The 71,199-nt window shown below is 49.9% G+C and overlaps 1 protein-coding gene, 4 non-coding genes and 2 pseudogenes across 5 annotated transcripts; 2 read left to right on the top strand and 5 right to left on the bottom strand.

Moving 5' to 3' along the window:
- Nucleotides 1-36,285: 36,285 nt before the first annotated feature.
- TRNAD-GUC (transfer RNA aspartic acid (anticodon GUC)) lies at nt 36,286-36,357 on the bottom strand. Its single transcript has one exon. It is a non-coding gene; the product is annotated as a tRNA-Asp (tRNA).
- A 736-nt stretch (nt 36,358-37,093) lies between these two features.
- Nucleotides 37,094-38,106, bottom strand: LOC144106184 (uncharacterized; annotated as a pseudogene).
- Nucleotides 38,107-40,791: 2,685 nt separating this feature from the next.
- On the bottom strand, nt 40,792-41,982 carry LOC144107281 (uncharacterized). The gene has a single exon (XM_077640281.1). It carries the CDS (start codon nt 41,980-41,982, stop codon nt 40,792-40,794), a length of 1,191 nt encoding a protein of 396 aa, XP_077496407.1.
- Nucleotides 41,983-42,233: 251 nt separating this feature from the next.
- Nucleotides 42,234-42,305, bottom strand: TRNAD-GUC (transfer RNA aspartic acid (anticodon GUC)). The gene has a single exon. It is a non-coding gene; the product is annotated as a tRNA-Asp (tRNA).
- Nucleotides 42,306-47,424: 5,119 nt separating this feature from the next.
- TRNAD-GUC (transfer RNA aspartic acid (anticodon GUC)) lies at nt 47,425-47,496 on the bottom strand. Its single transcript has one exon. It is a non-coding gene; the product is annotated as a tRNA-Asp (tRNA).
- Nucleotides 47,497-64,715: 17,219 nt separating this feature from the next.
- Nucleotides 64,716-64,787, top strand: TRNAD-GUC (transfer RNA aspartic acid (anticodon GUC)). Its single transcript has one exon. It is a non-coding gene; the product is annotated as a tRNA-Asp (tRNA).
- A 484-nt stretch (nt 64,788-65,271) lies between these two features.
- On the top strand, nt 65,272-66,129 carry LOC144107279 (uncharacterized; annotated as a pseudogene).
- The last annotated feature ends 5,070 nt before the right edge of the window (nt 66,130-71,199 follow it).

Below are 71,199 nucleotides of genomic sequence, written 5' to 3'. Positions count from 1 at the left end.
AAGTGAGGACCGTCCGAGTCAGCCGCTGCCTGGTCCACCACCAGTGCAACAGGACCTCGACAAAAGGGGAACGAATATTCAAGCGCTAACCGCCTCGACGACAAGGTGCTCGCAAGCAGCGTCGACGAGCCGCCAGTGAAAGGTCATCGCTGTCTTGGTGTTTGTGACCAGACTTGTACTGGCGTCGAAAGTGTGCTTTTGTAGACGAAGAACCTAACGGCCGCGGCATCCAGGCAAATTTTCAGGGTATACAAACAGTATTATCGCAGTGATCTGCGACGACCGTTGAGTGGCGGCCGTAAAGATAGGGGCGGAATTTTTGAGGTGCCCAAACGGCGGCGAGACATTACTCCTCAGCAATGGTGTTGTTTCGTTCCGCAAGAGTCAGGGCGCGGATAACGAAGGAAATTACTTCATAGCTATAAGTGCTATCGCGCTGCAGAAGGACAGGACCAGTACAGCACCTGGCTGCTAGCGTCGGTGTGTAGAACTATGGGAGTGGAATTGTCGAAGTGGACAAGGACAGGGTCTGAAATGACATCGCGCTTGAAGCTTAGGCAAGCATTTTCACATTGTTCAAATCTAAAACAACACTGCAAGCGCTGAGAATCTGATGCAGTAGCGCGGCAATGGTGGCGGAATTTTTGATAACCGGACAAAACTCGGACGACAGCCCAAGGAAGCACTGCGCACTTCTTTAACCCGCTGGGAACCAGCAATGCTAAGAACAGCGGCAAGACTGTTAGTGTCCACCTGTGATAGCAATGCTGGGAAATACATTCCCTCACATTTTTTCGGGCTTCTGCCTAGCAAAGAGCGACTCGAAAATAAGTAAATGAGCGTCCGGTTGAATGCCCTCTTAGCTAACGAGGAAGCCTAGGATCTTGATTTAATTGCATGCGATATGACACTTCTTTGTATTAAGCTGAAGGCCAGCGGAGGCGAATCACGTGAGCATTTCCTCGAGGCGGAGTAGATACTCACGAAAAGTCGGAGAAAAGGAATGTCGCCCAGGTGGGATAAGCAAGTTTTCTGTTTAATCCAACAAAGGACTGTACCAATCATGCTTTACGAAATAGCGGGATCATTACAGAGTCCAAACGAAATAACATTGAACTCGTAAAGCACGTGGGCAGTAGCGAACGTTGCGTTGTCCTTGCCTGCTTAGTGCATGGAGTCTGCCACTAATAATAATAATAATTGGTTTTTGGGGAAAGGAAATGGCGCAGTATCTGTCTCGTATATCGTTGGACATCTGAACCGCGCCGTAAGGGAAGGGATAAAGGAGAGAGTGAAAGAAGAAAGGAAGAAGAGGTGCCGTAGTGGAGGGCTCCGGAATATTTTCGACCACCTGGGGATCTTTAACGTGCACTGGCATCGCGCAGCACACGGGCGCCTTAGCGTTTTTCCTCCATAAAGACGCAGCCGCCGCGGTCGGGTTCGAACCCGGGAACTCCGGATCAGTAGTCGAGCGCCCTAACCACTGAGCCACCGCGGCGGGGCCGCAAATGAGATCCCAAAAATCAATTTCGCAGAATTTCGCAGTTCAAAGGCGCGTTTACCGCGGTCAACTTTTTTTTAACTGTAGAAGTTGACACAACTTCCAACGCAACTTGCCAACGCAACGCAACGCAACTTCCAACGCAACGCAACTTGCGCAAGTTGCCAACGCAACTTGCTGGCTTTTACTAACTTCGTCACACCGGGCCCAGTGGTTACTGCGTCGGCGCATGTGCGCATACTCCAGCTCTCCGACTGTTGCGCACTGATGCAGCGGGGCGTATAAAAGCTGAACTCCTGACCCTGGACGAAGCATTGCTGAGGACGATTCAGGCACGAACGCATCGGCCCGACGCTCATTCTACTTTTCGTATTACAGGTCTGTAATACTTTTTACTTGTACATACATTTTGTAGTTTGTGCCTGGGTCGTCCTAAAGCAATGAGTGATGATGAAGGGTCCGGTACCGCGTCTAACACGAAAGAAAAGAGAGAAAAGCTATTCGACAAGGCTCCAACTACTGTGAAAGAAGTTGGAAGTTTTCTTGTGAAGCTTAACAGCAAGTTGGAAGCCTTGGGAAGTAACCTGAACCATGAGCTTGGCACCCTGCGGGGATCAGTCGAATTTATGAATGAAAGTTTTGAAGAATTTAAGAAAGAACTGGCCGAGGCTCGTCGGGAGATAAGCGAGCTTAAGGAAGAGCAGAAGTATCTAAAGCATGAAAACAGTGAACTTTCTAAACAACTGCAGCGTACTAGAGCAGAGCTAACTGAACTTCAGCAGTACAGTCGCAGAAATAACCTTGAGTTAAAAGGCATCCCTACTACTGACAGCGAGTCACTGACAGGCATTGTCTCCGCTCTTGCCACGAAGGTGGGAGCGGAAATAACGGTGAACGATATTGACCTCGTGCATCGAGTGCCAACAAAAGACAGGAACAAATCGAATATCATCGTTAAGTTTAGGTCAAGTGATGCCCGTGATAAACTGCTCGAATCGGCAAAAAAACTCGCTTAATCACATCGGACCTTGGCATTTCTGGATCAACATCCGTGTTCGTAAACGAACATCTTTGCCCAGAGTATAAAGTGTTGCTTGCTAGGGCTATAGCGGCGAAGAAACTTCACAACTGGAAGTATGCATGGGTATCTCGTGGCCGGATCTTGGCGCGAAAAGCAGACAACTCGGACGTGATCCGAATTTCTACAGAGGCCGACCTCGGCCTTATAGTCTAGTTCATTCAGAATGCTGACTGTACGAACCACTCATAAATTTCTCACGTTAAATGAATCACGCACCATACTGCATTGCAATGTAAGGAGCATAGCTAGAAATTTTGACGGCCTTTGTACGTTTCTAGCAGAGCACAGCTTTCTTTACGATGTTATAGCCATTACAGAAACCTGGCTGATGCCCGGTGAAAGCTATAACATTCCCAATTATGTATTTCTGTCCCGTCCCCGCATTTCGAACAATTGAGGAGGAGGGGTAGGTTTGTACATTAAAAAGACCCTTGTACACTGCGACTATCCGTATCTTAACGCATCCGTCAGTAGCAGTTCGGAATTTCTATTTGTTGAACTTGAGGGTGTCATGGTTGGTGTTGTTTATAGAGCCCCCCACGCAGATCGTAGTAAGTTTGTGAATGATCTTGAATCTGTTTTTATACACGTAACCGATAAGAACAAAAAAGCAATCATCGTCGGCGATACTAATATTGATACTTTAGGTGCCAAACCACAGCGAATACACTGACCTGTTATTTTCATATGGATTTACGAATCTTATCTCTACTCCCACCCGAATCGCAGGTTCCAGCTCGACATGCCTCGACCATGTGATATGCAATTTCGTGCCACCTAGTTATTTGGCTGGGGCATATGATACAGCAGTGGCAGATCACTTCGCGATTGCCTTCTTATACCGCGTAGACGATAGAGATAGCCGTAGAACTTCTGACAGCACATGCGAGCTTAGGAAGAAAATTGACTATCAAAAATGCGCACTCAGGCTCTCTGAAATTAGCTTTGCAGACCTCGCCGATATGAATGCCAATGAACACTGCTGCAGCCTTGTCGATAGAATCAAAGCTGTGATAAATGATTGTAGTTTTACGCAGAAAAAAACGTACTATACACATCCAGTGTGCCCTTGGATGACAGTAGCTGTGCTAAATATGATAAAAACGCGCGACCACTGGCACACCAAAATGAAACAAAACAGAGGGAACGCATATTACAGTGCTCAGTATAAGATTCATAGAAATAAAGCTGTTGCTACCATGCGTGTACAGAAGAAGCTATATTTTAGTAACCAAATAAACGCATGCGCCGGCAATTCTAAGAAACTCTGGGCTACAGTGAACTCGATAATTCAGCCTACTCCATCAAACCGAATACTTCCTGACCTGGCCCTTTCCCCAGATAAACACCTGCTATCAGATCAGTTTAACGATCATTTCTGCTTAGTGGGTGCTGATTTACGTTTAAGTATGGGTCTCACAGACGAACCTTCTCTGCCTGAGTATCTTGAAAAGACCTTCGGTTTTATAGAAATAAGCAGTGACGAAGTAATGAGTGCACTTAATTCAATGGATGCTACTAAGGCCACGGGTCTCGATGGTATTCCGGTTTCCATAATTAAAAACAACAGTGGCGTCCTAGCTGCCACCTTAGCATTTTTATTTAATAAAGCGTTTCTGTCCGGCATCTATCCTGATATTTTGAAGCTCGCCAAGGTAGTCCCTATCTACAAAAGTGGGAATCCTAATGAACTCGGAAACTATAGGCCGATCTCAATCCTTAGCTGTATCAACACTCTGTTTGAAAAACTATTGGCTAAAAGAATTACGCAATTCCTGACTAAAAATGCAATTCTGTCAACGTCCCAACATGGTTTTCAGAAATTTAGATCGACCACCACGGCTGTGCTTTCTATAACTGACTCAATCAATGAAGCACTCAATAATAACAATATTTCTGTTGGTGTATTCCTGGATATTAAGAAGGCATTCGACACTGTGGATCTCGATATTTTATGCAAGAAACTAGAACGATATGGGTTCAGAGGTGTATCACTCGATTTCTTAAGAAGCTATTTAACTGGGCGACGGCAGTGTGTTATCATTGACGAACACGCGTCAAGTTCGCGTTCTATTTCCGTAGGTGTTTCGCAGGGCTCAGTACTGGGGCCTATACTTTTTACAATTTACATAAACAACTTACCCGATTGCCTAATAAATACCCGTGCCATTATGTACGCCGACGACACCTCATTGTTGGTGACCGCTAATTCCGTTGAAACAGCCAAGCATACTTTAAACTCAGAACTTCAGAGAGTCAGTAAATGGTTTTTAACAAATAGACTCACTTTGAACGTAGGCAAGACTAAATATATTATATTTGCATCCCCTTATAAAAAATACCAGAATACCTGCTCCGCAATAACGATAGGAGATAAAGAAATTGAAGAAGTTAAGACTATTCAGTACTTGGGTGTAACCTTAGACGCTGCATTAAACTGGAAACCGCATATCGAAAAATTGCGTAGCAAACTATCTTATGCATGTTTCGTTCTGGCCAAAGCTCGGCGACATTTCGAAATACACACACTAAAAACAATATACTTTAGCTTCTTTCAGTCCCAATTAACTTACTGTATAGAATCATGGGGGTTCACTTACATCACTTACATTGAACCTGTTTTACGCCTGCAGAAGCGGGCACTGAGAATATTGACTTGCACAACACCATATACGCCTTCTCGCCCTTTGTTTTTTAGACTCCAAATAATGCCGGCATTGCAGCTTCGAGATTTTCGCGTTGCACTACTCGTACTAAGAGTCCTCTCCGGCACCTCCCCCTTTCCTTTGAACACATTCCATAGAGCCCCAACTAACAGCCGTTCAGCAGCACAGGGAAGATTTCTGGTTCCTGCATCTCGCAATGACTATGGCCAGCGCCGCTTCGAGTATCAAGGGGTAAAAACTTGGAATAAAATCCCCTGTGCAGTCTTTGCAACGTCCAATCCTTATATTTCACTAAAGACCTTTTTTCTGTCACAAATAGTTACCTGATTTACAATGCAAATCGCTTAGTGATTGTCTCTTATTATTCTCTGTAGTGTCTATGTTGGGTTTGCCATTCATATGTCATTGAATAATCACTTCTAAGGCAACTGCGTTTATTTTGTGTAAAAAATGCTGTTCCTGTCTTCATATGTTTTTCTGTCATGAGCCCTCTTGTATTTCTGTAATTTGAACCATCTTGCTTGTACGCTTTGCATTTTTCCCCCCTTTTTATGTGTATTATTTTGGCATGCAGTAGAAATCATTTGTCCTCACTAATCTCTTTGCTTTTATTGCATGGATCCATAACTAGCCTTTGGCTAAGGATCCAGACAGTGATGTTATGTACTGTGCTGAAGAAATGATAATAAAAAGAATTGAATTGAATTGAATTGAATTGAATTGAACTTAAACTTCAAAAAGAATGAGCTGGAGGCTCGAATACCTGGGGTTCCAAATTGACGACAATGATTCTTTCTGATACAGAAGGGATTACAGAACATGCCTTCATGCCGCGACACCTGCGCAGCGATAGCGTCGGGGTGCCGCAGAGCCTTGATAGCCTTGCAGAATTCGGCTACAACAAGCGATAACATCTCGCAGAATAAGCGAAAACAAGAAGTCGCCAGAGACACGTAAGACTGCTCACGCCTGACAAGGCGTAAGCCCGCCAGCTCACTTCGTGAAAGGGTCGTCGTGCGTTGCGGCGTGATGATACCCGATGTGCTCGCAGCTGACGATTAAATCTCTACAAGTTCTACGTAGCCGCCGCCGAGACGCCGCCGCATCTCCTCTGATCTGCGCGCTAACATTAGCTAAAGCGGTCCGCCCTGCTACCCCGCCAGCTGGCGCATCAGGATGCATTCGGATGCGCCGACAGTGTGCATGGGATCATTCAGAACTTTTACCTTCGTATATCCTCGGGAGTTCTGATACCACTCCTGGCGCAGTGGTGCAACAGTTAAGTGGTGCTGCATTGCCCTGGGATGGCAGGTGGTGCTACCAGACCTCGCGTTACCACCGCCAGCCGGTGCTCTGCGACTGATGCTTCTGCCCCATTTAGGACTTGTACCATCCACGTCGCTCTTCCCAAGCAACCTTCCCAAGCATGCGCCGCATCGTTAGACCTTACCCGACCAAATCGGGTAATTTCAGGTCGTAACTCGGTTTGTTAGGCAACGGCACAAGTTCGAGAGAGCGCACGTACACGCACGGTGACAAGGTTCTTATCGCTGTTGGCGAGCGGCGGCCGCGTTGAAGGCAAACCGCCCGGGTGCTGTGCACCCGTGTACAGTGCGATGTCAGTGCACGTTGAAGATCCTCAGTCACTCAAAATTATTCCGGAGACCACTACGGCACCACTTTCTTCCTTTCTTCTATATATATATATAGCTGGAGTTCGGTGCAATATGCTTGGGTCATCTCGCTGAAGAAGCGCATGCGCTCCCGGTAAGAGCCAGGCTCCGATATTCCCGCCGCCCGGTTGACGAGACCTCCGGCATGGTCACTGCGGCTTCGTTGCCGGGGCTAACAAAGTGTGTAGGCACACACATCAGCTCCACATGGCGAGGCGGCTATAAGGGGGGCGAGCTGGGGATGCAGAAAGCGGTCTCAAGGACTGGCCCCGTGGGAAATTTAAGAGTGCAGTTTTTGAGTCTGTAAGCAGGTACCGGGAATTAGTGTGTGTAAGGGCAAGAGCGACTAGCACGTCTTCCGAGGATTCCGGGGTTGATGCGGCAGGAAGGTGGAGAGTGGCGATGGGTCAAAGTGCGTGGTCAACGAATGCGATTGCCGCGTCATCGCTCGTGCAGGCTGCGTCTACTCATACGGCGTCGGCTTTGTAGTATTTGTGGAGAGCGTTTGCATGCGCTATGTGGTGGGCCGAGTAATATGTGCCGCTGGTGTTCTGAGGGACGGGTTTTACTACGAAGTGTGTGTGTTTGAGGCGGAAAGTGGTAATAGTGTCGGCTCGGCTGTCGGTATGCGAATTTGGAGGGTGTCAAGTATGTGACGTCATGTGAAGTATAGAGCTAGGCCAGTGGATTGTGCTTGTTTTATGGAGGAAAAACGCCAAGGCGCCCGTGTGCTGTGCGATGTCAGTGCACGTTAAAGATCCCCAGGTGGTCGAAATTATTCCGGAGCCCTCCACTACGGACCTATTCGTTTTTATCTTCTTTCACTCCCTACTTTATCCCTTCCCTTACTGCGCGGTTCAGGTGTCCAACGATATATGAGACAGATACTGCGCCATTTCCATTCCACCAAAAACCAATTATTGTGCTTGTCTGTGGGCGCCTGTGAGTTCGTGTGTAGTGTTGTGAACGTAAAGGTAGCAAATTTTGGTGATTTTGGTGCTGGGGGAAGGTGTAGGGCTATTTTTTAAGATTTACGGAGCAGATATCTAGTGTGTGATTTGTTCTTGGCGGAGTTCGGCGTATTTGACTGTGCAGGGGAAACGACAGAGTATCTAAAGCATGAATAATGCGACCCGAATCGTCCTCCTTCATCCCGTAGTGTTTGCCGGAAACTCTGCGGATGAGGGGCGAGAGCACTTCTGTCACCCACTGGATTTTCCTGATAGCGAAAGTGTTAGGCCATTGTTCTGGGTGTGAAGGCTATGCTGAAATATATACTACCAAGATGTTTGAACTCTTCTCTTTATAACAATATAAACACAATGTCTTTTCGTGCACTTCGTGAAACTTTTATTGATTAGGTTGTATTAGTACTGAAATACATATGTCGACCGTTTTTTTTCTTTCCTTGTCATTGTTTAATATATCTAACCCCCTACCTGCATTATAGCACAATCTGTTTTGTTTGAGATGTGAATTGTTATTTGTATGCCGCAAGAACTGCCGCTGCTGTCATAGTCGAGTGAGTGAGTGAGTAAGAACTTTATTTTCCACCGATGTAGGAGACCCCCTACTCCCCATCCCCGGCACGCAGGCCTGGAGAACGGGGGCCGGGGTCTCCGCGACTAAAGACAGGCGAAGCGACAGTGTTTCTTCGCGGCTTTAGCCGCCAGGCGGATAGCTTGCTGCTGGTGGGCGAGGGACTCGCTTCGCAGCATCAGTTCCCAGGCTTCTCTACTTCTTATGTTCTCCTTGGCGCCCGGGGAACCAGGGCATTGCCAGATTATGTGGTCTAAAGTACCCCTCTCTCCACATGTCGCGCATTTATTGTCGGCTCTTTCCTCCACTTGCGTGTGGTAGAGCCAGACGGGGTTCGGGAAGTTCCCAGCTTGCAGGCGCCGCCATGCGACTGCCTCCCTGTTTGTTAGCGCTCGGTCCGGTGGTGGCAGGGACCGTCTACCAAGTCTATAGTGCTCTATGATCTCTTTGTATGTCTGCAGCCTCTCGTCCATCCCTTCGCAACCAGGCGGCTCTGCGGCTGCCCGGAAGTAGAGTGCTCGGGCTAGCTCGTGCGCCGCCTCGTTGCCGGGGATGGATTCGTGCGCGGGGGTCCAAATTATTCGAACTCGTCTATCGAGTTTTCCCTTTTCCAAGATTTTGACTGCCTCCTTCGAGACCCTCCCTTTTCCAAAGTTCCAGACAGCTGTTTTGCTGTCGCTAATGATCGTACTGGCTTCCGTGCCAACGCAAGCGAGCGCTATTGCAACTTCTTCGGCCGTGTCTATGTTTCGACTTCTAACGGAAGCGGCGGCGACGGGTACGCCGCGGCCGTCAACGACCGCAGCCACCGCCGCCCCCAACTTTCCGTTAGCCGCGTCCACGTAGGCGACTCCCTTCGGCCCTATTTTGTCCGCGTTTTTTGCGAGAGTCTCGGCCCTCTTCCGTCTCCTCTCCCCGTTGTATGTGGGGTGCATGTTTTTAGGTAGCGGGGGCACTGTTATGTGTTCGCGGCATCCTCGTGGAATGTCCGCGTGTTGGCATGTCCCCCTGTCTGACTGCAGCCCCACCCAGCCAAGGATGGTTCTGCCCGTGGTAGATTTGCTTAATCTTTCCAGTTGTGCCATGCGCACAGCCTCCGCTAGCTCCGTCCAATTATTGTGCACACCCATTTCGAGGAGGCGTTCAGTAGAGGTCGAGATGGGGAGTCCCAGAGCCCTCTTCACGCATCGTCTGATGAGTGCGTCTATTTTCTGCTTTTCGTCCGATCTGATGTTTAGGAATGGTGTGGCGTAGCATATGCGGCTAGTGATGTAAGCCTGCATTAGTTTCAGGAGGCTTCGTTCTTTAAGGCCTCGACCCTTGAGTGCGATTCTCCTGAACAGACCCATGACTTGCGTGGCGTACGCACTCAATTTCTTTACTGTTGTATCATTGTACCCGTCCGCTTGTAGACATAGCCCCAAGATCCTAATCTGCTCGACTTTTGGCACTGTTTGACCCTCTACTGTTATGTTGATGTTTATCTGGCGTTTGTGCCTGAGTGCCTTCGGATTGTAGATAAAGAGCTCCGATTTTCGGGGAGCGCATGAGAGGCCCCTTTCAGCCGCATAGGACACTACGGTGTCTGCTGCCGTTTGTAAGCGCTCCTCGATGTTCGCGTCGCTGCCCTGGGTGACCCATAGGTTGACGTCGTCCGCGTACATGCTGAATTTCAAGTTTTCCACTTTTCTCAATTCTGCCGGGAGATTTCGCATGGCAACATTAAAGAGGAATGGGGACAGCACTGAACCCTGCGGCCTACCCCTACTACCTAGTTTGACGGTGGGGGATTCAATGTCCTGAAACCTTATTTTTATCGTTCTACCCGACAGGAAGTCCTTTATGTAGCCGTACGTTTTGTTTCCGACCCCCAGCTCTCGGAGGCCAGAGAGGATTGCCGCGTGTTTTACGTTATCGAAGGCCTTCGTCAGGTCGAGACCTAATATTACCCTCGCGTCCTTGGTGCTATTTTCTATGACGTCGTGTCTCAAGCGGAGCATTACATCTTGTGTGCACAGGCCGGGTCGGAACCCTACCATTTCGTGCTGCCACAGATCGTTGAGCTCCATGAAACGCGTTAGGCGCGTTTGGACTACCCGTTCCATCAATTTCCCAATACAGGATGTTAGAGAGATTGGCCGTAAGTTTTCTAGCTTAGGGGGTTTGCCCGACTTCGGTATTAAAATCACGTTTGCCGTCTTCCACTGTTGTGGGAGGCGGCCTCTGTCCCATACGATGTTCATGTATTTGGTGAGCATGCGGATGGAATTATCGTCCAAGTTTCGGAGGACCTTGTTTGTAATGCCATCTGGACCAGGGGCCGACTTTGTTTTTAGGCCTAATATTTCGGCGCGAACCTCCGCTTCCGTGATCGGCGCGTCTAGGGCCTCGTTTGGGGGTCCTTCGTACTCTGGCAGGAGTGAGGTTTTTGTATCTCCTATGTACATATTAATTAATTTTGCCATGAGTTCTCTGTCCGAGCCCTCAAACGTGTGCCTGGCTTTCGTAAGTCTTATGCCCGATTGGGTTTTCGAATTATCAGGGTCAAGCAGGTGTCTCAGTAGACTCCACGTATTAGCTAGACTCATGTTCCCTTCCATCTCGTCACATCTATTGCACCAATTTTGTTCGCAGAGTTTTGCTGCGTAATCCTCAATCTCTTTGTTGTGCCTTGCTATCCTTCTCCTAAGGTTCCTGTTCCATCTTTGTGACCGGAGGCGTTTCTCCATGCCGCATTTCGCTTCCCACATGTGAAGGAGTTTGCTATCAACCGTCGCTGGCGCATCGTCTTCTCGCAGGGTCGTGGTTGCCCTCTCGACTTGTTGCTTAAGTTCCTTCGCCCAGTGATCTTGGGTTTTTTGAGGCGACGTGTTTTGACGCCCTTGCTGAGGGTGAGAGCCAGAATAAAGTGGTCGCTGCCTAAATTTTGAGCTGTGTTTTTCCAGGCCGCGTCTCTCGTGTTTTTCCCAAGGGTGAGATCCGGGGTGGTGTCTGCACAGACGCTGTTTCCCACTCTGGACGGGCAGTTAGGATCCGTCAGGAGGGTGAGGCCAAGTTCGTGTATGTCCTCCCATAGTTGTCTGCCCTTGGGATCGTGTCTATTGTAGCCCCATTCTTGGTGGGCGGCATTGAAGTCCCCTAAGATTATGAGTGTGTTGTTTCCAGCTGCTCTAATCGCCTTGCGGAAGAGGGCGCGGAAACGTGCCTTTCTTTGCTGGGGGGTGCTGTACACGTTTAAGATGAAGAGACTAGCCTTGTCTTTGCGACCGGTGATAATTTCTACTAATACGGCTTCGATATCCCGTGAGTTGACCTCATGCTCGACTACCGCTATATGTCTTTTAACTAGCGTGGAGACGCGAGATTTTTCTCCTCGGTCACTGTGGAACGCTTGATATCTCGATAATTTTGGTGGTCCCTTTCCCGTTTCCTGAAGGGCTATAGCTAAAGGTTTTTCTTCAATCTGCTCTAAGTGCTGCTGCAAGAGCGCTCGCTTTCGTTGGAAACCGCGGCAGTTCCACTGCCACACCAGAGTGTTTTCATTTTTGCTGCGCCTGTCCATTTTGCTGTATTTGAGTAACCGTATTTCCTAATGTAGTTAGCCTCTCGTTGAAGGCGTTCTGCACGGCAGTGAATTGCGCGAGTTGCGTCTGTATTTGATTTATTGCACCTATTAGTTGGGTGAGGAGGGTCTCGATTCTTTCGAATCTTGCTTCGTACTTAGCATCTCTAGCCTCTAGTTTCTTTTCTACTCTACTTTCGAGTGCCACCAGCGGGTCCGTCTCATCCCCTTTGCGTTTTTGCGGGGGTGGCCTGATTGTTTCAGTAGTCATTTTCTTCCCTTCGTTGTCCCTCGGCTCGGGGCGCGCGATTACTGCCTTCGCAGGCGGGAGAGAGGGCGTCTGTTTCTGTGCCTGTTTTTGGGGTACCGATTGGTTCCTCGGTGGAGAAGGAGGGGTACTCTTTCTCATTTTTAGATTTTGGATCTCTGCAGTGAGCGTGCGGAGCATGCTCTTGAGTTCTTGATTCTCTTTTTCTAGCTTTTCGATTCTCTCATCTGCCTCTCTATTTGCCTGGGGACTGCTGGCTGTGAAGCTTACCGATTTTCGATCTCCACTCGAACCGCGTCTGCTTGCAGGTGGCCCCCATGGCGCCTTGGGGTCCCGTGTGAAGCGCCCGGGACTGCTGGCCGTGGAGGAGGAGTCAGCCGAGGTTCTCGAGCTAGAGCGCCTTCGCCCTGAGCTGGATCGGCTCCTGGTACCAGAGCTCGAGCGGCGGCGCATGGAGTTGGCGGTTGCTCTTTCCTCCAGCCTTGGGAAGTCTCCCTCCTTGGCTGTGAAATGGTTGTAGTCCTTGCTATTGGATCTGGATCTTCTTCCCGGTGTTCGGGATTCTTCGTCACCCTTCTTGGCTCTCGAGCGGCCCTCGCGTTCGCCGGCCCGTGGTGTATCGGTCATTTTTTGTTGGTCCTGCTGGTCCAGCTTCCTCTCCCATTGTCTCTTTTTGGAGATATATGGGGCCCTATATATTTCCCGGCAGCGTTTGTCGCCGAGAAGGTGTCCTTTTCCGCAGAGCTGACATTTCGGCTCGCATTGGTGGTCATCTTTAGGGTTTTCTATGCCGCACCCCCGGCACTTACTATGCGTCGGGTCCGGGCAGACGTCTTCTCGATGTCCCATGCGGCCGCACGCGAGGCAGACCTCATACTTCTTCTTGTATAAGACGCATCTTTGTGCGAAGGGAGATAGATATACCCAGCGCGGCACCTTCTGGTCCTCGAATAGGATCAGTATTGACTTAGAGGCCGCTCCCAGTCTTCAAACGACAAGTACTGTAGGGTTTTTCTTTCTCCTGCTTATACGCTCCAGGAGCTCTTCATTGGAGTAGTGCAGTGGGACGTCGTGCACAACTCCCTTGCCACAGTCTTCAGGCATGGTGGGGTACGCCGTTACCTCGATGTTTTCGTTGTCGTAAAGGACGGTGCGTAAAATCGAGTATCTTCTTCCACGCTCTTCGCTGGTTGTGGCGGTTAGTATGGATTGTTGTTTTACGTTTGCCGAGAAGATGTCGTCCTCAGCGTCCTTAGGCTCGATGCCGGCGGCGTGGGCAATTGATTCTGCGAGCTCGATCATTCCTCCTTTTATAAGGCGGTTGACTCCGCCTCGGGGGCGTATTATTATTTTCTCGGCGTCCTTGGGCATCCGCACTGCTTGTCTTTCCACTGACTTTTCCGCCAGTCTCCTTCCGATGGCGGCCTTATGTCCTGTAGTCTGCCGTTCCTCCCCATCCCTGGTAGCGGCCCGGGTTTCATCTCCGAGGGGCACCACGCGGCCCTTTTTCTTGGTGAACCACGCCCCTGTCTTCAGTTCTACAGGGTCGATGGTTTCCCCCTCCACACATTCCATCGAGCTATTCATGTTCCTTTGCGGCAAACGCCGCCGAGAATGTCTCTCCTCTGCTGGGCCTACGAGTAGGCCTAGCGATTAGGCCTAACAATCCCGCGTGGCCGCCGAGAAATAGGCAGATCGCGTGCCTACCTTCGAGAGTTGCGGTCCCCCTAGACTCCTTGTCACGCTGATAGTTGATTCCAACGATGATTTGTGCACTGACGGTCCAAACTTGGGCTAGAGCGGCCGTGTTCGACGGAGCTCATCGAACATGCGTCCGCTCGCTCCGGCTGCCTGGCGTCCGAATCCCTGTCATAGTCGACTTTTTTTGGGTGACGAAGCCCGTCAAGCGGTTATTGTGAACCGCTTTTATTTCGTCACCCACGCTTTCTGTAATGGCAAAAAGCGAAATAAACAAAGTGCAAAGTGCAAAGGCCCTGGATCCGGAGTGTCTTAAGTTCCAGGACAAGGCGTCCGGTGATGGGGCCGTGGGGAGAGTACGTGGGGAGAATTATATGTTATCATGCTCAGAGTGCACAAAACAACCATACCCACGTAAGCTATGCACACTATAGTAGCGTGTGTGTGTGTGTGTGTGATTAAACTGTGTCGAGAACCTCACACCAATCACAAAACGACTGCGAATGCACCCGCTACACACTGGGTCCACTAAATAGGATGTACTTTTCTAACGCCATTTAGTACCCTAGTTTTCCTCTTTTAGAGTGTTGAAAATCTCCTCATCAAATAATAGAACACCCCGTATTTACACCCGGCAAGACATCTTCGGCATGTAGCTGATAGGTTTTATATGATGTTTTCTATTGGCATGGCTAAAGTGAGCTCTATCCGTCTCCAAAAGCACGTTGTTTGTCGAGCGAGCAAGCATATGCGACCCTTGTAGATAATTGGCCTTGCTGAAAGCACGTCAGAGAACCAAGAAAGAAGGAAAAAAATTGGTTTTTGAGAAAAGTAAATTGCCCATTAATTCTCTCGCATCTCTGTGCACACACCGACCGCGCCGTAAGGAACGGGAGGAAGGCGTAAGCCAAAGAAGAAACCGAGAAGGAGGTGCTGTGGTAGATGGCTCCGGAATAATTTCGACTACCAGCGGATCTCTAGCGTACATTGATATCGCACAATACACCGGAACCTTTGCGTGTAAGATGGAATTGAAAATTGAAAAACTGGTACTTGAGGACAGGAAATGGCACGGTGTCTGCCTCAGCATCTCGATGGACATCTGAACCGCACCGTAAAGGGAGCCATAATGGAGGGAGTGAGAGAAGAAAGGAGGAAAGAGGAGCCGCAGTGGAGGTCTCCGGAATATGTTCGACCAAGTGGGGATCTTTAACGTGCACTGACACCGCGCAGCACACGGGCGCCCTTTGCGTTTGTTCAGCTTACATCGAAATACGGCTCCCGCGGTCGGGTTTCTTCTCGGGGACACTCCCGATTAGCCGAGCCACCTATCCAGTGAGCTCCCGCGACTCTAACCGCTACGGGTGACTGAAAATTAAAAGCTTAACTTTGGTTTTAGGAATTGAAAATCGTTATGAGAAAGATACTGCGCCACTTCCTTTCCCCAAAAACCAAAGATAATATAATGGATATGAAAATGGCGCAGTAACTGTCTCACATATCTCGGTGGACACCCGAACCGTGCCGTAAGGGAAGGGTTAAAGAATGGAGTGAAAGAAGAAAGGAAGAGGTGCCGTAGTGGAAGTCTCCGGAATAATTTTATCAACGTGGGGATGTGAAACGTTCCGGGTTCGAACCCGACCGCGGCGGCTGCGTTTTTATGGAGGAAAAACGCTAAGGCGCCCGTGCTGTGCGATGTCAGTGCACGTTAAAGATCCCCAGGTGGTCCAAATTATTCCGGAGCCCTCCACTACGGTACCCTTTCTTCCTTTCGTCTTTCACTCCCTCCCTTATCCCTTCCCTTACGGCGCGGTTCAGGTGTCCAACGATATATGAGACAGATACTGCGCCATTTCCTTTCCCCCAAAACCAATTATTATTATTATATTATGTGAAACGTGCACTGACATCGCACAGCACTCGGGCGCCTTTTGCATTTGGTTTTTGGGTAAAGGAAATGGCACAGTGGTGGTGGCGGAAACTTCTATTGCCACGGATATAAATGGTGGGGGCGAATCCCCCTAGATGGCGAGAGCGTGGTGGATTCCTGGCTCTGCGGTGCTTGGTTCTACGAGCTCTCACCAATGTGGTGAGGGCTCCTTTCACAGGGGGTATATGTTGCTAAACCGTCGCTGTCGCCTCAAATTACGCGGTTGTTGCGACACGCGTCCTTTCTTCTGAATCTTTTCTCTCTTATCTCTTTTAAGCCTCCTACTGTCTGCTTGTGGCAGGGATTGTGGCTCAGCTAGAGCCAGTGGGCCGGCCAGTGCTCTTTCTCTTGTTGCAAAAGCAACACTACGCCAACCAGCAAGACATTTCGGCACTTCATCCGATGGCCAATGAACGACCTTGAGCCGCCGTTTCCTAGCAACACAGCAGCCAACCTCCAACAGATGCGCCGTCGTCGCCGCTCTCTGCACCAGACCAGATGTGCTGCGCTGGGGTAGCGGGAGAGGAGGTGTCGCCTCGCGGGGGCTATGTTCTTCGCCTCATACCCCTATCACACGTGCACTTGTAAGGCCTTAGAAATTAAGGTCCTTTGCCCCAAAGGCGCGTGACGCGCATCTAAACGGCAAAGTGTCGAGACCTTTGCGATAAAGTTCCGTAGCAATAAAGGCGGCCGTCAGCGGCCTTAAAGTTGCTTAAAGAAGCAACCCAGACGGCAGCGCCAGCTAGCGAGCTCGACGAATAAAAAATTGACGCAATTTTTAGCTTTGAAACCGTAAAAAATATCTAATTTATCTTATTCAATGGTTAATTTTGCGTTACAGTGCACTTAACCGTAGATGAGGCTATGACTAAAGACATCCACACTGCTAAGAAAGGACTTGAACGCTTTTCAGCAGCCGCATCGACACACACGTGTTTGCGCATCTCGCTTTGCTGTTTTTTATTCGTTTGCTTTGTTGTGTGAGTGTTTTGAGTTTGCTTGTGTGCACAAAGACACAAGCAACAAAGCACGCTTCTCGAACACAACGAGGAGCCGAACGGAAAAGTGCGCCTACCGTGGTCGGACCGAGAACGATGAAAAAAAAAAGGAAATTTTGTTTCAAAATATCCGTTTCTCACCGTCAGAACGCTCGTCTATTATCGTGATAGCTACTTTTTCCAACATAAACGAATGCACTCTTAGCTGAAGTGCTACCGTCTGCTTTAATTTCATGATGTTATTAGCGCCGCTTCACACACAGCGGTGACTTTTGGCATTCACGAAAGCCGCGTTCTAGCTCCTTTGGTTTTTCCGTGTAGCAGCGTCGCTGCTCCTTTTCGGTTTTTCTCCTTTATTGCAATAATACAACTTTACGGCAAAGGCCGAGAAGAAGTCCCGTGTGACAGGGGTATCAGCATGCGTGGCTCGGCTTGAGCCAGTAGGCAGGCCCATGCACTTTCCTTTTCTTTTTTCCTGTCAGTAACAGCAGCTGTCAGTGTATTGTAGTCGTTATGAAGGCCGCGAAAGAGACGTAACAACCACAGAACGAAGCGAGGAAGAGACAACGCGCTCAAGAGATGCCAGAAGAACTCGCCGCACGAATCGATAAATGTCTAACGAAGATGAGGCTAGAAGTCCTGCCACGTCGCGGAGTGACTCTTCAATTAAACGAAGAAACAGCGCGATGAAACATGGACACACGAAGAAACGACACACGTGTGCCCGTGTTTCTTCGCGGTGTTTCTTAGTTTAAATGCATCACCAATACGCCCGGAAGCTTGCTCTTTTGGGCTCTTCATCTTCGGAAGAAACAGCTTCGAGTGCTCGGGAGCGCCGGAATGAGACGCTGCGTAGACGACATGCCGAGGAAACGGAGGAAGAACGTGCAAGGAGACTCGAGCTATACGAGCTCGCTTGCACTCTTCGGCAACCGAAGAACCCTTAGGCTCAGAGCACCGTATTTGATGTTGCGTAGGTTACGTCCCTAGGAAACGAAGCTTTCGCAATTCATCAAGGGTTAACCAGAGCCAAATTTGCTCATTATTCTTTCAGCCGCAACAACAACAACATACATGGAACTTGGATGCTTCCTCACTGTGAGGAGGCACCCTTACAAAGCGAAGGATAGCCCTTGGAGCGCAATCCTTCTCAGCGCTGGAGATGATCCGGCGTTGGTCCTTGAGAAATTTTGGTCAAAAGAGTCTTCCAGTAAGACTCCGCCGCAGTCGGTAATAGGGGATGAGGGTAAGGTGGGGCATGTGAGCCAGGGTGTGTAGAAAGTCTCCTGGTTTTCCGAAAAGTTTGCATGGGGAGGGGAATTGGTCTGGGTATCGGGCATGTAGTAGCTTCGGGTGTGGACAAGTCCGAGTTTGTAGTCGTCGCCAGTGTGTGGCCTGCGCTATGGTGATAGATGGGGATGGGGCGGCGGACTCCATTCGTTGTTGCCGGTAGCACGAGAAAATAGCATCGAAGGAGAGCAGGTGCACCCCGGCCCGTAGAGGAGGCTCGACTCAAGCAGGAAATTTGAGACATGGGTCTAGGGATTGAGGATTCTCGTGGCCAGGGAGGCCGGCATGTGCTGCCGCCCAGATGAGGATTATGGCGCGGCGGGGGTGCCAGAATTGTAGTTAACGAGCAGCGGTGCGTGATATGTAGCCATTGTCATAGTTGAGAATGGCAGGTTTGGAGTCTGAGATAATTTTTTGGCAGATGTAGAAATGAGAGTAGGCGCGTTGGCTGCCTTTTCTGCCTCCGTGGTAGAATTGGTGATGATTGAGCTGGAGCTAAGAAGCTTTGCTTGATTGTTGGCTACCACCAGGGCCACACGAGAGCCTAACGTATATTCCGCTGCGTCCACGTAGACAGCCTCATGGTCATTTCCATACTGTTTGGGGAGCGCCCGAACCCTTGCTACTGTGCGACCCTGTCTCGCTCAAGGTACCTGCTCTTGGGGACGAGGGGCACCTTGTGTTTAGAATAGAAGATAGGAGAGAGGGGGACCTCCTTGGTAGTGTGTGCAGTTGCGGCGAGGTTAAATTGGGATAATAAACTGCAGCCAGCCTCTCAGTTTGATAGAAGGGATATTTGTGGCGTAAAGGTAGCTTTTGTGAGTTCCTCAAATGGTTTGTGGACACCTAGTTTGAATAGTCGGTCGTTGGATGTGCTGGGGGAAGACGTAGAGTCGTTTTCGTGCCACTTCGCAGGAGCACATTTACCAAGTCTCTCTCTTGTTTGAGGGGTAGGTATTGAAGGGCATATGTGGTGCGGCTTATAACGTAAGTCTGGGTGAGGCGAGTCGTGTGTCGCTCGCGGAGGCGAGCCCAGCGGTTCGATATGCGGCGAATCAGTCGGATGGTCTGTTGAGCGTGTGTTTAGAGAATCTTTACGACTTCCTCGCGCCCGCCAAGGGAGTGGAGAATATGCTCTAGCACGCGGATTTCTTATCTATAAAGAATGGGCACCTAGAGTGAGGGAGATCGGCTAGTTGACTGAATCGTGTTGTTTGGGCCTGTAGAAAAAAACCCCGAATTTTGAAGGGAAGCAGGTGAGGCCACGCTACCGTACATATGTCTCGATGGTGGTTAGTGTCAATTGCAGGCGTTCTTCTAATAGTATCGCTGCCGCGGTTCCCCCATATAGTGATGTTACCCGCGTGGAGGCTGAAATGGATCTCGGGGACATGAGCTGGCTGTCGGGGTAGGTAAAGGAGTGCTATGTTGAATAGAATAACGGAGAGAGGGCGGTTGAAAATTGGTTGCTGGGGAAAGGAAACGGCGCAGTACCTGTCGTACATTTCGGCGGACATCTGAACCGCGCCGTAAGGAAAGGGATAAAGGAGGGACATAGAGAATAAGGGAGAAAGAGGTGTAGTAGTGAAGGGCTCCAGAGTAATTTCACCCACCTGGGGATCTTTAACGTGCAGTGACATCGCGTGGCACACGGGCGCCTTTGCACTTTGCCTCCATCGAAACACGGCCGCCGTGCTCGAGGTGGGACCAGGGTACTACAGATTAGTAGCCGAGGAAGGCTAACTGGAGCGTACCTCATGCTTCCAGCGTGATCCCTGGGAGGCGGTGGTCGCCGAAGTTAAGCGTGGTTGTGCGGTGGCTGAGGAAGTCTCGGATGTAGTTGTAACTCCTGGTGCAGACTCCCAGGGTGGTAAGGGTTTGTAGAATAGCTGAGTGTCTAACGTTATGAAAGGCCTCAATGAGATCCACCCCAAAATTAGCTTTGGTGTCGGAGGTTTGTGAGTCGAAAATGTAATGTTTTAGTTGCTGCAAAACGTCCTGTGTGGAAAGCCCAGAACGAAATCCAAACTTGTTAGTGAGCATGAGATTGTAGGCTTATAGGTATTGGCAAAGCGTTGTCTGGAGTACATGATCCATGAGTTTGCCAACAGAATATGTGAGATAGATTGTGTCTGATGCTTGAGGTGAGCAGAGGTTTGCCTGGATTGGGTATGCAGACGACTTTGACCGCTTTCCATTGCGGTGGGAGGGTACCCATTTACCAGCACACATTAAGCTATTCGGCAAGTACGGCAATATATAGTGCGTCGAGATTCCTGAGTGCTTTGTTATGTACCTCGTCTGAGCCCGAGGCTGAGGACGTGTTAGGTCTTTGGAGTTCGGTGTGAACCTCTGCTTGTGAAATGGGTTGGTCAAGGTGGTCGTTGGGGTGCCTGCATACTCAATGTGTTTTACCGGAGGACATATGGGGGAGGGTACATGGGGAAGTATTCACTGCGAAGTTCTTGGAAGAGCTCCACTGGAGCTGTATCGGAAGTATGTATGATTTTGGTGACGTTGTGTCTTGGGGTAGCCTTATAGTGAGTGGAGTGTATTAAGTGCCTAAAGAGGTTCCAGGTCTGGGGTATACTCATATTGCCATCCAGCTTGTTGCATAGTGATTCCGAGCTCTATGTCTGGGGTAAACTGATATTGCCATCTAGCCAGCTGCATGGTGATTCCCAGTTTTGACGTGAAAGATTACTTGCATGCATCTCTATTTCTGTTAAGAGGGGCGAGGCGGCCCGTAACTTCCGGAGCACAGACTGTTGGGCGAGTTGGTGCATTGCAAACACGTACAAGCGCACAAAAAAGAAACACTCGAAGAAAGAGACTGAGACACCACGAGCGCTTTCAACGCTGCCAGCGTCGCTCTACGCTTGCTTTAAGTTCCCATAAATGGAGGAGGCTGGAGTCAGTTGTGTTGCTTGGACGGTCTTCTGGTAAGGGGAATAAACGACTGACTGAAAAACATTATTTTCGAAATATATACAGGGAGCGAGTAGAGCAGTCCTTAAGGGGCCGTTCCTTACAAACGCCTTTATACTAAAACACTGCTGGGCCCGCCTGCCATCAAACATTTCGACCCTGCGTGCACGGGGGAGTGCCCGCATTGTAGGGAAAAGCCTTCGGACATTTACCACATGGTGGGGGCATGCCAATCAACCACGCATCTTCCCCCTATCCCCAACCCTACCCGGGAGAACTGCGAGGAGGCCCTGCTCGGCTGCGCTGACCTGAAGAGCCAAAAGGAACTGGTCGGTTTCATCCGAGCAGCAGCTACCGCCAATGGGCTGCTGTAATTGAGCAGCCCACCTAGCGTTTATAAGGTGGAGGTGTACTTTTTTTTATTCGAGAAGTGTGCCATGAGGCATAAGTTGAAAAAAAAGGAAGCGGGGGAAGGAATGCACGGGATTGAAACTTAAAAGGAGTGGAGACCAGTGGCGCTGAGGTAGTTGCAGAGGTTGCTGATGAAACTGTTGTCCATTGTCCACTTCACGTAGTCAATTTCGCGGTTCCACCGCAGGCCCACCTCCCTGAGGAGCCGTTTTCTGATAGGAGCCGTCGCTGGGAACGTCCACAACCAGTGCCGCACATCACAAACGTCCGGTGCAGCGCTACAGTGAGGGCACCTTTCAGGTACTGGCAGATCTTTGGCACGCCACCGATGACGGACAGATGGTGTCAGAGCCGCCCCTGCCCGAATCCGGCGCACGGATACCTCCTCCTGCCGAGCAAGATTACGGGGGAGAGGGTGCGAACACGGAGGAATTAGAGCGCGTGTTCGCTGGCGCAGAACTGCGGAATCGCAAACATGGGACAGGAACGAATCGGAGTGAAGAGGGGAAGGTGGCGGATCGTCTGATGTATGAAGGTGGGTCGTAGCATCCACTTGAATGTTATGTGGATCCCGGGCATGACCGCGAATCCAGTCTATGTGCACAGGACACGGATACTTTGCGCAGAGCACATGGATTCAGTGTGAAATCTGGAATGTCCGTCGAACAGCCTTAAGCTGTTTAAGGGCGGCGCCGGAGTCGGTGTAAAAATGAACTGTATTGAATGTTGGAACGGGCGGAAGGTAAGCAATGACATTGTAAATGGCTTGAAGTTCCAATGCCAGGGGAGTGCACGTATCCGCAGTATACGTCGCGCGAGAGTTGAGATGCGAAGGGGATGGACTGTACACAGCAGTAACTACCCTCTCTAAAGAATGTGATACATCCGTGTATAATATGCACCCTTCAGGCAGATACGCTGCTGATACCGATGGGGAAACAGTGGGTCGATTGTCAGTGAGCTGGCAATAGGACCACGGAGGAAGTGTCTTTAAACGATGAAGTTGGAGAGACTGTTTTCGAGCTCTATTTGCCACCCGTTGGTCGATGAGTTCACTGAGTGTATTAAGTTGGACGAACTCCTGTAGCACAGGTATGGGTGTTAAACAAGGCAGACAAGTTATGACGCGCATAGCGTCACGATTGATAGCTTCAAGGGAGTCCCACTGTCTGCGGGTGAGACGTTGAAATTGTGCCTGATATACTATCCGTGGCTGAAGGATAGAGCGCACAAGTTGGCGGGCCGTATGAGCACGTGCGCCACCAGAGCGCATAGCTATGCGACGAATCAGACCTAGAGTAGCGTGAGCCGATTTACGGGTGCAAGTCCCAGATGTATGGAGGAGAAGACCAAGATTACGAACAGTTTCTTCCTGAGGAATCGGAGAATTATGTACCATAAAATTTAAAGGGGGAGCTTTCCGTAAGCCGGCTTTATTTCCAATGCGAATGAAACATGATTTAGTAGGAGAGAGTGTTAGACCCAGAGGTGGGAGGCGAGATGTCAATACATCCAGCGCGTGCTGAAGGACCGACTGATGAATAGATGCATCTGGATGAAAGCACCACAAGGTTAAAACATCGGCATACGCATGCACGCGGATAGAAGGCGCGGTCTCTAGGGCTCGAACAAACGGAATTAAAGCAACATTAAATAATGTGGGGGGCGAGAACGGAGCCCTGCGGCACTCCTCTATTGGAAGTGAAGTTACCAAAGGGCTTTGCGTGAAAAAGGCGTGAGTGGAGATGAGGAAGCGGTGAGGGAGACCAAGAGTTTGAAGGGAGGCAGGAATGGCAGAGTAAAGGATGCTATCATATGCCTTTGTTATGTCTGTAGCGATTACGGTTCGTACAAGGTGACTCTGCGGAGAGTGGTCAAGCACGTCACCAGCCAAAGTAGCAAGGCCGTCCTCCGTTCCAATTTGTGGGCGGAAACCAATTTGGGAATCTGGGCAACAATCATGGGATTCCAGCCACCACGACAAGCGTGCGGCTAGAATGTTTTCATGAAGCTTGCAGATGGTAGGCGTAAGGAAAATTGGACGAAGGGCCGAGAGAGATACTGGAGGCTGACCTGACTTGGGTATTGGAACCACAATAGAATGCTTCCAGTCTCCCGGCATGACGCCAGAAAGCCACACTTCGTTAAAAGTATCAAGTAGGGTTTGCAAAGCCCTCCCTTCCAAGTTACGGAATAAGGAGTTAGGTATGCCGTCGTGCCCGGGAGCAGTAATAGTTTTTAAACGTTCAATGGAGGCCAGCAGCTCTGCCATGGTGAGGTCAGAAGTAATCCCATCGGAAGGCTCTGTAACCGATAAGTCAAGTGGAGACGTAGCGGTGCAGTCATGGTTTGGAAAAAATTGACGGGCCGCTTGTTGTGCAAATGTGTCCTCATCCACATTTAGCGCAAGACGAATGCTCTCTGTGTAATCTTCAACCTGAGAAGGGCGCTCCATGGCGTGAAACACTCTCGAAAGATGTCGATTGCCCTGCGTAGAGGACAGGCGGGCACACCATGCAGCCCAGCGTTGCCTGTCTAGCCGTTCTGCATAGCGCCGCGCCCGTGTGGCAGCGCGGTGAAGAGTATAAAGAGCCGATGGGTCATCGGGGTGACGAGTAGCGTAAAGATCCGCCTGGCGACGAAGAGGCCACAGATTCAAGAGATGTATGTCCGGGTTTGGGTCGTCTTTATTCACAGTAGTGCTAATAGTGTGAGTAGCGAGAACAGCAGAAAGAGTAGACAGTGCTGAAGAGGGGTTGGATGTAGATAAATGATTGCCTGCGCGTACAGAGTCCCATGATGTTATTCGTACAGTGCGGCGTATTTTCCGTAGACGCGTACGCTTGAGGGAGATAAAAATATGGCTGTGATCGCTACCCCAAGTATCAGAATCAACAGCCCAACGAGGGTTACCGGGGCCTAACCACCAAGTCAAATCAGGTTAATACGGGCCACCTCGTGGGCGAGTAGAAGTATTCGGGTGGTTTAAAAGTTGAAAGAAATGATCCGAAAAGCTCTCTAGGAGGTGTGCACCCCTTGAGGTATCCGATGGGTAACCCCACGCAGTGTGTGCGCCGTTGAAGTCACCACCAACTAGAATAGGGATACCCGAGTTGGTAGAACGTAGAAAACGAACCCATCCCAGATTGGGAGATGCGGAGCCAGGACTATAAAAAGAAACTAGGACAAGGGGTGTGCGTGCAGGTTTTACCAGAAGGGCGACAACCTCTTGACGTGTGTTGCACCACCGTGAAAGGTCGAGCTGTGTGTGCGGAACTGAACTGTGAATATAAATTGCAGGTTTACCTGGGCTGAGGGAGGAGGCGGTGCAACGGCGATCAGGGATAGAGGGTGAATGGTATGCGCAGAGACCTGAAAGGCGTGGGAGTGCATTATGCTCTTACAGGAGGAACGCCCATGCCCTCAGCTTTGCGTCGCGAAGGCGGATGTTCACTTCAGAGGCCTTATTAGCGAATCCTCGACAGTTCCACTGCACCGCCACCGGTGATGATGCGCTATCCATGACGAGGCTGAAGAGCTTCCACGATGAGGGATGTCGCCTGCTTCATCAGCGCTAATATCTTATCCACTGTCGGGGTGGTCACGGCTAACAGGTGTTCTGCACCTGATTGTGGCCCAGTGCTTACTCGAGGTGATTCCTCTGATGATTGCTTTCTAGTTATTAGAATTCTTCGAGAGGATTGAGAACGCCGCTGTCCCCGGCTCTGGGCGAGTTCCTCTAGTCGGCGGCGAGCCTCCGCGATTGCATTGTCTAAAGCTGTGTCTTCATCTGTGGTATCCACATGTGATGGATGCAGGGATGTACTTACGGATCGTACATCGCCTTGTAGTTGCTTGGAGCATTCGCTGATGTCCGTGATGGGGGCGAAGGTGCAAGCTGCTCTACATGAGTGGAAAGAGTCCCACTTTTTCAAAGTGGATCCTCTCGGAGGCTTGCGGTGTTAGTTGAATGTTTAAGAGAATCTCGATGATGCAGTGATCGCTACCTAGATTCTCTTGTGTGTTGCACCATGTGGTGTGAGGAAGGCGATGTGCGAACGTGAGGTCTGGTGTAGAATCTTTACAGACACTAGTTTCCATGCGTGTAGGAACAGTATCGGTCGGTGAGCAGGGAGAGAACGGCTTGTTGCGTGAAATGGCGCACTATCTGTCTCACATATCGGCGCATAACTGAAGCGCGCCATAAGGTAAGGGATAAAGGAGGCACTGAGAGAAGAGACGACGAAAGAGGTGCCGCAGAGGAGGGCTCCGGAATAATTTCGACCACCTGGGGATCTATAAGTGCACAGACATCGCACAACACAAGAGCGGGCGGCTATGCGTCTCGCCTCCATCGAAACACTGCCGCCGCCGTCGGGTTCGAACCCCAAACTCATGATCAGTACCCCAGTGCCCTAACCACTGGTCCAACGGTTAATAATATTAATAATATTTAAACCCAAATTTTTTTCGCGTCATTACACAGACGCAGTAATTTCACCTCTTCTCGGTGGAGACCTCAACTGTGGCGTAAAAGAATAGTAGAACGAGAGAGTGACAGAAGGAAGACCGACACATCGCTGCGGTGGTCACGGGAGAAATGTTGACAACCTGGGGTTATTGCATGCACTAAAATCGCGCAGTACACGAGCCACTTTTATATCGTGTCCATCTCCATCGAGACCAAGCCATCGCGGCCCGGAAGAAACCAGAAACCTTGAGGTCAACAGCCGTGCGGTCTAGACACTATGGCGCCCTGGAGAGTCAAATATATTTTTCTAGCTACCTGCCGCGGTGGATCAGTGGTTACAGCTCTCGGCTACTGATCCGGATTTCGCGGCTTCGAACCCGACTGCGGCGGCTGCGTTTTTATAGAGGCAAAACGCTAAGGCGCCCGTGTGCTGTGCGGTGTCAGTGCACATTAAAGATCCCCAGGCGGTCGAAATTATTCCGGAGTGCTCCACTACGGCACCTCTTTCTTTCTTCTTTCACTGCCTCCTTTATTCCTTCCCTTACGGCGCGGTTTAGGTGTCCGCCTATATATGATACAGATGCTGCGCCATTTCCTTCCCCCAGAAACCAATCATTATTATTATTATTATTATTGATATTACTATTATTATTATTAGTTTCCTGGCTTTGGATCTGGTTTCTTTCAAATAGGAATGCACAGTGGCTGTCTAACTGCAAAAAAGATTGTAAGGATACCAATAATATAAAATAAAGAGTGATGGACAAGTAACTCAAGACGCCCGTGCACTGTGCAATGTCAGTGCACGTTAATAAACCTTAGGTAGTCGAAATCTATGAACCACAGCGGGGTTTTCTCGCGGCGGAGTGGTAGCGTCTCCACCTCAAATGCCATAGACCCTGGTTCGATTCCGATCCTCGGCACATACATTTTTTCAGTCAGTGTGCGGGGGCTTTTCAGTCGCTCGCATAGATGCCGCTATCGAATAGGTTAGTATTAGCTGTTAAGCGCAGGCTCTGTTTAGGCGCGTTTATACTCCAGTGTAACGCGTGCGCGCGCGCTTCACGGTGACGTCACGTCGGCCAAGGCGAGACCTTCCATACTCCAAATGCGCTTGACCGCCGACGGGTTCGCCGGCTTCGGCGCAATCTAACCACACTGGCACAGACTTGGAGCATGTCTCTATTTCGGGCAGAGTGCGCCAGCCGCCGCCGTTCCGGCCAGACCGGTTCGGCTCCGCGGCGAGGGGCGGGTTGTGACGTCATGTGCTCCTCGGAGGACCGCCAGGCCGAAATCGCAAGTTCGCGGCCAGTAAAGCTGTCGCTTTAACAAAAAAATGAAAACGAAAATTGGTTATTGGAGAAGGAAATGGCGAGTATCGGTCTCACATATCGGCCGACACCTGAACCGCGCCGTAAGGGAAGGGATGAAGGAAGGAGCAAAAGAAGTAAGGAAGAGGTGCCGTAGTGCAGGGCTCAGGAATAGTTTCGACCACCTGATGATCTTTAAGGGCACTGACAAAAACATAAAATAGAAAATTTGTTTTTGAAGAAAGGGAACGGCGCAGTTATTGTCTCGAATCTCGGTGGCCACCCGAACCGAGCTGTATCAAAATAATTGACTTTGGGGGAAAACAAATAGCGCAGTATCTGTCTCATATACCGTTGGACACCTGAACCGCGCCGTATGGGAAGGGATAAAGGAGAGAGTGAAAGAAGAAAGGAAGAATGAGGTTCTGTAGCGGAGGGCTCCGGAATAATTTCGACCACCTGGGGATCTTTAACGTGCACTGACACCGCAAAGCACACGTGCGCCTCAGCGTTTTGCCTCCATAAAAAGGCTGCCGCCGCGGTCGGGTTCGAACCCGGGAACTCCGGACCAGTAGCCGAGCGCACTAATCACTGAGACACCGCGGCGGGGTCATATAAATTATAAAAACTGGCAGTCGCTTAACTTGACTGACCCTAGAATTCAGCAAAAAAGCAACCACGCTTGCTAAGCGACTGAGGATCGTCCATGGCAGCTGCGTTACACGCTCGCGAGAGCCGTTCTATATATATCCACAAATACCATGCCGTTATGACGTGGTACCATATGGTCTTATGACACCCTCATTGGATGTCATCACATGGCTTCACATCATCCCATCGGATGTTCTTAAGGTCAATGGTCGAGCCAAATGTCACATAATGCCAAAGGTCAACTAAAGCTCATGGGTCAAAGGATAGGGGTCGAGACCATAACTGTGCCCCATACGGCCATACACGCCTATCCTTGGCGGGGCTGAAGGTAGTTCAAAGTCATTGTGCTTCGTACCCAAAGACTGCTTTATCTAGCGTAGTCAAGCTTTTCCCTTCAAGATAGTCAATCAAGATCAGGGGTTCGACAACACATCTTGACCACACAGGGTCATACACGGCTACCCTAGGTTCGGCAGAAGGTCGTTCGAGGTCATGATGCTGTCTACCCGAAGACTTCTTTACCTAGCGTAGTGAACCTTTTACATTCAAAAGAGTGTCGGTACCCCCGTGACCACGCGACATGATAGCGTGCGATGATATTCATCACCGCTGCACCTAGTCAAAAACAGGGGAGGGAGCGGCTTCATGGCCGCTTGGCTTTACCTTCCTTCCTGTTTTTTTTTCCTTCTTTCTCGCAGCCTCTGAGCTGGTCGAGGCACTAAGTCGCTGTACGTAGTGCACTCTGTGTCAAGCAGAGTTAAGTACAGCTTAGACAGTCTGCTAAACATCGAATTTGTGGTATTCCGGGCACGCAGTGGAGCTAAAACGCCGCGGGAACACAGACAATGCGAGGAAGCCCAGTTGCCGGGCTGTGATAGCCGAGGCGCAACTAAGATCCCGAAAATCAATTTCGCAGAAAGTCGCGTTACAAAGGCGCGTTTACAGTCGGTCAATTTTGTTTACTGGAGAAGTTGGCACAAGTTGACACAACTTAAACTTCAAAAAAAATGAGCCGGAGGTTCGAATGCCTGTGACTCCAAATTGACGACAATGATTCTTTCAGATACAGAAGGGATTACAGAACATGTCTTCATGCCGCGATACTTGCGCAGCGATTGAGTCGGGCTGCCGCAGAGCCTTGATAGCCTTGCAGAATTCGGTTACAACAAGCGGAAACATCTCGCTAAACAAGCGAAAACAAGAAGTCGGCAGCGACACGTAAGACTGCTCACGCTTGACAAGGCGTAAGCCCGCCTGCTCTCTTCGTGAAAGAGTCGTCGTGCGTTGCGGCGTGATTATACCCGATGTGCTCGCAGCTGACGAAAAAGCGCATATCCGGACCCCGTAGAGTATCTGTTACGTGTCCAATTGGACTTATTTCTGGAAATGTGGCGGATAGTTTGAAGGATGCTTCACTACCGCCACCGGTTGGCCTGGCATTGCACTGCCTCCGGGATCGGCCTTGTCTTTAGCGCGTCTTTACTATCCTGTCTTTCTCTCCTGCTATCTGCACGTGGTAGCGATTCTGGCTCGTCTTGATCCAGTGAGCACGCCTGTGCACTTTCTTTTTCTTTCTTCCTGTCAACAACTGAGAGAGGGATTCAATCTCTACAAGTTCTACGTAGCCGCCCTCGCGACGCCTCCGCACCTCTTCCGATCTGCGTGCTAACATTGCTAAAGCAGTCGCTGCCTTACCGCGGCTTACGCCCTGCTATTCCACCAGCTGGTGCATCAGGATGCATTCAGATGTGCCGACCGTCTGCATGAGATCATTCAGAACTTTTACCTTCATATATCTTTGGGAATTCTCGTACCACTCCTGGCGAGAGCACTTCTGTCACCCGCTGGAGTTTCCTGATAGCTAAAGTGTTAGGCCATTGTTCTGGGTGTGAAGGCCCAGATCCGGAGTGTGTTAAGCTCCAGGACAAGGCATCCGGTGATGGGCCCGTGGGGAGAGTACGTGGGGAGTATTATATGTTATCATGCTCAGAGTGCGGAAAACAACCATACCCACGTAAACTATGCACACTATAGTAGCGTGTGTGTGTGATTAAACTGTGTCGAGAACCTTACACCACTTACAAAACAACTGCGAATGGACCCGCTCCACACGGGGTCCACTAAATAGGAGGTACTTTTCTAACGTTATTTAGTAACCTAGTTTTCCTCTTCTAGAGTATTGAAAATCTCCTCATCAAATAATAGAACACCCCGAATTTACACCCGGCAAAACATCTTCGGCATGCAGCTGATAGGTTTTATATGATGTTTTCTATTGGCACGGCTACAGTGAACTCTGTACGTCTCCAAAAGCACGTTGTTTGTCGAGCGAGCAAGCATATGCGACCCTTGTAGAAAATTGGCCTTGCTGCTGCGTTTTTATGGAGGAAAAACGCTAAGGCGCCCGTGTACTGTGCGATGTCAGTGCACTTTAAGAAGCCAGCCTGATCACTTGGTTGATTAGTCTAAGGTTTCCCTGACTGCATTGACGATTGCCTTAGAAAATACCTTGTAGGCAACGGATAGTAAGCTGATCGGTCTGTAATTTTTCAAGTCCTTGGCGTCTGCCTTGTTATGATTTAAGATAGTATTTGCATTCTTCCAAGCTTCAGGTACGGACGAGGTTATTAGGTTACAAGGTGGCTAGTTTTTCTAGCACGATCTCACCCCCCCCCCTCCCCATACTTCAACAGATCTGCTGTTACCTGATCCTCCCCAGCTCCTTTTCGCATTTACATTGCTCCTAAGGCCGTCTTTACTTCCTCTTTCGTTACTGGCGGGATGACGCATTGCTGTGCGCTACTCTCTCTCATTAACGTTCTGATTACATTGGATACTGTACAGATTTGTGTAGAACCCTTCGGCTACGTTAACTATCTTATCCATATTGCAAATGACATTGGCCTTCTTGCCTCTTAACGCAGACATCTGGTTTTTACTTATGCCTAGTTTGCTCTTCACCGCTTTTAGGCTACCTCCGTTCTTTAGAGCATGCTCGATTCTCTCCATGTTAAACTTCCTTATGTCGGCTACCTTGCGCTTATTTAATAACTCTGATAGCTCTGTCAGTTCTATTCTGTCGGTAGGATTAGACGCCATCATGCTTTTGCGTTTTTTAATCAGATCTTTCGTCACCTGAGATAGCTTTCCGGTATCCTGTCGAACTGTCCTACCGCCTACTTCTATTGCGCACTCCGTAATGATGGCTGTCAGATTATCGTTTATTCTATGAACATCAAGATCGTCTTCCTCAGTTAAAGCCGAATATCTGTTTTGCAGCGATATCCTAAACTCCTGTACTTACCTCTTACGGCTAACTCGTTAATGGTATTCTTCTTCACTAGCTTCTTCCGTTCCCTCTTCAAGTCTAAGCTAATTCGAGACCTTACCGCTGTGGTTGCTACAGCGCACCTTTCCGAGGACGGCCACATCCTGAACGATGCCAGGTTGAGCGCATAGTATGAAGTCAATTTCATTTTTATTCACACTAATGGGGCTCTTCCAGGCCCAATTCCTGTTCTCTCGTTTGCGGAAGAAAGTATTCATGAACCGTAAATTACTTCTATCTGCAAATTCGACTAATAGCTCTTCCTGCTATTTCTAGAACCCATAGTCGCCTACCGCGTGGTCGCCAGCCTGCTTCTTGCCCACCTTCGCATTGAAGTCGCCCATCACTACAGTGTACTGTGATTTTACTTTATTCATTGCCGATTCCAAGTCTTCATAGAAACTATCAACGGCCTGGTCATCATTGCTGATGTTATCGTAATCGGTCGGAAGTATTTTGTGTTTGTCTTACTGCCTTCCCCTTTATAAATTTAATTGATTTTACTCTTTTTCCAGATGTGCGGAAATTGCATATTTGATATGAATGCCTCCAATTCTTTTATCAGCGTTTCCTTGCTTCTTGGGACAAGTTCATTAGTTAGCTTGATTGGAATTTCGTCAATCCCTGCGGACGTGCATTTTGGAATATTTGCTTCCGCCTTTTTCCAGTTATGATTAGTTAATTCTAAGCTGCTTTCTATTGAGCTGCCCTGTGTGGCTCCCTCATTTGGGGCGATTACCATATCGTCTTTACTAAATGACTCATCTATAACTGATGCAATGTAGTTCACAGCGTCACCTCCTTCTAAACATTTTCCCTCGGCATAGTGAATCTGTTCTTGCTTACTGTGACTCACTTTGCCCAGCCAGCTTATATGATGAAGGTATTGGTTTCCTACAACTTCGTACGCTTTTTGGTTAGCCTAATATTCTCATCTTCAAACACAATATTTCGGCAAAACAAAATATTAGTTATTTTGATCGCTGCGTATTTGTTCAGTCTTTTCTTTTATAACAATTCAGCAAAAGGTCCTTCGGCGTGCAGAGGGGCGGCGCCCTGCAGTAATTGGCTGATTCCTCGCTGCGTCAAGCGGTGACGTCACTGTCAATAACGTTTCATCGGAATTGTGATCGTTCCGTAATACGGACCCTGGCCGCTATAATAACGAGGAGAGGGAAGAGCTGGCTCACCGATGTTTAGTTAGTGGCACAGAGGGCCGCAGCGAGAAAAAAAAGAAAGCTCCCCGTCGGGGAATCGAACCCCGGCCTCCCGTGTGACAGGCGGGGATACTGGACACTATACTAACGAGGAGACGGAACCACTGGCTTACCGATGCTTAGTTAGTGGCACAGAGGCCCACAGCGAGAAAAAAAAAGCGGAACCTCTTTTTTTCATTATTGCCTGGCTTTGACCCATAACATTTACACAAAAAAACACTCAACAAAAAACACACAAAACGCTATGTACATACGACACTGTCGTGGTCAGCCATCATGAGTCTGGCTTCGTCATACTAAAATTCACGAAGCATACAGAGCGGCTCTAGCCTCGAGAGCCACTCGGGAGGCTCCGCAGCTGCTTTCTGGATGGCCAGAAAGCAGTCCATACTTTCCCAAAAATAAATTCGGGCAGGTCGCGCGTGTTTGTCACAATAATAGCCTGCTATTCTGGAGCGCCATATACTGTGGAGGCCCAAGAGCATTATGAGATCAAATGGTACCCCATCCTCATTGTCTGTGCTTAAATAACGAATTCCCTGCGCGTCAAGTGGTAGCTTTTTCTTTATTGTCCTTTGTAACACATCCCAAAAATAAACCCCTTCCCAGCAATGCAAAAAAACATGGTCTATTGTTTCGGGCTGTTTACAAATTAAGCAGTTCGATCCCCACGGTAAAAAGAAATCCTTTCCTTCCAAAAACTTTTTAACTGTGAGTGTCCCTGCGTGTAATTTAAAAAAGAAGGTCTTTACTCCTGGTGGCACCTGCATTTTCTTTACCCTTTTTAAAACATCAGCTCCAGGACCTCCACTGTACAAGGCCCTGTACACAGGCTCTGGGAAAACAATATCACAAAGATCATGGTACAACTTTTTTCTTTTAGTTTTATACAAATAATCGCTAGAAAAACGCGCTGAAAGAAACCTAACACTTGCTACAATCTCTTTGTAGTAACCAAAAATTCCACCCGAGAGCTCTTCTGTGGTAACAACAAACTCGGGCAGCAATCGCCGCAGCCTCACCTGGCACACGGTGCGCAAGAACGGGTCTGAGACGTCGCGAAAAAACAAAAAACGGTTCACCAGCTGCCTTAAAAAGAGGTGCCCTAGCCCCAACCCCCCGTCTTTTACCCGCCGGAACAGGTTCGTTCGGCTGCAACGTTCCCATTCGGAAGCCCATTCGGAAGGCAGCACTCAACTAAACAGTGGTCTGAGAAGGACACTCCCACAACTTTGTACTGGCTGCATACAGGGGCAAGGTCAACTGATGTATAAATGCGGTCCAGCCGTGCATGGCTTGAGCCCTGAAAATGGGTGAACTTTACTGCCCGCGCACCCTCAAGCCATTCAACCACATCACCCGCCGCGGTGGCTGAGTGGTTATGGCGCTCGGCTGCTGGCCCGAAAGACGCGGGTTCGATCCCGGCCGCGGCGGTCGAATTTCGATGGAGGCAAAATTCTAGAGGCCCGTGTACTGTGCGATGTCAGTGCACGTTAAAGAACCCCAGGTGGTCGAAATTTCCGGAGCCCTTCACTACGGCGTCTCTCATAGCCTGAGTTGCTTTGGGACGTTAAACCCCCATAAACCAAACCAAACCATTCAACCACATCCTCGAGGTTCCCGTTATCAATAATTCTGAACAACACTTCAGTGCTCCTGTCTCGGAACCCACGGATGCTTGACTTATTGCGCGCATTTAGGACACAATTGAAGTCGCCTAAGACGATGAGCTGCCTCTCCGTGCGAACGCGCTCTTGGAGGCTTTGGAAAAAAAAGCAACTCTTTCCTCTACCACATTCGGTGCATACACGACAACAATGCGCCACTCAATGCTATTCAGTGAAAAGTCAAGGACAATACACCGGCCAGACACACACGAAAAATAAGCTTGCACCTCTAGCCCCGGGATCTTCTTTACAAAGAGCACGCAACCAGCCGATGTCCCCACTGCATGACTGACGACAGCAAAAAATCTAGCCGTGAAACGTCGCACCATGCTGTCGGTTCCTTCGTTGCCGTCCACTTTCGTCTCTTGCACGGCCAATACATCTATCTCGCGCGCCGTAATAAGTCGATACACCTGGCCTTGTTTTTTCCTGGTCGCCAGGCCCCGGACATTTAGCGTAGCGACTTTAAAGGCGGAGGCAGGAGCCATTTTAACTCAAAAGGAAGGACCCAACAGCATGGTGCTTACCTCCCACGTCTAGCGCGCGGCTAGACGCCACTGTTGCCGCCGGTATCATCCGGCGGAAGAACATCGGCCTGCTCGAGGAGTACCTTGTCGCCGGCCCGCTTGTCATCCGAAAGGTTCGGGCGCGGCCGGAACTTCGGACGCCGGGATTGAGAGGTCTTCGCAGGGGGTTCCTCGACGCCGGGCGCTACCACCTTGTCCCCTTCGGGGCTGGTCTGGTCGTGGGGACTCTTCGCCGGGGTGGTGACAGGGGGCGTGACGCTAGTTGTGCGGGCGCCGCTCTTCCCGTGGTCGTCCTTGTTCGGGTCGTTTGACTGGACGGCCTCGGGCTCTGTTGGGCTAGCCCCGTTCCCAGCTGTCACGTTATCGGGACCGAGGGAGTCTGCCGTCGGCGGTTGGCTCGCTGGTTCGTCGGCCGCCTTGCTGCTATCCCCGAAGCTCACACACGTGGCAAGCGTCGAAGCCGACTTGCCCGCCTCGTCCGTGCCAGTTGCTGCTTCCTCCGCCTCGGCGACGTCCATGAGTTCCGCTGTGTCGTTCGCCTTTCCGAGACCGGTAGCCTACTTCCGGCAACCGTTCGGTGCGGACGCAGAATCATGAGCTCCGGCGGAGCGGCGATAGCGGCCCTTGCTGGCCGCGGAAACAGGCTTGCTGCCGACGCAGATAAGGAATACGAGATTGTTCTGCCTACTCTGCCAACAGGACGTGTTGTGCTTAACACGGTGTTTCTGCACGGGGACGTGCGAGCGAGGCCCTACAGGGTGGAAGATTTTTGGGACGCCCTCGCCAACGCTGGTGCGCTCCCCGACGTCGTGGCGTTGGGGGCGTATCAGATAAATCATGTGTGGGCGGTGACGCTCAGCAGTGCTGAAGCCACGAAAAAGCTTGCTGCGTTGAAGGAGCTACAAGTGAAAGGACGCCGGTGCATCATTTTCGACCCGGAGGATCAACAGGTAAAGCTTCGCCTGCATTGGATGCTGCACGGTGTGGCCGACGAAGACATCCGGACTGCTTTCGCGGCGTTCGGAAACGTGACGGAGGTGACGCGGGAGCGTTGGCGCGTCCAAGGGATGAAGGAGAAAGGCTCAACCACCAGGATCGTGCTACTCAAGTTGAAGCCGGGAATGAAGGTGGATGATTTGCCACACCAGTTGCGAGTAGCCGGTGAGCTGGCCCTCGTGGTTGTGCCCGGGCGACCGATGCAGTGCTTGCGTTGTCACGGCACGGGCCACGTTCGCCGCGACTGCAAGGTGCCCAGGTGTCCCCAGTGCCGGCGCTATGGACACGCGGACGCGGACTGCGTCCGTACCTACGCGTCGGCTACCGGTCTCGGATACTGGCCACTATACTAACGAGGAGACGGAAGCTCTGGCTCACCGATGCTTAGTTAGTGGCACAGAGGCCCACAGCGAGAACAAAGAGCGGAACCTCCCCGTCTGGGAATCGAACCCCGGTCTCCCGCGTGACAGGCGGGGATACTGGCCACTATACTAACGAGGAGACGGAAGCTCTGACTCACCGATGCTTACTTAGTGGCGCAGAGGGCCACAGCGAGAAAAAAAAAAGCGGAACCTCCCCATCGGGGAATCGAACCCCGGTGTCCCGCGTGACAGGCGGGGATACTGGCCACTATACTAACGAGGAGACGGAACCACTGGCTTACCGATGCTTAGTTAGTGGCACAGAGGCCCACAGCGAGAAAAAAAGAGCGGAACCTCCCCGTCGGGGAATCGAGTTTTTGGAGGGAAAGGGTTTATTTTTTTACCGTGGGGATCGAGCTGCTTAATTTGTAAACAGCCTGAAACAATAGACCACGTTTTTTTGCATTGCTGGGAAGGGGATTATTTTTGGGACGTATTACAAAGGACAATAAAGAAAGAGCTACCACTTGACGCACAGGGAATTCGTTATTTAAGCACTGACAATGAGGACGGGTACCATATGACCTCATAACGCTCTTGGGCCTCCACTGTATATGGCGCTCCAGAATGGCAGGCTATTATTGCGACAAAGACGCACGACCTGCGCGAATTTATTTTCGGGAAAGAATAGACTGCTTTCTGACCACCCAGAAAGCCGCTGCGGAGCCTCCCGTTTGGCTCTCGAGGCTAGAGCCGCTCTGTATGCTTCGTGAATTTTAGTATGACGAAGCCAGACTCATAGTGGCTGACCACGACAGTGTCGTATGTACATAGCGTTTTGTGTGTTTTTTGTTGAGTTTTTTTTGGTTAAATGTTATGAGCCAAAGCCAGGCAATAAAGAAAAAAAAACAGGCGGGGATACTGGCCAATTTTTTTTCTTTATTGCCGATTCTTACATGCTAAAACAAAAGTAGAAATGATAAAAACAGCAGCAGCCTACTTGGCTGACACGGGAGAGGTTAAAATCTTCTCAAGACAACTAAGTCGTCCAGGACAGAGGTCCATTCGGGCGGTTCAGCTTGCACACGATACACTTCTCTCACGCTCACAACACTTTCAATAAAGTTTTCTCGCACGGAACGGACATTAACATCGGCATGTCGCACTTGCAATCGTGTCCTCCAAAGGCTGTGGAGGCCCAAGAGCATGATTAAATCATATGGCACTCCTCCTTCGTTTGTGATTGGCAAAAACCTGATGCCGTATGGATGCAGGGGAAAATCTTTTTTCGCGGTTCGTTGGAGGACATCCCAATGAAAAATTGGGTCCCAACATTCAAGAAACACGTGCTCCACCGTTTCAGGCTTTTTGCATAGTAGGCAGTTGGTCGTCCATGGGACGAAAATCTCCTTTTCATGCAGCCACGTCTTAACAGGAAGTGTATTACAATGTAAACTAAAGAAGAATGTTTTTACGGTTGGTTTAACCGGCATTCTTTTAATTCGTTTTAAGACGTCTTGTCCTGGGCCTCCACGGTGCGGTGAACGATAAATGGGAATCGGCAGCATTGTTTCCACAAGATTCTTGTACAACTCTTTTTTGGAAACATTACACAAGTACTCAAGTGAAAAACGCGCGTACAGTAGTCGAAAAGAAAGTACAACTTCTCGCATGTACCCATTGACAGCACCGCACATAACTTCACAGCATGAGACAACGATTTCTGGGAGGAGACTCGACTCTGCAGCCTTACTTGGATAACAGTCCGGAGAAAAGGATCCCTTTGATCTCGGAGAAAGATAAAACGCGACACAACTTGGCGCAAGAATAGGTGCACGAGGCCGAGCCCTCCTCATTTAACCGAAAGAAACAAATTGGTACGGCTAGTTCTCTCCCAGCTTGACGCCCAAATGAACACAGCAAACACGCGATGCATCTTTTGAATGCTGGCCCGACTCGCACACAGAACATTCATCATGTACCACATTTTCGAAACAAGGAAAAGGTTGCAGATGGAGGGGCGTGAAAACATTGATAACGGCCTCCCTTGCCATGCATCTGCTTTCTCCCTCGCCCTTGAGCATTGCTCGTTCCAACTTTCACTTGGGTCTCGATAACAGTTAAGGGGGACGCCGAGATATTGCGTTGGCAGGCAAGGCGGGAGAAGTGATCAGGCCTCGTTTCCCAGTCACCGTGCCAAAATCCAGAGCTCTTGTTCGTGGTGTCCTTCTATCTTTGTCCGTGTCTCTAGCGCAGTTACCATGTGCATTGAATCTAAAAATTACCATACACCCTGTTTGCTTACAAAATTTATCAACGATACTGATCACTTCAGTAATACTGTCTCGATTGGAACAGAATACTGCGATATCATCCGCATAAGCGAGGATTTTGACATGAGCCGACTGCAATCGAAAGCCCGAGATGCGGTCACTTTTGGCAATAGCTAAACATAGTGGCTCTAGGTAAGCCGCAAACAAAAGGGGCGACAGAGGGCATCCCTGCCTTACTGACGAACGCACTGCCAGCCTATCTGTGAGGTCACCATTTAGAACAATGCGCGTGGTACAGTTTGCATATGCCATTCTGACGCCTTCTATGATAATGCGGTTAACGTTACCATGCTCTAATATGTGAAAAAGTACATCATGTGACACGCGATCAAAGGCTTTTGCCAAATCCAGCTGCATCATAGAAATGCGGTCCCCTATCGCATCACAGCATTCCAATACAGTACGTGCGACGTGTACATTCGTCGCAATTCTGCGTCCTTTGATTCCGCAAGTCTGGTGCGGTCCAACCAATTTTGTTATTACGCTCTGGAATCTCCTAGCGAGGACCTTCATGAATATTTTGTAGTCAACGTTGGTGAGGCTTATCGGGCGATAGGACCCCACCAACAATCGCTTCTGTGGGTCATCTGATTTTGGGATCAACACAATGTGCGATGTGGTGAATGACAGCGGTACTTGCCCACGTTCATACGCCTCATCCAGCACTCTTAGCAGTATCTGAGCGACTATGGGTTTAAATGTTTTGTAAAACTCGGCGCCCAGCCCATCAGGTCCTGGAGCGAGCTTTACCGGTCTGTAAGTCGTCAATTGCAGATTCTATTTCATTCTCAGTAATGGGTACCTCAAGGCTCTCATTTACATCATCCTCAAGTCTTGGCATGAACGACAAAAAGTCTGAAGAGAAAGCATCACCAATCTCTCTTACTTGGCCAAGAAGGTCGTTGAAATACTTTTGAAATGACTGCTGGATTACATTGGCATCACAGGAAATTTCAGCACCATTTCTTATCTGCCCGATTTCTTTCTGTCTAGCGTACCGCTTTTCATCTGTTAAGGCTCGCTTTGTCGGTGTTTCACCGACCCACAGTTTTTGTGCCCTTGCGCGTACAACTGCTGCTTTATACCTTTCACTGTCAAGTCTTTCAAGCTGGCTTTTCACATCCCTTATATCTTTTGCATATCTCCCGGGCTCGGAGCTTTCCATGCTTAATAAAAACTGCAGTTGCTCGCGCGCTGCTTTTTCTTCTTGTTTTTCTCTGTGTCGGTTGGAGCAACTCTTTTTTAAGGCTTTACTTTTTAGCCACTCTTTGAAGTCTTCCCACTGAACGGCAAAAAGACTGGGCCGCTCCTCGAGCAGCCTCTGCATTTCATTTACGATGGCTTTTAAAAATCCCTCGTCCTCCAAGAGTTTGGCATTGAATTTCCAGAGATTCCAGTTGAAGCGCGTACACCTTTCTTTCACACCGAAACTTCCTATCACAAGACAATGATCACTAAACGCCACAGGTTCAACTTTGTAACCTGTGCAAAGGGGCACAAGTTCAACAGATGCATAAATTCTATCCAATCTGGCATGGCTATCACGTTGAAAGCGTGTGTATAGCGGTCTATTACCGCAGGTAAATATGCCGCCAATATCCTCTAAGCTGTTGTCATTAACCAAAGCGTTTAATAATTGTGCACTGCTATCACGCACAGGCGGACGCTTCACCCGATCGGCAGCGGCACACACACAGTTGAAATCGCCCAAAAGCAACAGCACTTTATCACAAACAATGTAAGACTTCAATCTGTTAAAAAAATTCTTGTCGTTCCGAGTCAACGTTCGGTGAAGACACGCATATAATGCGCCAGTATAACTTCGAAAAAGAAAAGTCAACTACAAGAAGGCGTCCACTTGGACAAGAAAAAATCGACTCCACACTGATGCCTAAATTATTGCGCAGAAAAAGGGCGCACCCACCCGAGGTGCCAACAGAATGGCAAGCACAGACATTAAAGAACGCACTGAAGGTGGACACCATACGCCCAGTAAACTCCTCACTTTCAATCTTCGTCTCCTGTATAGCTACGATGTCCAGCGCATTGTCAGCAAGAAGACGATTAAGTTGGCATTGGCGCCTACGAGCACCAAGACCCCTCACATTCAATGTTGCTATGCGCAAAGCTGTGTCAAGTTTCATCCGCATGTGTGAGGAATAGCTGACATATGATGTGCAGTGCCCACAATAACAGACAAAACACTTCTGGACTCATAGTGTGCTCTGTGCGGCGTCGCCAATCCATTAGTCCATTTGCAGGCACCGGGAAAACCGCTAGGCAGTCCTCCGTCGGCCTTGCCAGACCTTGGAACTACCTCTGCTTGGTGCTTCCACCCACAGCCGCGGAAAACAGGAACACACTTACACAAACACATTCCTGCGCTAGGGCGGCGGCTTCCCTGCCTGCCGTGTCTCGGCCGCAATGTTGGGCCGTGGTTTCAAAGACGAGCGACGAACACCCGGGGATTTCGACGGCGGCTCGTCAGCGCCAGCGCCTACCTGTGACTTTTCACCGACGCTTTCCTCGTGGGAGCGCTTCCCAGCTATGAGGCCGGCAGCCTCCTGGCTGGAATCCATGGCCTCGCTGTTGTCTGGTCCTACGTTATCGGGATTTTCAGCAACAGCTCCCGCCGCTTCCTTCTGCGTGCTCACGGGTTCTGTTGGAAGGTCACGCTGCACTGGTACGTCCGCCGCAACTGCGGTGGACGTCTTCGCCCCTTGCTTCGTCAGGCGCGTCAACGTAGGTCCATCCCGTGTCGCTGGCTGCCCAGTTTCACGGGCCGCGTCCTCCGCGTCTGCCTCGTCCATTAGCAGCTCAGCCGTGTCTTCACTGGTCCCGGGGCCAGCAATGCTCGCATAAGTGCGGGCACATTGGCCGTCTTCGTGGCCGAACCGTCGGCAGGCTCCGCAACGTGGGACTCGGCACTCTTTTCGGATGTGGCCCGTATTGCGACAGCGTAGGCACAACGGGGGACGGCCTGGTACGACGACCAGCGCCAACTCACCGCTAACGTTCAGCTGGTGCGGCAAGTCGTCACGCTTAGCTCCGGCTTTCAATTTTAGTGTGACGAGCCTCGTTGTCGAGCCCTTTTCTAGCACACCCCGCACTCGCCAACGTTCTCGAGCGATTTCCGTGACTTTCCCGTACGGCGCAAAGGCAGCACGTACGTCTTCGTCCGGTACGTTGTGCAGCAGCCAGTGCAGCTTCAGTCGCACATCCTGATTGGTCTTGTCAATAACCAGGCAGCGGCTTTCTTTCACAAGCATTTCACCGACGCTCAACATCTTCGTTACGGCTTCGGAATCCTTGAGAGTGACTGCCCAGACGTGGCTCCTCCGATACGCCCCCAGGGCGATAACATCGGGGAGCAGCGCGTGCTGAGCTAGGGCATCCCGGAAATCCTCAACCCGGTACGGGCGGGCTCTGATATCGGCGTGCAAAAAAACTGTATTTACAACGAAATGCCCTGTAGGCAATCGTGGCAGAACAACCTGGTAAGCATTTTCCTCATGAGTAAGCCTGTTACCGCGGCCAGACATGGCCGCTGAAGCCGCTCCTACGGAGCCTGTCATCACACGTCCGTCACACTCGGTGGCCGGAAGTAGAATCCCGACCACGAGGAGACGGAACCACTGGCTTACCGATGCTTAGTTATTGGCACAGAGGGCTAGAGCGAGAAAAAAGAAGCTATCGTCGGGGAATCGAACCCCGGTCTCCCGCGTGACAGGCGGGGATACTGGCCACTATACTAACGACGAGACGGAATCACTGGCTTACCGATGCTTAGTTATTGGCACAGAGGGCTAGAGCGAGAAAAAAGAAGCTCCCCGTCGGGGAATCGAACCCCGGTCTCCCGCGTGACAGGCGGGGATACTGGCCACTATACTAACGAGGAGGCGGAACCACTGGCTTACCGATGCTTAGTTAGTGGCACAGAGGGCTAGAGCGAGAAAAAAAAGCTCCCCGTTGGGGAATCGAACCCCGGTCTCCCGCGTGACAGGCGGGGATACTGGCCACTATACTAACGAAGATTTTTTTTTCTTTATTGCCGGTAAACAATACATACGCAGAAATAAAAATCTCTAGCCACACTTTGGCCGAGACAATGGGTTAAAACTTTTTCATATCAATCAGTTCATCCATAACTGCCACCCAGTCCGGCGGCTGGGGTTGACTGCGGAGAACATCTCTCAGGAAAACTGCACTTTCTATAAAGTTTTCTCTCACTGGTCGCACATTTGCGTCGGCGTGTCTAGCCGCGATTCTCGTTTTCCAGATGCTGTGGAGGCCCAAAAGCATAAACATGTCGTAAGGAACTTCCTCACTTTCTATAGGTAGAAACCGGATGCCCTAAGGAGTTACAGGAAGTTCTTTCTTTAATGTTCCTTGCAAGATGTCCCAGTGGAAAACCGGGTCCCAGCAGTCGATAAACACATGTTCGATGGTCTCGGGTTTTTTGCAGAGTATGCAGTCGGTGGTCCAGGGCACAAAAATGCCTTTATCGCTTAGCCATGTTTTCACCGGAAGGTTACCAGTATGAAGTTTAAAGAAAAAGGATTTGACAGTCGGTCTTACCGGCATCTTCGTAACTCGCTTTAGCACATCTTTGCCTGGGCCTCCGCAGTAAAAGGAACGGTATAAGGGAGCAGGTATAAATATATCTAGCAAATCTTTGTACAGTTTTTTCCTGGGGACAGCACATAGATACTGTGTAGAAAAGTGAGCGCTCAAAGTGCGAAAGGCTGCCACAACTTCACGCAAAAAACCTGTTACAGCACGATTCGCGGCCGGGTAACTGGGCACAACAAATTCTGGCAACACGTTGCCTAAGCGCACCTGCAACATTGTGCGCAACAAAGGATCGGTTTGGTCACGTAGAAACAAAAATCTTGAGACAACTTGTTTCAGAAACAAATTAGAAAGACCAAGGCCGCCCCTTTTGACTGGAAGGAACAGATTAACTCGACTTGTTCGCTCCCAATTTGAGCTCCAAATAAAGACAGCAAACATTCTATGCAGCTTCTGCAGGTTTGCTCGTGTAATGAGCACGAACTGCAATAAATACCAAATTCTGGCTATTAAAAATACATTGCACACACTTGCGCGCGCGAAAACAGAAAGGTCACGTCCTTTCCAGCCATCCGCTTTTTTCCTTGCACTCTGCGTTATCTCACCCCACAACTCCGTACTGCTTTTATAGTGCTCCAAGGGTACCCCCAAGTACTTCGCAGGGGAGGTCGTCTACTTTATGTTAGCAAACACGGCAGGTGTGCTGTCCCAATCACCGTGCCAAAAACCTATGCACTTATCCCAGTTAATTTCGGACCCAGTCTTTTTGCAATATTCCCCCGCAACTTTCACAACTTCTTTAACGCTTTCTTGATCCGCGCAAAAAACAGCATATCATCAGCGTAAGCAAGCACTTTTACTTGCGCCGACAGAAGAGTGAAACCGCAGATTCTATCATTGTGTAACAGTGATAACAGAAACGGGTCAAGGTAGATCGCAAAGAGCAGAGGCGAGAGCGGGCAACCGTGCCTGACCGAAGAACACACAGGTACAGGTTCAGTCAGCTGTTTGTTCACTATAATTCGGGTAACACAGTTGTCGTACGCCATCTGTACACCTTGTATTATCACAGAGCCGACGTTGGCATATTCTAGAATGGCGAAAAGAATGTCGTGCGACACTCGATCGAAGGCCTCTGCAAGGTTAAGCTGTATCATGGCAACTCGGCCCCCGAAGGCATCGCAGCATTCAAGAACAGTTCTAGCAATGTGCACATTTGTTCCAATGGTGCGACCTTTAATACCGCACGTTTGGTGGGGCCCTACAGGGTCCTTTATGACCTTTTGCAGTCTGTTGGCAAGAATCTTCATAAACACTTTATAGTCAACGTTGGTTAGGCTTATCGGCCGATAAGCCCCAACGGACAGAAGATCAGCCTGGTCCTCACTCTTGGGTATTAAAACAACGTGTGCTGTTTTAAATGATGGTGGCATTTTCTTTGTCTCATAAATTTCGGTGAAGACGCAGTGGAGAGCTTGGGTGAGTTCGGCTTTGAACTTCTTATAAAATTCACTACCTAGGCCGTCAGGACAGGGAGATTTTCCGGCACTCAGCTCTTCGATTGCTCTTCCCACTTCGCTTACGCTGATTGGTACCTCCAGAACTTGTTTTATATCGTCTCCTAGTTATGGCATACGGGACAAGAACGTGTTTGCAAACCCCTCTTCTTCAAGCCGTCGCCGCCCAAGAAATTCCCGATACTGCTCAACAAACGCCAACTGAATCACTTTGCTATCATTTGTTAACTCGTTTCTCTACCTGATTTGTCTTACTTCATTCTGAGTCGCGTACTTCTTTTCGTCACTAAGCGAGCGTTTAGTAGCTACTTGGTCAGGCCCGAGACGCTCAGCACGGGCCCGTATCATGGCAGCTGTATACTGGTCTTTTTCGGTAATCTCAAGTTTACTTTTTGTATCTCTTATTTCTTTCTTATATCTTCCCGGCTGGGAACTTTTCAGGCTTACGAGCAAGTCAAGTTGGCAATGTAGTTCGTTTTCTTTAACACGTTTATCGTGGCATATAATGCTTGCCCTTTCAATCGCGTTTATTTTCACTTGCTGTTTGAAATCTTCCCACCTAATTACCCAGTTCCCAGGCTCTGCTGATAGCAATGCTTTAATGCATTCATTAACTTTAATGTCGAAGCGTTCATCCTCGAGTAACTGTGCGTTAAACTTCCACAGGTCCCACGAGAAACGAGATTTCTTGTCTTTTTTTCCCCAGGGTAAACGTAACTAAGCTGTGGTCGGTAAATGACATGTGTTTCACCTCGTAGCTATTGCACAAAGGAATCAGATCAAGCGACGCATACGCTCTGTCAAGTCTCGCGTGACTTTCACCCTGGAAGTGAGTAAAATGCGGCGCTACCGAAAGAACTTCAGCAACATCATCTAAACCATTTTCTTTCACAATCGAATTCAACAATTCCGCACTTTTGTCACGAAGGAGTCTTTTTGTAATTCTATCCTCTGCTTTACAAACGCAGTTAAAGTCGCCCAAAAGCACAATTAACCGCTCACAGCACGCATATTGTTCAAGGCGCTCAAAAAATGCCTTGCGCTCGTTCTCCCTGTTAGGGGCATACACGCATATGACTCTCCATAGCAAATAGCAATAACAAAAATCCACTACAACCAAACGGCCAGTTTGACACACAGTTAAATTCTGCTCGACAATCCCCAGAGAATTCCTAATAAATACAGCACAACCGCCCGATGTGCCAGAAGAATGGCACACACAAACATTGTAGCGTGCCGTAAAAGGCTGCACCATAAGGTCCGCCTGTTCCTGTTTTTCGACTTTCGTCTCCTGTAGGGCTATTATGTCGAGGTCATTATCAACGAACAGCCGGCTTAGTTGGTACTGACGCTTCTTGGAAGCAAGTCCCGTGACATTAATTGTTGCAATGCGCAACGCTCTGAGAGGTGTAGAAGCCATCTAGTTTTGGTACAGGAGACATATGGTGCATACCTCGGGACACAAGGCGACGGTGCGGGTGACTTGCCCAGTCTAAGGTGTTCGATGGGTGCGGTGGCGGTAATCCAACGTCCTTTACACAAGTGCCTCGTGCGTATGGACTGGAAAATCAGCCCATGCAGTCCGTCACCGAAAACGGCCATCTCACGCCCACAGAAAACGCTCACAGGGCACTCACTCCAACTAAGGCGGCGGCTTAGCCGCCGCTCGTTGATCGGCCTGTACATTCGGCCGCGGTTTCAACGTCGGTCGCCTGACACCAACAGTCTTCTGCGGTGGCTCGTCGCCTTCGCTCACTTTGGGCTCTCCATTCGCACTGTGCTCGTGCGGTCGCTTCCCTGCTTGGTTGCTGGTTGATGCGCGTGACACTTCCATGCTGTCACCATGCTGGGGAACGACGGGAGCTGACGCCCCACCGCTCAAGACTTCGTCCGTTGGCGCCTTGACTTCTGCAGGCTGCGCTACCTGTTGCTGCCGCTTACTGCTGGGCTCCTCTACGCTTGTGGATATTTCCGTAGGGGGCACAGCAGGGGCCTTCTCCACGCTGTCCCCTGCCTCTGCTGCAGCATCTTCCGCGTCAGCCTCGTCCATGACAAGTTCGGACGAGATGTCAGTGTTGACTGGGACGGTAGCACTCGCGTACGTGCGTACGCAGCTGCTTTCTTCGTGCCCGTAGCGACGACAGGCGCCACATCGCGGAACCTTGCCCTCACGGCGAATGTGCCCAGTACCGTGGCAGCGCAGACACAGCGGAGCTCTGCCCGGTAAAACCACGAGAGCCAGCTCACCGCCAACCCTGACTTCGTGAGGGAGGTCTTCCAGCTTCACGCTAGGATTCATTTTCAATGAAACCAAGCGTGTCGTCGACCCCTTGCTGGCGACACCCTGGACGCGCCACCGCTCATTGGTGACTTCGCTCACCTTGCCGTACGGAGCAAAGGCTACCCTCACGTCTTTGTCGGGCACGTTGTGCAGCAGCCAGTGCAGCTTGACGCGGACGTCCTGGTTTGCCGGGTCGATGACGAGACAGCGGTGGTCCTTGACTTTCAGTTCACCGGCAGAAAGAATTTTCGTCACCGCCTCAGCACTCGCGAAAGTAACAGCCCATACATGGCTCATGCGATACACCCCCAAGGCGATAACCTCGGAAAGCAGCATCAGCTGAGCCAGCGCATCCCTGAAATCTTCGACCCGATAACGACGGGCCCGCACGTCCGCGTGCAAAAAAACTGTGCTTAACACAACACGTCCTGTAAGAAGGGTGGGCAGAATCACCTGATACTCTTCATCCGAGGCAGAAGCCCTGTTTCCGCGGCAAGACATGGCCGCTGTAGCTGCTCCAACGGAGCCGTCATCGCACGTCCGTCACGCTCGGTGGCCGGAAGTCCACTATACTAACGAGGAGACGGAACCACTGGCTTACCGATGCTTAGTTATTGGCACAGAGGGCTAGTGCGAGAAAAAAGAAGCTCCCCGTCGGGGAATCGAACCCCGGTCTCCCGCGTGACAGGCGGGGATACTGGCCACTATACTAACGAGGAGACGGAATCACTGGCTTACCGATGCTTAGTTATTGGCACAGAGGGCTAGAACGAGAAAAAAAGAAGCTCCCCGTCGGGGAATCGAATCCCGGTCTCCCGCGTGACAGGCGGGGATACTGGCCACTATACTATTTTTTTTCTTTATTGCCGGTCTCCGACAGTTCGCAGTAACACATGATGGTACACAGAAATAGAAACAAAAAATAAGGCAGACAAAAATGCCGCAGCAGTCAGCTTTGTACTGACGTTGTCATATTAAAATTCTTTCAGCGCGGTCAAGGCTTCTACTCTCGGCAGCCACTGTGGTACAGGCTCAAGCGACTTCTGCACTTCAACAAATCTCGCTATGCTCTCGCGAAAATACATCCGTGCGGGCCTCGCATCCGGATCACAATGGAAACCGGCCATGCGGGAGCGCCATACAGAGTGGAGTCCGGCCAGCATTATGAGGTCGAATGGAATTCCGTCTTGTTTATTGCTAGGTATCTAATGCCGTGTGGGTCCAGTGGAAAATCTTTTTTGACCGTTCGCTGCAGAACATCCCAAAAGTACACACCTTCCCAGCAATGCAGAAAAACATGATCTATAGTTTCGGGCTGTTTGCATATCATACAGTCAGCTCCCCACGGTAAGAAAAAGCCCCGTTGCTCTAGGAATTTCTTTACTGGCAGTGTTTCAGTGTGTAGCTTGAAGAAAAAGGATTTCATTCCAGGCGTCACCTGCATTCTCTTTACCCTTTTCAAAACATTCTGACCGGGTTCTCCACTATGCAAGGCTCTGTACAAATGTTCCGGAAAAATGCTGTCACACACATCTTTATACAGTGTTGTTATTTTCACTGAAGAAACATAATCAACCGATAAAACGCGCCGACAAGAATCGTACACTAGTCACGACCTCCTTGAAAAAACCTGAAATGGATCCAAGCATCACATTTGTTCCAACAAGAAAACTAGGCAACGCACCTCTTAATCTGACTTCGCACACTGTGCGTAAAAAAGGATCGCTCGTGTCACGAAAAAACATAAACCTATTAACGAGCTGTCGCACAAAGAGATGCGACAGGCTAAAACCGCCGTCTTTCACCCTTCTGAACAAGTTCGTTCGACTACATCTTTCCCATTGCGATGCCCCATATAAAGGTGGCGAACACTCTGTGTAGCCTTTGCACATTCAGCCGCGAGCAGTGCAGTACCTGCATCAAATACCACAACTTACTTACAAAAAAAAGATTGCACACTGTGGCCCTGGCGAAGAAAGAAAGGGGAACCCCCTTCCACCTGTCTGCTTTTTCTCGCGTTTCGTGCAGCTGGCTTAGCCAGAGGTCGTCATTGTTTTTGTAGCATTCCAGAGGGACACCTAGGTACTTCGCTGGGGTGTTCACCCACGTCACGCCAGCAAATGTGTCTGGGGTTGTCGGCCATTCTTCATGCCAGAATCCCAGGCATTTACCTCAGTTAATTAAACTGCCCGTGAGATCCCGGAAACACTTCACTACTTCAACCGTTGCTGTAATACTTCCTTGGTCGATGCAGCATACGGCGACATCATCGGCATATGCTAAGAGCTTTACTTCAGAAGCTTGCAGTTGAAACCCGCGAATCGAATCATTCTGAATAATAGCCAAGCACAGTGTTTCAGTGTAAAGACAAAATAAAAGTGGGCTGAGTGGGCAACCCTGGCGTACAGAACGCTGCACGACAATGGGGGCCCCCAGACTCTTGTTTATGATAAGGTGCGTGGTGCAATTCCTGTACGCCATGCCCACTCCATCTTTGATAATCGAACCGACATTAATATGATCGAGAATAGCGAACAAAATAACATGTGGGACACAGCCAAAGGCCTTCTGTAGGTCGAGCTGCAGCACAGCGACACAAGCTTTCATGATGTCACGGCACTCAAGCACGCACCGCATCTTATGTATGTTAGTCACTATAGACCTGCCCCTGATTCCACATGTCTGGTGGCAGCCTACTAGGTCTTTAATCACTGTTTGGAGTCTTCTCGCTAAAACTTTCATAAAAATTTTGTAGTCAACATTAGTTAAAGAGCTTGGTCTGTAATATGACACCAGTCTAAGTTTTTCTGCGGCATCAGTCTTAGGTATAAGAACAGTGTGTGATGTACTATAAGACTGTGGTAAAACTTTCATGTGGTACGCCTCATTGAACACTATACCGTGAGCACTGCAGCCAGCTTTTCTTTGAAAAACTTATAAAACGAGGCGGATAAGCCATCGGGCCCAGGCGACTTTCCGTCGTTTAAGTTTTCAATTGCTAGGCACACTTCACTTTCACTTATTGGTCGCTCCAAGAATTCTTTTATCTTATCGTCCAGTCGCGGCATATGGCCAAGAAATGTCTTTTTAAATCCGTCCAAGTCTGCATGATGAAACGCAAATAGCGCCTGATAATGCTCAGAAAACTGGTGCCGAATGCCCTCGTTATCATTCACCACGACGCATTCCGCTCTATCTCGGCTATGTGGTTTCGTCGGGCGTTTGTCTTTTCAATCCCTAAAGCCCGCTTCGTAGGTACCTCGCCTGCTTTCAGTGAATTTGTTCGTGCACGCACCAGCGCACCGCGATAGCGCTCTTCTTCGATCAACTGCAGTTTCTGCTTTACATTCCTGATATCATCTTTGAAAATGCCGGGCGTTTTGCACTCCTCTGCTATCAGTTTCTCCAATATTGTGCGCAGCTCGGTTTCCTTCATTTTTCCTTCGAAACGAATCGCACTGGCCCTGTCAATCGCTGTGACTTTAATCTGCTGCTTGCATAGTTCCCACTGCTGACCCAGATTAAGGCTAGTGTTCGGTTTTATTCTGTTAATTTCTTCTAATGTTTTGTTACAAATTGTTCGTCGCCAAGTAGCATAGAGTTAATTTTCCACATGTCCCATACAAAGTGTTTCAGTTGTGTCTTTGTTCCTATTGCGCATATAACGAGGTAGTGATCAGTAAAACATATTGGTACAACATCGTAGCTACGGCACATAGGGATCATATCCAGAGCAACGTATATGCGATCCAGGCGTGCGTGGCTAGAACCCTGGAAATGAGTACTTTACCGCGCAGGCGCTCTGTACGCATTCAGCCACATCTGCTAATTCCGCTTCGGCAACGACCTCAGCTAATAACTCCGTACTTCTGTCTCGAAAAGCTGTGCAGCTGGTTTTGTCCGCAGAACTCAGTACGCAGTTAAAGTCCCCCATAATAATGAGGCGTTTCTCAGGCATCATGTACTGCCTAACATAAGCAAAAAAATTATGTCTTTCCTCCAATGTGTTCGGCGCGTACACACAAATCACTCGATATTCCGCGTTACACAAAAGGAAATCACACACTATTAATCTCCCAGACGGGCATGACATGATGCTTTGAACATTAAGACTGGGCAACTTTTTCAAAAAGAGTGCACATCCTGCTGACAGTCCTACAGCGTGGCTAACTACGGCGTAGTACGTTGCTGTGAAACGCTGCACCATGCTCCGGGTCTCCCCCTCTCCCTCGACTTTGGTCTCCTGGACGGCGAGAATGTCAATGTCATTTTCTGTTACCAGCCGATACAAATGAATTTGTTTTCTTTTCTGTCCTAAACCTCTGACATTCAACCTAGCTACACAGAGGGCTGGTTCAGGAGCCAGTTCGGTTCTCAGTAGGAGGGAGGCCCGGAGCATGGTGCTCACCTTTAGCATCTAGCGTACCGCTAGACGCCTCCGGGGCCGTCTGGTTGTCTGCTCTCGCTTCTCGATGGCGGTGGCTTGTCGGCAGGCTTTCTTTCCGCGTTGACGTTTGGCCGTGGCTTGAAGGTAGCCCGCCGTCCTTGCACCGCTTTCACTGGCGGCTCGTCAACGCTGCTTGCGAGTTCCTGGTCGTCGTGGTCTCCGGAGACTTCGTGGGGGCGTTTCGTTGCAGTCCCAGTACGGAAGCGTCACTGGCTGGCGGTTCCTGGCCCTTAGACGATAGAGACGGGAATGCATGAGTACTCGCTCCGCTTTTGTCGACACTCTGTTGCACCAGTGGTGGACCAGGCGACGGTTCACTCGGACGTTCCGCGCTTGTGTCCTGCGGTTCACCAGCGAGGGCTGCTTGCTCTGCCACAGCGGTAGGCAGCGGCTCGCCAGTTCCCTTCGCCGCGTCCTCTGCCTCGGTCGCGTCCATTAAGTGCTCGGCTTCATCCCTGTCCCCCGGGCCCATTGCTGAGGCATACGTGCGGACGCACTGGGAGTCCTCGTGTCCGAAACGCCGGCAATTCGAGCAGCGCGGCACCTTGCACTCTCTCCGGACGTGGCCAGTGCCGTGACAGCGCAAGCACTGCATCGGACGACCGGGTGCCACGACTAAGGCCAGTTCTCCTCCCACCCGTATTTGATGCGGCAAATCTTCAACTGTCATGCCCTTCCTGAGCTTAAGGACGGCCGTCGTCGTTATGGAACCCTTGTCTCTCATACCTTGCACACGCCACCGCCCTGTGCTAACGTCCATGACAGTCCCAAACGCCGCTAGTGCGCTCAGCACATCCTCGTCGGCCACTCCGTGCAGCAGCCAGTGAAGCCTAAGCCTCACCTGATGATCCTGCGGGTCGATGATGACGCAGCGACGGTTCTTCACCTTCAGTTCCTTAAAGGCCAGCAGTCGCCTTGTAGCCTCCGCGCCGTTCAGGGTGCTGCCCACACGTGGTTGTCCTGGTAGGCTCCCAGGGCGACCACACCCGGCAGCAAACCGGTAGGCACGAGAGCATCCCTAAAATCTTCGACCCGGTAGGGCCTCGCTCGCAGGTCGCCGTGCACAAACACGGTGTTCAAAACGATGCTTCCTGTTGGCAGTTGGGGCAGTATCAGCTGATAATCCGTGTCGTCGCTATCGGTGATCCTGTTTCCGCGGCCAGCAAGGGCCGCCGTCGCCGCTCCGCCGGAGCTCATGATTCTGCGTCCGTCACGCTCGGTGGCCAGAAGTAGAATGCTGGCCACTATACTAACGAGGAGACGGAAGCTCTGGCTCACCGATGCTTAGCTAACGGCACAGGGGACGAAAGCGAGAAAAAAAAAGGCGAAGCTCCCCGTCAGGGAATCGAACACCGGTCTCCCGCGTGACAGGCGGGGATACTGGCCACTATACTAACTTTCTTTATTACCTGGCTTTGGCTCATAACATTTAACCAAGAAACACTCAACAAAAACCACACAAAACACTATGTACATAAGACACTGTCGTGGTCAGCCAGCATGAGCCTGGCTTCGTCATTCTAAAATGCATGAAGCATACAGAGCGGCTCTAGCCTTGAGAGCCACACTGGAGGCTCCGCAGCGGCTTTCTGGATGGCCAGAAAGCAGTCCATTTTTTCCCGAAAATAAATTCGGGCAGGTCGTGCGTCTTTGTCACTATAATAGCCTGCCATTCTGGAGCGCCATATACAGTGGAGGCCCAAGAGCATTATGAGATCAAATGGTACCCCATCCTCATTGTCAGTGCTTAAATAACGAATGCCCTTCGCGTCAAGTGGTAGCTCTTTCATTATTGTCCTTTGTAGCACATCCCAAAAATAAACCCCTTCCCAGCAATGCAAAAAAACATGGTCTATTGTTTCGGGCTGTTTACAAATTAAGCAGTTTGATCCCCACGGTGAAAAGAAAACCTTTCCATCCAAAAACTTTTTAACTGGCAGTGTCCCGGTGTGTAACTTAAAAAAGAAGGTCTTTACTCCTGGTGGCACCTGCATTTTCTTCACCCTTTTTAAAACATCAGCTCCCGGACCTCCAGTGTACAAGGCCCTGTACATGGGCTCTGGAAAAACAATATCACAAAGATCGTGGTACAACTTTTTTCTTTTAGTTTTATACAAATAATCGCTGGAAAAACGCGCTGAAAGAAACCTAACACTTGCTACCATCTCTTTGTAATAACCAAAAATTCCACCCGCGACCTCTTCTGTGGAAACAGCTAACTCGGGCAGCAATCGCCGCAGTCTCACCTGGCACACGGTGCGCAAGAACGGGTCTGAGACATCGCGAAAAAACAACAAACGGTTCACCAGCTGCCTTAAATAGAGGTGCCCTAGCCCCAGGCCCCCGTCTTTTACCCGCCGGAAAAGGTTCGTTCGGCTGCAACGTTCCCATTCGGAACGCCATATAAAGACGGCAAAAATACGGTGTAGCTTTTGCACGTTCACCCGAGAGCAATGCAAAACTTGCATGACATACCAGAGCTTGCTAATAAAAAAAAGATTGCAGACTGTAGCTTTGGCGAAAATTGAGAGATTGGTGCCTTTCCATTTTTCAGCTCTGTCACTATACTAACGAGGAGACGGAAGCTCTGGCTCACCGATGCTTAGCTAACGGCACAGGTGACGAGAGCGAGAAAAAAAAAAGGCGAATCTCCCCGTCGGGAAATGGAACCCCGGTCTCCCGCGTGACAGGCGGGGATACTGGCCACTATACTAACGAGGAGACGGAAGCTCTGGCTCACCGATGCTTAGCTAACGGCACAGGGGTCGAAAGCGAGAAAAAAAAAAGCCGAAGCTCCCCGTCGGGGAATCGAACACCGGTCTCCCGCGTGACAGGTGGGGATACTGGCCGCCATTTTTTTTATTGCCTGGCTTTGGCCCATAACATTTAACAAAAAACACTCAACAAAAAACACACAAAACGCTATGTACATACGGCACTGTCGTGGTCAGCCAGCATGAGTCTGGCTTCGTCATACTAAAATTCACGAAGCATACAGAGTGGCTCTAGCCTCGAGAGCCAATCGGGAGGCTCCGCAGCGGCTTTCTGAATGGCCACAAAGCAGTCCATTCTTTCCCGAAAATAAATTCGGGCAGGTCGTGCGTCTTTATCACAATAATAGCCTGCCATTCTGGAGCGCCATATACAGTGGAGGCCGAAGAGCATTATGAGATCAAATAGTACCCCATCCTCGTTGTCAGTGCTTAAAGAACGAATTCCCTGCGCGTCAAGTGGTAGCTCTTTCTTTATTGTCCTTTATAACACATCCCAAAAATAAACCCCTTCCCAGCAATGCAAAAAAACATGGTCTATTGTTCCGGGCTGTTTACAAATTAAGCAGTTCGATCCCCACGGTAAAAAGAAATCCTTTCCATCCAAAAACTTTTTAACTGGTAGTGTCCCGGTGTGTAACTTAAAAAAGGTCTTTACTCCTGGTGGCACCTGCATTTTCTTCACCCTTCTTAAAACATCAGCTCCCGGACCTCCACTGTACAAGGCCCTGTACATGGGCTCTGGAAAAACAATATCACAAAGATCGTGGTACAACTTTTTTCTTTTAGTTTTATACAAATAATCGCTGGAAAAACGCGCTGAAAGAAACCTAACACTTGCTACCATCTCTTTGTAATAACCAAAAATTCCACCCGCGACCTCTTCTGTGGAAACAGCTAACTCGGGCAGCAATCGCCGCAGTCTCACCTGGCACACGGTGCGCAAGAACGGGTCTGAGACATCGCGAAAAAACAACAAACGGTTCACCAGCTGCCTTAAATAGAGGTGCCCTAGCCCCAGGCCCCCGTCTTTTACCCGCCGGAAAAGGTTCGTTCGGCTGCAACGTTCCCATTCGGAACGCCATATAAAGACGGCAAAAATACGGTGTAGCTTTTGCACGTTCACCCGAGAGCAATGCAAAACTTGCATGACATACCAGAGCTTGCTAATAAAAAAAAGATTGCAGACTGTAGCTTTGGCGAAAATTGAGAGATTGGTGCCTTTCCATTTTTCAGCTCTGTCACTATACTAACGAGGAGACGGAAGCTCTGGCTCACCGATGCTTAGCTAACGGCACAGGTGACGAGAGCGAGAAAAAAAAAAAGGCGAATCTCCCCGTCGGGAAATGGAACCCCGGTCTCCCGCGTGACAGGCGGGGATACTGGCCACTATACTAACGAGGAGACGGAAGCTCTGGCTCACCGATGCTTAGCTAACGGCACAGGGGTCGAAAGCGAGAAAAAAAAAAAGCCGAAGCTCCCCGTCGGGGAATCGAACACCGGTCTCCCGCGTGACAGGTGGGGATACTGGCCGCCATTTTTTTTATTGCCTGGCTTTGGCCCATAACATTTAACAAAAAACACTCAACAAAAAACACACAAAACGCTATGTACATACGGCACTGTCGTGGTCAGCCAGCATGAGTCTGGCTTCGTCATACTAAAATTCACGAAGCATACAGAGCGGCTCTAGCCTCGAGAGCCAATCGGGAGGCTCCGCAGCGGCTTTCTGAATGGCCACAAAGCAGTCCATTCTTTCCCGAAGATAAATTCGGGCAGGTCGTGCGTCTTTGTCACAATAATAGCCTGCCATTCTGGAGCGCCATATACAGTGGAGGCCGAAGAGCATTATGAGATCAAATAGTACCCCATCCTCGTTGTCAGTGCTTAAAGAACGAATTCCCTGCGCGTCAAGTGGTAGCTCTTTCTTTATTGTCCTTTATAACACATCCCAAAAATAAACCCCTTCCCAGCAATGCAAAAAAACATGGTCTATTGTTCCGGGCTGTTTACAAATCAAGCAGTTCGATCCCCACGGTAAAAAGAAATCCTTTCCATCCAAAAACTTTTTAACTGGTAGTGTCCCGGTGTGTAACTTAAAAAAGGTCTTTACTCCTGGTGGCACCTGCATTTTCTTCACCCTTCTTAAAACATCAGCTCCCGGACCTCCACTGTACAAGGCCCTGTACATGGGCTCTGGAAAAACAATATCACAAAGATCGTGGTACAACTTTTTTCTTTTAGTTTTATACAAATAATCGCTGGAAAAACGCGCTGAAAGAAACCTAACACTTGCTACCATCTCTTTGTAATAACCAAAAATTCCACCCGCGACCTCTTCTGTGGAAACAACAAACTCGGGCAGCAATCGCCGCAGCCTCACCTGGCACACGGAGCGCAAGAACGGGTCTGAGATATCGCGAAAAAACAAAAAACGGTTCACCAGCTGCCTAAAAAGAGGTGCCCTAGCCCTAGGCCCCAGTCTTTTACCCGCCGGAACAGGTTCGTTCCGTTACAACGTTCCCATTCAGAACCCCATATAAAGACGGCAAAAATCCGGTGTGGCTTTTGAATTTTCACCCGAGAGCAATGCAAAACTTGCATGACATACCAGAGCTTGCTAATAAAAAAAAGATTGCAGACTGTAGCTCTGGCGAAAATTGAGAGATTGGTGCCTTTCCATTTTTCAGCTCTGTCACGTGCTTCTTTCGTTTGCTGTTTCCAATACAGCTTGCTTTCGCGATAAGCATCGAGCGGAACGCCCAAATACTTGCCAGGGGTCATCGCCCACGGTACGTTGGCAAAATGGTCCGGGTGGGATGGCCACCATCCATGCCAGAGTCCGAGGCATTTGGACCAATTAACCCCGCTACTGGTGACTTCGCTGAACTCGCGTACACACCCGACAGCTTTGCTTATGCTCCCCTGATCAACCGTGAATACAGCAACGTCGTCAGCATACGCCAGCAGCTTAACTTGAGCAGCTTGCAACCGAAAGCCATTAATGCTATTGTTTTGTATTATTTTCCTACACAGCGTTTCGATGTAAATACAAAATAAGAGAGGGCTGAGGGGGCAGCCCTGACGCACCGAACGCTGCACGCTAATGGGGGCCCCCGGACACTTGTTAACGATCAATCTTGTCGTGCACTTTCGATACGCCAGGGCTACACCCTCGCGAATAACTGAACCGACATTCACATGGTCTAAAACGGAAAACAAGATTTCATGAGGAACACAATCAAAAGCTTTTTCGAGATCAATCTGAAGCATGGCCACTCGCCCATTAATATCATCGCAGCTTTCAAGTACACTGCGCGCTTTGTGAATGCTGGAAAAAATCGATCGCCCTTTTATTCCGCATGTCTGGTGAGGTCCAACAATATCCGATATCACTGTTTGCAGTCTTCGCGCTAATACCTTCATAAAGATTTTGTAGTCGACATTAGTGAGTGCTAGTGGTCGATATGCGGTAACAGAATGCAATTTCTCTATATCGTCAGTTTTCGGTATGAGTACTGTATGGGAAGTCCCAAAAGACGGAGGCAAAAAGTTTATTCTATAGGCTTCATTAAACATTGTACACAGCACCGGGGCAATTTCATGCTTAAATTCTTTATAAAATGCCGCACTGAATCCATCTGGTCCTGGTGATTTCCCGAGGTTTAATTCATCTATCGCTTGCGCTACTTCGTTTTCAGTTATTGCTAGTTCCATTTTCTTTTTCTTTTCTTCGTCCAGCCGTGGCATTGTACCAAGAAACTGATCCTTAAATGCGACTTCGTCTACCGGATGCCATATGAAAAAAGCCTCCCGTAGAATTCTTTAAAGGCTGCTTCGATGTGGTCAGTGTCTGCCGATAAGATACCCCCCATTCTATTTTATCGATGTGATTCCTTTCAGCGTGGGCTTTTTTCTAAACCGAGAGCACGTTTTGATGGCGCTTCGCCAGCAGCTGTGTCTTCCGCCCTCGCCCTCACCAGTGCTCCGCGATAACGCCATTATTCCATAAGTTCTCTCTTTTGCTTGGTTTTCCTGGCATCTTCTATCCATTTCCCAGGCGCTTTGCATTCCTGCTTCAGCAACGTTGGCAGCAGTGCCCTTAACTCAGCTTCGTCTTGTTTTTCCTTATACCGGATACAAGTGACCCTTTCTATTGCTTTGATTTTTAAAGACTCTTTGCTTAGCTCCCACTGTTGCCTAATCTTCAGGTTCTTTCACGGGTTTATTTTTCCTATTTCATCCTTTACTGCTCGGAAATACACATCGTCGCGAAGAAGCGTGTTGTTTAGCTTCCAGATTTCCCATGAAAATGCCTTGCTTCGCTTGACACTTCCCAGGCAGTACTCAACTAAACAGTGGTCTGAGAAGGACACTCCCACAACTCCCTACTGGCTGCATTCAGGGGCAAGGTCAACTGATGTATAAATGCGGTCCAGCCGTGCATGGTTTGAGCCCTGAAAATGGGTGAACTTGACTGCCCGCGCACCCTCAAGACATTCAGCCATATCCTCGAGGTTTCCGTTATCAATAATTCTGGTCAACATTTCAGTGCTCCTGTCACGAAACCCCCGGATGCTTGACTTATCGCGCGCATTTAGGACACAATTGAAGTCGCCTAAGACGATGAGCTGCCTATCCGTGCGACGCGCTCTTGGAGGCTTTGGAAAAAAGCAACTCTTTCCTCTACCACATTCGGTGCATACACGACAACAATGCGCCACTCAATGCTATTCAGTGAAATGTCAAGGACAATACACCGGTAAGACACACACGAAAAATAAGCTTGCACATCTAACCCCGGGATCTTCTTTACAAAGAGCACGCAACCAGGCGATGTCCCCACTGCATGCAATTGCACATTTGGACCCTACCAGTTAAAAAGTTTTTGGAGGGAAAGGATTTTCTTTTTACCGTGGGGATCGAACTGCTTAATTTGTAAACAGCCCGAAACAATAGACCACGTTTTTTTGCATTGCTGCGAAGGGGTTTATTTTTGGGACGTGTTACAAAGGATGATAAAGAAAGAGCTACCACTTGACGCGCAGGGAATTCGTTATTTAAGCACAGACAATGAGGATGGGGTACCATTTGATCTCATAATGCTCTTGGGTCTCCACTGTATATGGCGCTCCAGAATGGCAGGATATTATTGTGACAAAGACGCACGACCTGCCCGAATTTATTTTCGGGAAAGAATAGACTGCTTTCTGGCCATCCAGAAAGCCGCTGCGGAGCCTCCCGAGTGGCTCTCGAGGCTAGAGCCGCTCTGTATGCTTCGTGAATTTGAGTATGACGAAGCCAGACTCATGCTGGCTGACCACGACAGTGTCGTATGTACATAGTGTTTTGAGTGTTTTTTGTTGAGTTGTTTTTGGTAAAATGTTATGAGCCAAAGCCAGGCAATAAAGAAAAAAAAGTATAGTGGCCAGTATCCCCGCCTGTCACGCGGGAGACCGAGGTTCGATTCCCCGACGGGGAGATTCTTTTTTCTCGCTCTAGCCCTCTGTGCCAATAACTAAGCATCGGTAAGCCAGTGATTCCGTCTCCTCGTTAGTATAGTGGCCAGTATCCCCGCCTGTCACGCGGGAGACCAGGGTTCGATTCCCCGACGTGGAGCTTCTTTTTTTCTCGCTTTAGCCCTCTGTGCCAATAACTAAGCATCTGTAAGCCAGTGGTTCCGTCTCCTCGTTAGTATAGTGGATTTTCGGCCACCGAGCGTGACGGACGTGCGATGACGGGCTCCGTTCGAGCAGCTACAGCGGTCATGTCTGGCCGCGGAAACAGGGCTTTTGCCTCGGATGAAGAGTATCAGGTGATTCTGCCTACCCTTCGTACAGGACGTGTGTTGAACACAGTTTTTTTGCACGCTGACGTGCGGGCCCGTCCTTATCGGGTCGAAGATTTCGGGGATGCGCTGGCTCAGCTGATGCTGCTCCCCGAGGTTATCGCCTTGGGGGCGTATCGCATGAGCCATGTATGGGCTGTTACTTTCGCGAGTGCTGAGGCGGTGACGAAAATTCTTTCTGCCGGCGAACTGAAAGTCAAGGACCGCCGCTGTCTCGTCATCGACCCGGCAAACCAGGACGTCCGCGTCAAGCTGCACTGGCTGCTGCACAACGTGCCCGACGAAGACGTGAGGGTAGCCTTTGCTCCGTACGGCAAGGTGAGCGAAGTCACCAATGAGCGGTGGCGCGTCCAGGGTGTCGCCAGCAAGGGGTCGACGACACGCTTGGTTTCATTGAAAATGAACCCTGGCGTGAAGTTGGAAGACCTCCCTCACGAAGTCAGGGTTGGCGGTGAGCTGGCTCTCGTGGTTGTACCGGGCAGAGCTCCGCTGTGTCTGCGCTGCCACGGTACTGGGCACATTCGCCGTGAGTGCAAGGTTCCACGATGCGGCGCCTGTCGTCGCTAAGGGCACGAAGAAAGCAGCTGCGTACGCACGTACTACGCGAGTGCTGCCGTCCCAGACAACACTGACATTACGTCCGAACTTGTCATGGACGAGGCTGACGCGGAAGATGCTGCAGCAGAGGCAGGGGACAGGGTGGAGAAGGCCCCAGCTGTGCCCCCTCCGGAAATATCCACAAGCGTACAGGAGCCCAGCAGTAAGCGGCAGCAACAGGTAGCGCAGCCTGCAGAAGTCAAGGCGCCAACGGACGAAGTCTTGAGCGGTGGGGCGTCAGCTCCCGTCGTTCCCCAGCATGGTGACAGCATGGAAGTGTCACACGCATCAACCAGCAACCAAGCAGGGAAGCGACCGCACGAGCACAGTGCGAATGGAGAGCCCAAAGTGAGCGAAGGCGACGAGCCACCGCAGAAGACTGTTGGTGTCAGGCGACCGACGTTGAAACCGCGGCCGAATGTACAGGCCGATCAACGAGCGGCGGTTAAGCCGCCGCCTTAGTTGGAGTGAGTGCCCTGTGAGTGTTTTCTGTGGGCGTGAGATGACCGTTTTCGGTGACGGACTGCATGGGCTGATTTTCCAGTCCATACGCACGAGGCACTTGTGTAAAGGACGTTGGATTACCGCCACCGCACCCATCGAACACCTTAAACTGGGCAAGTCACCCGCACCGTCACCTTGTGTCCCGAGGTATGCACCATATGTCTCCTGTACCAAAACTAGATGGCTTCTACACCTCTCAGAGCGTTGCGCATTGCAACAATTAATGTCAGGGGACTTGCTTCCAAGAAGCGTCAGTACCAATTAAGCCGGCTGTTCGTTGACAATGACCTAGACATAATAGCCGTACAGGAGACGAAAGCCGAAAGACAGGAACAGGCGGACATTATGGTGCAGCCTTTTACGGCACGCTACAATGTTTGTGTGTGCCATTCTTCTGGCACATCGGGCGGTTGTGCTGTATTTATTAGGAATTCTCTGGGGATTGTCGAGCAGAATTTAACTGTGTGTCAAACTGGCCGTTTGGTTGTAGTGGATTTTTGTTATTTCTATTTGCTATGGAGAGTCATATGCGTGTATGCCCCTAACAGGGAGATCGAGCGCAAGGAATTTTTTGAGCGCCTTGAACAATATGTGTGCTGTGAGCGGTTAATTGTGCTTTTGGGCGACTTAAACTGCGTTTGTAAAGCATAGGATAGAATTACAAAAAGACTCCTTCGTGATAAAAGTGCGGAATTGTTGAATTCGATTGTGCAAGAAAATGGTTTAGATGATGTTGTTGAAGTTCTTTCGGTAGCGCCGCATTTTACTCATTTCCAGGGTGAAAGTCACGCGAGACTTGACAGAGCGTATGTGTCGCTTGATCTGATTCCTTTGTGCAATAGCTACGAGGTAAAACACGTCTTTTACCGACCACAGCTTAGTTACGTTTACCCTGGGGAACAAAGACAAGAAATCTCGTTTCTCGTGGGACCTGTGGAAGTTTAACGCACAGTTACTCGAGGATGAACGCTTCGACATTAAAGTTAATGAATGCATTAAAGCATTGCTATCAGCAGAGCCTGGGAACTGGGTAATTAGGTGGGAAGATTTCAAACAGCAAGTGAAAATAAACGCGATTGAAAGGGCAAGCATTATATGCCACGATAAACGTGTTAAAGAAAACGAACTACATTGCCAACTTGACTTGCTCGTAAGCCTGAAAAGTTCCCAGCCGGGAAGATATAAGAAAGAAATAAGAGATACAAAAAGTAAACTTGAGATTACCGAAAAAGACCAGTATACAGCTGCCATGATACGGGCCCGTGCTGAGCGTCTCGGGCCTGACCAAGTAGCTACTAAACGCTCGCTTAGTGACGAAAAGAAGTACGCGACTCAGAATGAAGTAAGACAAATCAGGTAGAGAAACGAGTTAACAAATGATAGCAAAGTGATTCAGTTGGCGTTTGTTGAGCAGTATCGGGAATTTCTTGGGCGGCGACGGCTTGAAGAAGAGGGGTTTGCAAACACGTTCTTGTGCCGTATGCCATAACTAGGAGACGATATAAAACAAGTTCTGGAGGTACCAATCAGCGTAAGCGAAGTGGGAAGAGCAATCGAAGAGCTGAGTGCCAGAAAATCTCCCTGTCCTGACGGCCTAGGTAGTGAATTTTATAAGAAGTTCAAAGCCGAACTCACCCAAGCTCTCCACTGCGTCTTCACCGAAATTTATGAGACAAAGAAAATGCCACCATCATTTAAAACAGCACACGTTGTTTTAATACCCAAGAGTGAGGACCAGGCTGATCTTCTGTCCGTTGGGGCTTATCGGCCGATAAGCCTAACCAACGTTGACTATAAAGTGTTTATGAAGATTCTTGCCAACAGACTGCAAAAGGTCATAAAGGACCCTGTAGGGCCCCACCAAACGTGCGGTATTAAAGGTCGCACCATTGGAACAAATGTGCACATTGCTAGAACTGTTCTTGAATGCTGCGATGCCTTCGGGGGCCGAGTTGCCATGATACAGCTTGACCTTGCAAAGGCCTTCGATCGAGTGTCGCACGACATTCTTTTCGCCATTCTAGAATATGCCAACGTCGGCTCTGTGATAATACAAGGTGTACAGATGGCGTACGACAACTGTGTTACCCGAATTATAGTGAACAAACAGCTGACTGAACCTGTACCTGTGTGTTCTTCGGTCAGGCACGGTTGCCCGCTCTCGCCTCTGCTCTTTGCGATCTACCTTGACCCGTTTCTGTTATCACTGTTACACAATGATGGGATCTGCGGTTTCACTCTTCTGTCGGCGCAAGTAAAAGTGCTTGCTTACGCTGATGATATTGCTGTTTTATGCGCGGATCAAGAAAGCGTTAAAGAAGTTGTGAAAGTTGCGGGGGAATATTGCAAAAAGACTGGGTCCGAAATTAACTGCGATAAGTGCATAGGTTTTTGGCACGGTGATTGGGACAGCACACCTGCCGTGTTTACTAACATGAAATGGACGACCGCCCCTGCTAAGTACTTGGGGGTACCCTTGGAGCACTATAAAAGCAGTACGGAGTTGTCGGGTGAGATAACGCAGAGTACAAGGAAAAAAGCGGATGGCTGGAAAGGACGTGACCTTTCTGTTTTCGCGCGCGCAAGTGTGTGCAATGTATTTTTAATAGCCAGAATTCGGTATTTATTGCAGTTCGTGCTCATTACCGGAGTAAACCTGCAGAAGCTGCATAGAGTGTTTGCTGTCTTTATTTGGAGCTCAAATTGGGAGCGAACAAGTCGAGTTAATCTGTTCCTTCCGGTCAAAAGGGGCGGCCTTGGTCTTTCTAATTTGTTTCTGAAGCAAGTTGTCTGAAGATTTTTGTTTCTATGTGATCAAACCGATCCTTTGTTGCGCACAATGTTGCAGGTGCGCTTAGGCAACGTGTTGCCGGAATTTGTTGTGTCCAGTTACCCGGCCATGAATTGTGCTGTAACAGGTTTTTTGCGTGAAGTTGTGGCAGCCTTCCGCACTTTGAGCGCTCACTTTTCTACACAGTATCTATCTGCTGTACCCAGGAAAAAACTGTACAAAGATTTGCTAGATATATTTATACCTGCTCCCTTATACCGTTCCTTTTGCTGCGGAGGCCCAGGCAAAGATGTGTTAAAGCGAGTTAAGAAGATGCCGGTAAGACCGACTGTCAAATCCTTTTTCTTTAAACTTCATACCGGTACCCTTCCGGTGAAAACATGGCTAATCGATAAAGGCATTTTTGTGCCCTGGATCACTGACTGCATACTCTGCAAAAAACCCGAGACCATCGAACATGTGTTTATCGACTGCTGGGACCCGGTTTTCCACTGAGACATCTTGCAAGGAACATTAAAGAAAGAACTTCCTGTAACTCCTTAGGGCATCCGGTTTCTACCTATAGAAAGTGAGGAAGTTCCTTACGACATGTTTATGCTACTGGGCCTCCACAGCATCTGGAAAACGAGAATGGCGGCCAGGCACGCCGACGCAAATGTGCGACCAGTGAGAGAAAACTTTATAGAAAGTGCAGTTTTCCTGAGAGATGTTCTCCGCAGTCAACCCCAGCCGCCGGACTGGGTGGCAGTTATGGATGAACTGATTAACATGAAAAAGTTTTAACCCATTGTCTCGGCCAAAGTGTGGCTAGAGATTTTTATGTATTGTTTACCGGTAATAAAGAAAAAAAAAAGTATAGTGGCCAGTATCCCCGCCTGTCACGCGGGAGACCGGGGTTCGATTCCCCGACGGGAGCTTCTTTTTTCTCGCTCTAGCCCTCTGTGCCAATAACTAAGCATCGGTAAGCCAGTGGTTCCGTCTCTTCGTTAGTATAGTGGCCAGTATCCCCGCCTGTCACGCGGGAGACCGGGGTTCGATTCCCCGACGGGGAGCTTTTTATTCTCGCTCTAGCCCTCTGTGCCACTAACTAAGCATCGGTAAGCCAGTGGTTCCGTCTCTTCGTTAGTATAGTGGCCAGTATCCCCGCCTGTCACGCGGGAGACCGGGGTTCGATTCCCCGACGGGAGCTTCTTTTTTCTCGCTCTAGCCCTCTGTGCCAATAACTAAGCATCGGTAAGCCAGTGGTTCCGTCTCTTCGTTAGTATAGTGGCCAGTATCCCCGCCTGTCACGCGGGAGACCGGGGTTCGATTCCCCGACGGGAGCTTCTTTTTTCTCGCTCTAGCCCTCTGTGCCAATAACTAAGCATCGGTAAGCCAGTGGTTCCGTCTCCTCGTTAGTATAGTGGCGAGTATTTTTTTTCTTTATTGCCTGGCTTTGGCCCTTAACATTTACACAAAAAACACTCAACAAAGAACACACAAAACGCTAAGTACATCATCCTACTTCCGGCAACCATTCGGTGCGGACGCAGAATCATGAGCTCCGGCGGAGCGGCGATAGCGGCCCTTGCTGGCCGCGGAAACAGGCTTGCTGCCGACGCAGATAAGGAATACGAGATTGTACTGCCTACTCTGCCAAGAGGACTTGTTGTGCTTAACACGGTGTTTCTGCACGGTGACGTGCGAGCGAGGCCCTACAGGGTGGAAGATTTTCGGGACGCCCTCGCCAACGCTGGTACGCTCCCCGACGTCGTGGCGTTGGGGGCGTATCAGATAAATCATGTGTGGGCGGTGACGCTCAGCAGTGCTGAAGCCACGAAAAAGCTTGCTGCGTTGAAGGAGCTGCAAGTGAAAGGACGCCGGTGCATCATTTTCGACCCGGAGGATCAACAGGTAAAGCTGCGCCTGCATTGGATGCTGCACGGTGTGGCCGACGAAGACATCCGGACTGCTTTCGCGGCGTTCGGAAACGTGACGGAGGTGACGCGGGAGCGTTGGCGCGTCCAAGGGATGTAGGAGAAAGGCTCAACCACCAGGACCGTGCTACTCAAGTTGAAGCCGGGAATGAAGGTGGATGATCTGCCACACCAGTTGCGAGTAGCCGGTGAGCTGGCCCTCGTGGTTGTGCCCGGGCGACCGATGCAGTGCTTGCGTTGTCACGGCACGGGCCACGTTCGCCGCGACTGCAAGGTGCCCAGGTGTTCCCATTGCCGGCGCTATGGACACGCGGACGCGGACTGCGTCCGTACCTACGCGTCGGCTACCGGTCTCGGAAAGGCGAACGACACCGTGGAACTCATGGACGTCGCCGAGGCGGAGGAAGCAGCGACTGGCACGGACGAGGCGGGGCAAGCCGCCTTCGACGCTTGCCACGTGTGTGAGCTCCGGGGATAGCAGCAAGGCGGCCGACGAACCAGCGAGCCAACCGCCGACGGCAGACTCCCTCGGTGCCGATAACGTGACAGCTGGGAACGGGGCTAGCCCAACAGAGCTTGAGGCCGTCCAGTCAAACGACCCGAACAAGGACGACCACGGAAAGAGCGGCGCCTGCACAACTAGCGTCACGCCCCCCCGTCACCACCCCGGCGAAGCGTCCCCATGGAGGGCACTCATTCCAACTAAGGCGGCGGCTTAGCCGCCGCTCGTTGATCGGCCTGTACATTCGGCCGCGGTTTCAACGTCGGTCGCCTGACACCAACAGTCTTTTGCGGTGGCTCGTCGCCTTCGCTCACTTTGGGCTCTCCATTCGCACTGTGCTCGTGCGGTCGCTTCCCTGCTTGGTTGCTGGTTGATGCATGTGACACTTCCATGCTGTCACCATGCTGGGGAACGACGGGAGCTGACGCCCCACTGCTCAAGACTTCGTCCGTTGGCGCCTTGACTTCTGCAGGCTGCGCTACCTGTTGCTGCCGCTTACTGCTGGGCTCCTCTACGCTTGTGGATATTTCCGGAGGGGGCACAGCTGGGGCCTTCTCCACCCTGTCCCCTGCCTCTGCTGCAGCATCTTCCGCGTCAGCCTCGTCCATGACAAGTTCGGACGAGATGTCAGTGTTGACTGGGACGGTAGCACTCGCGTACGTGCGTACGCAGCTGCTTTCTTCGTGCCCGTAGCGACGACAGGCGCCACATCGTGGAACCTTGCACTCACGGCGAATGTGCCCAGTACCGTGGCAGCGCAGACACAGCGGAGCTCTGCCCGGTAAAACCACGAGAGCCAGCTCACCGCCAACCCTGACTTCGTGAGGGAGGTCTTCCAGCTTCACGCTAGGATTCATTTTCAATAAAACCAATCGTGTCGTCGACCCCTTGCTGGCGACACCCTGGACGCGCCACCGCTCATTGGTGACTTCGCTCACCTTGCCGTACGGAGCAAAGGCTACCCTCACGTCTTCGTCGGGCACGTTGTGCAGCAGCCAGTGCAGCTTGACGCGGACGTCCTGGTTTGCCGGGTCGATGACGAGACAGCGGCGGTCCTTGACTTTCAGGTCTCCGGCAGAAAGAATTTTCGTCACCGCGTCAGCACTCGCGAAAGTAACAGCCCATACATGGCTCATGCGATACACCCCCAAGGCGATAACCTCGGGGAGCAGCATCAGCTGAGCCAGCGCATCCCTGAAATCTTCGACCCGATAACGACGGGCCCGCACGTCAGCGTGCAAACAAACTGTGCTTAACACAACACGTCCTGTAGGAAGGGTGGGCAGAATCACCTGATACTCTTCATCCGAGGCAAAAGCCCTGTTTCCGCGGCAAGACATGGCCGCTGTAGCTGCTCCAACGGAGCCCGTCATCGCACGTCCGTCACGCTCGGTGGCCGGAAGTCCACTATACTAACGAGGAGACGGAGCCACTGGCTTACCGATGCTTAGTTATTGGCACAGAGGGCTAGAGCGAGAAAAAAGAAGCTCCCCGTCGGGGAATCGAACCCCGGTCTCCCGCGTGACAGGCGGGGATACTGGCCACTATACTTTTTTTTTTCTTTATTACCGGTAAACAATACATAAAAATCTCTAGCCACACTTTGGCCGAGACAATGGGTTAAAACTTTTTCATGTTAATCAGTTCATCCATAACTGCCACCCAGTCCGGCGGCTGGGGTTGACTGCGGAGAACATCTCTCAGGAAAACTACACTTTCTATAAAATTTTCTCTCACTGGTCGCACATTTGCGTCGGCGTGCCTGGCCGCCATTCTCGTTTTCCAGATGCTGTGGAGGCCCAGTAGCATAAACATGTCGTAAGGAACCTCCTCACTTTCTATAGGTAGAAACCGGATGCCATAAGGAGTTACAGGTAGTTCTTTCTTCAATGTTCTTTGCAAGATGTCCCAGTGGAAAACCGGGTCCCAGCAGTCGATAAACACATGTTCGATGGTCTCGGGTTTTTTGCAGAGTATGCAGTCAGTGATCCAGGGCACAAAAATGCCTTTATCGTTTAGCCATGTTTTCACCGGAAGGGTACCGGTATGAAGTTTAAAGAAAAAGGATTTGACAGTCGGTCTTACCGGCATCTTCTTAACTCGCTTTAACACATCTTTGCCTGGGCCTCCGCAGCAAAAGGAACGGTATAAGGGAGCAGGTATAAATATATCTAGCAAATCTTTGTACAGTTTTTTCCTGGGTACAGCAGATAGATACTGTGTAGAAAAGTGAGCGCTCAAAGTGCAAAAGGCTGCCACAACTTCACGCAAAAAACCTGTTACAGCACGATTCGTGGCCGGGTAACTGGACACAACAAATTCCGGCAACACGTTGCCTAAGCGCACCTGCAACATTGTGCGCAACAAGGGATCGGTTTGATCACGTAGAAACAAAAATCTTGAGACAGCTTGCTTCAGAAACAAATTAGAAAGACCAAGGCCGCCCCTTTTGACCGGAAGGAACAGATTAACTCGACTTGTTCGCTCCCAATTTGAGCTCCAAATAAAGACAGCAAACACTCTATGCAGCTTCTGCAGGTTTGCTCGGGTAATGAGCACGAACTGCAATATATACCAAATTCTGGCTATTAAAAATACATTGCACACACTTGCGCGCGCGAAAACAGAAAGGTCACGTCCTTTCCAGCCATCCGCTTTTCTCCTTGCACTCTGCGTTATCTCACCCCACAACTCCGTACTGCTTTTATAGTGCTCCAAGGGTACCCCCAAGTACTTCGCAGGGGCGGTCGTCCATTTCATGTTAGCAAACACGGCAGGTGTGCTGTCCCAATCACCGTGCCAAAAACCTATGCACTTATCCCAGTTAATTTCGGACCCAGTCTTTTTGCAATATTCCCCCGCAACTTTCACAACTTCTTTAACGCTTTCTTGATCCGCGCAAAAAACAGCAATATCATCAGCGTAAGCAAGCACTTTTACTTGCGCCGACAGAAGAGTGAAACCGCAGATCCCATCATTGTGCAACAGTGATAACAGAAAAGGCTCAAGGTAGATCGCAAAGAGCAAAGGCGAGAGCGGGCAACCCTGCCTGACCGAAGAACACACAGGTACAGGTTCAGTCAGCTGTTTGTTTACTATAATTCGGGTAACACAGTTGTCGTACGCCATCTGTACACCTTGTATTATCACAGAGCCGACGTTGGCATATTCTAGAATGGCGAAAAGAATGTCGTGCGACACTCGATCGAAGGCCTTTGCAAGGTCAAGCTGTATCATGGCAACTCGGCCCCCGAAGGCATCGCAGCATTCAAGAACAGTTCTAGCAATGTGCACATTTGTTCCAATGGTACGACCTTTAATACCGCACGTTTGGTGGGGCCCTACAAGGTCCTTTATGAACTTTTGCAGTCTGTTGGCAAGAATCTTCATAAACACTTTATAGTCAACGTTGGTTAGGCTTATCGGGCGATAAGCCCCAACGGACAGAAGTTTAGCCTGGTCCTCACTCTTGGGTATTAAAACCACGTGTGCTGTTTTAAACAATGGTGGCATTTTCTTTGTCTCATAAATTTCGGTGAAGACGCAGTGGAGAGCTTGGGTGAGTTCGGCTTTGAACTTCTTATAAAATTCACTACCTAAGCCGTCAGGACCGGGAGATTTTCCGGCACTCAGCTCTTCGATTGCTCTTCCCACTTCGCTTACGCTGATTGGTACCTCCAGCCCTTGTTTTATATCGTCTCCTAGTTTTGGCATACGGGACAAGAACGTGTTTGCAAACCCCTCTTCTTCAAGCCGTCGCCGCCCAAGCAATTCCCGGTACTGCTCAACAAACGCCAACTGAATCACTTTGCTATCATTCGTTACCTCGTTTCTGTACCTGATTTGTCTTACTTCGTTCTGAGTCGCGTACTTCTTTTCGTCACTAAGCGAGCGTTTAGTAGGTACTTGGTCAAGCCAGAGACGTTCAGCACGGGCCCGTATCATGGCAGCTGTATCCTTGTCTTTTTCGATAATCTCAAGTTTACTTTTTGTATCTCTTATTTCTTTCTTATATCTTCCCGGCTGGGAACTTTCCAGGCTTACGAGCAAGTCAAGTTGGCAATGTAGTTCTTTTTCTTTAACACGTTTATCGTGGCATATGATGCTTGCCCTTTCAATCGCGTTTATTTTCACTTGTTCTTTGAAATCTTCCCACCTAATTACCCAGTTCCCAGGCTCTGCTGATAGCAATGCTTTAATGCATTCATTAACTTTAATGTCAAAGCGTTCATCCTCGAGCAATTGTGCGTTAAACTTCCACAGGTCCCACGAGAAACGAGATTTCTTGTCTTTGTTCCCCAGGGTAAACGTAACTAAGCTGTGGTCGGTAAAAGACATGTGTTTTACCTCGTAGCTATTGCACAAAGGAATCAGATCAAGCGACACATACGCTCTGTCAAGTCTCGCGTGACTTTCACCCTGGAAGTGAGTAAAATGCGGCGCTACCGAAAGAACTTCAGCAACATCATCTAAACCATTTTCTTGCACAATCGAATTCAACAATTCCGCACTTTTATCACGAAGGAGTCTTTTTGTAATTCTATCCTCTGCTTTACAAACGCAGTTAAAGTCGCCCAAAAGCACAATTAACCGCTCACAGCACACATATTGTTCAACGCGCTCAAAAAATTCCTTGCGCTCGTTCTCCCTGTTAGGAGCATACACGCATATGACTCTCCATAGCAAATTGCAATAAAAAAATCCACTACAACCAAACGGCCAGTTTGACACACAGTTAAATTCTGCTCGACAATCCCCAGAGAATTCCTAATAAATACAGCACAACCGCCCGATGTGCCAGAAGAATGGCACACACAAACATTGTAGCGTGCCGTAAAAGGCTGCACCATAAGGTCCGCCTGTTCCTGTCTTTCGACTTTCGTCTCCTGTACGGCTATTATGTCTAGGTCATTATCAACGAACAGCCGGCTTAGCTGGTACTGACGCTTCTTGGAAGCCAGTCCCCTGACATTAATTGTTGCAATGCGCAACGCTCTAATAGGTGTAGAAGCCATCTAGTTTAGGTACAGGAGCCATATGGTGCAT

The sequence above is a fragment of the Amblyomma americanum genome, chromosome 10 (genome assembly GCF_052857255.1).
Source record: "Amblyomma americanum isolate KBUSLIRL-KWMA chromosome 10, ASM5285725v1, whole genome shotgun sequence".
In the NCBI taxonomy this organism is placed as follows: Eukaryota; Metazoa; Arthropoda; class Arachnida; order Ixodida; family Ixodidae; genus Amblyomma; species Amblyomma americanum.
Note: the sequence above shows the minus strand (reverse complement) of the source record. Positions and strands in the feature narration are given on the sequence as shown.

Bases quoted from the DNA above. Each gene is read 5' to 3' on its own strand.
- LOC144107281 (XM_077640281.1), bottom strand. From the start codon at position 41,982: ATGACAGGCTCCGTAGGAGCGGCTTCAGCGGCCATGTCTGGCCGCGGT.